At 43.6% G+C, this 72,089-nt stretch overlaps 2 protein-coding genes across 15 annotated transcripts in view; one reads left to right on the top strand and one right to left on the bottom strand.

Annotated features, from left to right (window-relative positions):
* Window positions 1–4,921, bottom strand: part of UIMC1 (ubiquitin interaction motif containing 1) — a 111,243-nt gene extending 106,322 nt beyond the window's left edge. For 2 of the 4 annotated variants that reach the window (XM_046667490.1, XM_046667493.1), the window contains exons 1-2: window positions 4,797–4,921; window positions 4,139–4,297 (exon numbers count right to left, since the gene is read on the bottom strand). The gene's annotated coding sequence lies outside the window, so the exon portion shown is untranslated. The remainder of the gene's footprint in view (window positions 1–4,138; window positions 4,298–4,796) is intronic. The other 2 variants (XM_046667491.1, XM_046667492.1) reach the window with 2 other exon arrangements.
* Window positions 4,922–35,815: 30,894 nt separating this feature from the next.
* On the top strand, window positions 35,816–67,545 carry ZNF346 (zinc finger protein 346). 11 transcript variants are annotated; one of them, XR_006889479.1, is made up of 9 exons: window positions 35,816–36,023; window positions 45,916–46,019; window positions 46,574–46,666; window positions 48,719–48,863; window positions 53,528–53,761; window positions 54,985–55,114; window positions 60,802–60,895; window positions 62,379–62,431; window positions 63,501–63,588. XR_006889479.1 is itself a non-coding variant. In XM_046667713.1 (8 exons), exons 1-8 carry the CDS (start codon window positions 35,849–35,851, stop codon window positions 63,527–63,529), a joined length of 927 nt encoding a protein of 308 aa, XP_046523669.1. In that variant the 5' UTR covers window positions 35,816–35,848; the 3' UTR covers window positions 63,530–66,429. The 11 variants fall into 11 exon arrangements, 9 of the variants coding, with proteins under 9 accessions (XP_046523669.1, XP_046523675.1, XP_046523674.1 ...); XR_006889478.1 differs by lacking the exon at window positions 62,379–62,431 and having other exon boundaries at window positions 63,501–66,429; XM_046667713.1 differs by lacking the exon at window positions 54,985–55,114 and having other exon boundaries at window positions 63,501–66,429.
* The last annotated feature ends 4,544 nt before the right edge of the window (window positions 67,546–72,089 follow it).

Genomic DNA, 72,089 nt, shown 5'->3' with positions numbered 1-72,089 from the left:
GCCCGGTGGCGCAGCAGCTAAGCTCTCACATTCCAATTTGGCAGCCCAGGGTTTGCTGGTTCAGATCCTGGGTGCAGACCTACGCAGTGTTTGTCAAGCCATGCTGCGACAGGCATTCCACAGATAAAGTAGAGGAAGATGGGCACGGATGTTAGCTCAGGGCCAGTCTTCCTCAGCAAAAAGAGGAGGATTGGTGGTAGACGTTAGCTCAGGGCTAATCTTCCTCAAAAAAAAATAATAATAAAATAAAAATAAAATTTCTATTAAAAAAGAAAGTAAAAGACAGCCCACAGAACTGGAGAAAATTTTGGCAAATTACATATCTCATAAGGGACTTATACTTACAATGTATTTTAAAAAAAGCCCTCTTACAACTCAACAAAAAGACAACTGAATAAAAATTAGCCAAAGAATCTAAGTACACACTTCTCCAAAAATTATTTACAAATGACATATAAGCCTGTGAAAAGATGCTCAATATCACTAGCCATAAGAGAAATGCAAAATCAAAATCAGGAGATATCATTTTATATCCAAGAACAGCTATAATCAAAAAGATAAGCATAGGCAAGAATGTGGAGAAACTGAACCTTTATACACTGCTGGTGGGTATATAAAATAGTGAAGCCACCTTGGAAAACAGTCTAGCAGTTGCCCAAAAAGTAAAATTAGGGGCCAGCCCGGTGGCGCAGCAGTTAAGTGCACACGTTCCACTTAGGCAGCCCAGGGTTCGTTGGTTCAGATCCCGGATGCAGACATGGCACTGCTTGGCAAGCCATGCTGTGGTAGGCGTCCCACATATAAAGTAGAGGAACACGGGCATGGATGTTAGCTCAGGGCCGGTCTCCCTCAGCAAAAAGAGGAGGACTGGCAGCAGTTAGCTCAGGGCTAATCTTCCTCACAAAAAAAAAAAAAGTAAAATTAGTGTTACCATACGATTCAGCAATTTCACTCCTAGGTAAATAATCATGAGAAATTAAATTTATGGCCACACAAAAACTTGTACACAGATGTTCATAACAGCATTACTCACAAGAGTCCCAAAATGGAAAGAACCCAAATGTCCAACAACTGATGCAGAAATAAACAAAACGTGGTATATCCATAACACGGAGTATTATCCAGCAATAAAAAGGAATGAAGTACTGATAGCTGCAACAACATGGATGAAGCCTGAAAACACCATCCTAAGTGAAAGAAGTCAGTCCCTAAGGACCACATATTGTATGACTCCATTTATATGAAATAACCAGTTTAGTAAATCTATAGAGAAAGAAAGTAGATTAGTGACTCCTTACGGCTGAGGGGGATTGGGTACTGATGGCTAAGAGGTATGGAGTTTCTCTTTGGGGTGATGAAAATGTTCTAAAATTCACTGTTATGATGGTTACACAACTAAGTGAAAATACTAAAAGCCACTGAATTGTACACTTTAAGTGGGTGAATCATATGGTATATGAATTCTATCTCAATAAAGCTGTTAATCCATGGTGATCCAACTCAGAACATTGGTTACTTTTGGAGAGTAATGACTGGATTGCTGGAAATGTTCTCCATCTTGATTTGGGCGGTAGTTACACAGATGTACACACTGAGCTACACAATTAAGATTTATTCACTTTACTGTATGTAAATGAAAGCTTCATAAAAAAGCTTAATTAATAAATTTTAGTGAGTGAATATTTTAAATAATCCTCATAAAAACGGGAGAACTATCGGGCTGGCCCCGTGGCCGAGTGGTTAAGTTCGCGCGCTCCGCTGCAGGCGGCCCAGTGTTTCGTTAGTTCGAATCCTGGGGGCGGACATGGCACTGCTCATCAGACCACGCTGAGGCAGCGTCCCACATGCCACAACTAGAAGGACCCACAACGAAGAATGCACAACTATGTACCGGGGGGCTTTGGGGAGAAAAAGGAAAAAATAAAATCTTTAAAAAAAAAAAAAAACGGGAGAACTATCTACAATCATTATGAGGAAACAGGTTCAGAAAAGTAACTTGCCCAAAGTTACAAAGCAGGAACCTGAATTTCCATCTCTTGACTCCAAAACCTGACTCCTATACAGATCTTTCTCACTTTACATTCCAATAAATCATATCGCATATCGTTAGCCCAGAAAAAGATGAAAATTCAAAATTTGAAATATGATTTCTACTGAATTTGTATTGCTTTCACATGATCATAAAGTCAAAAAATCATAAGACGAGTGATCCTAAGTCAGGACTCTATGTACTCCATAACTTAATCTTTATACCTCTTCTTTTTTTTCTTTCTTTTATCTTTTCTTTTTTTTTGTTTGGTGAGGAAGATTGGCCCTGAGCTAACATCTGTTGCCAATATTCTTCTTTTTTTTTTTTTTCTCCCCAAAGCCCCAGTACATAGTTGTACGACGTAGCTGTTAAGTCCTTCTAGTTCCTCTATTTAGGATACTGCCACAGCCTGGCTCGATGAGCAGTGTGTAGGTCCCCGCCCAGGATCCAAACCAGCGAACCCCAGGTTGTGGAAGTAGAGGGTGCAAACTTAACCACTATGCCACCTGGCCGGCCCCTATACCTCTTCTAAGTAGAACTACTGCCTGATACATAGTACACACACATAAATATACGCTGAAAGAATACCATAAGTTACATATCTAAATTATTAAACTCTATATAAAGGCACAGAAGGATAAAATTATTAGAGACTGAAGAATGCTATAGGGAGGATAATAAGACTAAGTGATCCTTGAAACTAAGAGAATAGCATGAGTAGGACTTGGAAGTGAAGAGTTATGGGGAAGAGTGCAAGAATAAAAGTGCCCTGGGAAAACACGTTGTATGGAATAGTTTCCATCTCATTACACGTTTTCTGTACCCTAGAGTTATTTCAACCAATCTGCTCAAATCCAATAACAAGGGTAGCTATACCATCAAATAGATGTAATTTCTTAAAGATACATAAATAAATAAAACCCCTTCTCCCTAGCAGAGAACCACCTGCAGGCTCAAAGTGGGTTTTCAAAAAATGACAGCAGATAAGGGACCAATAAGAAGCATTAAGGAGACGCACCCCCATCTGAATCTGAAATACTGATTCCAAAATTCTAGTGCTTCATGAGATTTAGCCAAACTGCTTCCACAGTAATTCTAAGAATAAAAAAGGTCACTGCTCACCCAGTTTAAGCAAGCAACATATGGTTCAACTACTATTTAAGTTGTTACCCTTCAAAATGAGGAACTGATTAAAATAATGGCTTATCTTCAATTACTTGAACTGAGGCTATGGAATTTATTACCACTAACTGCGAAGGAAGGATACAGTCTGGAAGCCAACAGCCACTTCTTAATCAAGACAGTTAGGAACAAAATGTCCCTAAAAGAATGCACAAGCAGGAAAGGTGACCCAATAACGAGATGTTATTTATTCCACAGGTAGCATTTTTGGTAGCATCCTTGAAAATCTCCAATTTGAGATATTATTTGTCATTTTCTTTCAGCATATCCATCATCCTGATCTATCTGAAGAACAATCACTGACGTGGTAATTTATAATCTTGACATTCTACCTACCAAACCTGTCAAAACTGCTTTGAAAGCTTGGGGGCATAGAGACCTTAATAATCCCTTATGAATGATCGATTCTTACCCCTAAACGAGTCAGTATTCAACAAATTTGGTACCAAGGTCTTTATCGCCCGATTACATGAGCTTCCTTGTTTCTCCATCTTAAAAAACGGTAAACGCACACCTACACACACACCCCCATGATGCTTTATTTCCCAGCCTCATTTAGGACAACTGTGTAACAGAATCCAAAGACACCCTTAGTAATTAAATTACAGTTGTATTGAGTCCTTGGACACTATTTCAGGCACCTCACACGCATTACAGAGGTCATTCCTCCCAATAACACTATGTGGTAGGTATCACTATTTTACAGTGTTTTTCACTATTTTTCTCACTATCCTGTGGTATGCACTGTTTTATCACTATTTTACATCTCAGAAAATGTATTCAAGTTTCCTGTTGGTAACTGGCTATGTTGGGAACCGAAGCTCCACATGTTCCAAAAAGACACGTCCTTCCACCCAATTCCAAGGCAGCGCCCCCCGACAGGAGCAGACCCAGCGCGGAGAGCTCTCCGCTCCGGGCGTCACTCACGTGCGAGCGCGCTCCGCGGGCTGAGTCGGGCGCTCCGGCGCCGCTACCGCACCTGGGGACCGAGGCGACAAAGGACCGGCTCAGAAGGTTGCCGTGACCGCCGAGTGTGTGTGCAACGTCCGCCATCCGCTCCCCGCACGGCGGGGAGACACACCAGCTCTGTCGGAGGGGAAGTGAGGGATGGTGACAAGGGTTCTAAGGCAAACATCTGTTTCTGGGCAAATAACTAGAACGACCACTCCCCAACAAAACGGCGGCTGGCGGACGGACGGGGCGTGAGGGGCGGCGGGGCCCACGGCCTCCCTCCGACACAGGGCCCGGCCGTAGGCGCCGCGGGACGAGGCGCGGGGCCGGGGCGGCCTCCCAAGGCGTCCAGAAGGAGGAGGGCGCCCTCGAGGGGCGGGCGGGGCCCGGAGCCCTTCCGCGGGGAGCGAGAAGCACCAAGGGGACGCCCGGAGGATGCAGGCCGCACCCCGGGGGGAGGGGGCGGTCCCGGGCTCCGAGGGGCTGGCCCCGCGTCGGGAGAGGCCCGCCTCAGCGTCGAGAGGGCCTCGTTCCGGCGGCAGAGGCGCCCCTCCGCACGAGGAGTGGGTCGCGGCCCCCGCAAGGAAGAGAAGGAGGCGGAAAGAGGAGGTGCGCGGAGGCGGCAGGTACTCACCGGCTGGCCCCCGCCGCTGCGCCGAGCCCCGCTTCGGGGCGTTGGGGCCGCGCGCGGCCGCAGTACGTCAGGAGCGGGGGCGGAAGGAGCCGCGCGAACCTAGGGCACCGCGAGGAGGGGCCGCGCTCTCGGGCGGGCGCAGGCGCGACCGTCCGGGGACGGAACCAACCCGCACGGCGGGGGGAGCCCCGCCGGGACGTACCAACGGCACGAGGTGGGGGCGCGCCACCACCCGGGGCGGATCCGACCTCTGAGAGTGGTCTGGGCCCCTCCCGGGGCTCTCGCAATTATCACTTTGCTAGCCCTTGGAGGGAAACCAAGGAGTAGCAACAGGGCCCCCAAAACACTACAGTAAACACTTCAAAGTCGTCTCTGCGACATCAAGCCTCCTCTGGCCCTTTCTTTGCAGGTATCTACTTATAATGAAATTATCTGTTCATACGACCACTTGAAAACTATCTCCGGATGGTAAATGTTAAAGTCTGATCATTTCGGGGAAGGGAGGGAATCTGAGAAATGGAAACTCTTAGAGCTAACAGGTGGAAGTGTAAAATTAGAACATCCACTTTTGGTGAGATTTTAAATGCATTTTATGACCCAGCAATTTCATGTCAAGAAAAATACTGAAGGAAACTCTTACAGGAGTGCACAAGAAGACATGTACATGTCCAAGCCTGCTTCCTTGCAAAAAATGTAAAGAATGCCTGAATAGACCAATCACAAGTAAAGACATTGAAACAGTAATCAAAAACCTCCCAAAAAATAAAAGTCCAGGACCAGACAGCTTCCCTAGAGAATTCTACCAACATTCAAAGAAGATTTATTACCTATCCTTTTCAGTTTGAGAAGGATATTCCAAAAAATTGAGGAAGATGGAAAAATTCCTGAGACATTCTACAAGGCCAGCATCATCCTGATACCAAAGCCAGACAAGGACAACACGAGGGAAAATTACATGCCAATATCGCTGAAGAACATAGATGCAAAAATCCTCAACAAAATACTGGCAAATCAAATACAGCAATATACTAAAAGGATCGGGGGCTGGCTTCGTGGCCGAATGGTTAAGTTCGCACACTCCACTTCAGTGGCCCAGGCTTTCACTGGTTCAGATCCTGGGCACGGACATGTTACTGTTCATCAAGCCATGCTGAGGCAGCATCCCACATAGCACAATCAGAAGGACCTACAACTAGAATATACAACTATGTACTGGGGGACTTTGGGGAGAAGAAGAAGAAGAAGAGGAAGAGGAAGAAGAAGAAAGAAGATTGGCAACAGATGTTAGCTCAGGTGCCAATCTTAAATAAATAAATAAAAAGGATCATACACCATGATCAAGTGGGATTGATACCAGGGACATAGGGATTGTTCAACATCTGCAAATCAACTAATGCGATATACTACATTAACAAAATGAGGGGAAAAAACAACATGATAATCTCAATAGATGCAGAGAAAATATTTGATAAGATCCAACATCCATTCATGATAAAAACTCTCAGTAAAATGGGTATAGAAGGAAAGTACTTCAACATAATAAAGGCCATATATGACAAACCCACAGCCAACATCATACTCAATGAGGAAAAACTGAAAGCCATCCCTCTGAGAACAGGAAGAAGACAAGGGTGCCCACTCTCACCACTCTTATTAAACATAGTACTGGAGGTTTTGACCAGAGCAATGAGGCAAGAAAAAGAAAAATAATTTGGATAGGCAGTGAAGAAGTGAAACTCTTGCTGTTTGCAGATGACATGACTTTATATATAGAAAACCCTAAAGAATCCATCAGAAAACTATTAGAAATAATCAACAACCACAGCAAAGTTGCAGGATACATAATCAACTTACAAAAATCAGTGGCATTTATATACTCCAATAATGTACTAACAGAACGAGAACTCAAGAATACAATACCATTTTCAATCGCAACAAAAAGAATAAAATATCTAGGAATAAATTTAACCAAAGATGTGAAAGAGCTATACAAGGAAAACTATAAGATATTACTGAAAGAAATCAATAATGACCTAAAGAAATGGAAAGATGCGGCTGGCCCTGTGGCGGAGTGGTTAAGTTCCGGCATTCTACTTTGGCCCAGGGTTTCCCAGGTTCGGATCTTGGGCACAGCCATGGCACCACTCATTAGGCCACACTGAGATGGCGTCCCACATGCCACAACTAGACAGACCCACAACTAAAATATACAACTATATACCAGGGGAATTTGGGGAGAAAAAGCAGAAAAAAAAAGAAATGGAAAGATATTCCATGCATGTGGATTGGAAGAATAAACATAGTTAAAATGTCCATATTGCCTAAAGCTATCTACAGATTCAATGCAATCCCAGTCAGAATCCCAATGATGTTCTTCACAGAAATAAAACAAAGAACCTTAAAATTTATATGAGGCAAGAAAAGACCCTGAATAGCCAAAGCAATCCTGAAAAACAAGAACAAAGCTCGTGGCATCTCAATCCTGGACTTCCAAATATATTACAAAGCTATAGTAATCAAAACAGCATGGTACTGGTACAAAAACAGGCATACAGGTCAATGGAACAGAATTGAAAGCCCAGAAATAAAACCACACATCTATGGACAGCTAATCTTCAAAAAAGGAGCCAAGAACATACAAAGGAGAAAGGAAAGCCCCTTCAATAAATGGTGCTGGGAAAACTGGACAGCCACATGCAAAAGAATGAAAGTAGACCACTATCTTTCTCCATACACAAAAATAGACTCAAGATGGACCAAAGAATTGAAGGTAAGACCTGAAACCATAAAACTTCTGGAAGAAAATATAGGCAGTACACTCTTTGACATCAGCCTTAAAAGGATCTTTTCAAATACACTGTCTACTCGGACAAGGGAAACAAAAGAAAAAATAAACAAGTGGAACTTGATCAGACTAAAGACCTTCTGGAAGGCAAAGGAAACCAAGATCAAAACCAAAAAAACAACCCACCGACTTGGAGAAAATATTTGCAAATCATATATCCAACAAGGGGTTAATCTCCATAATAAAGAACTCATACAACTGAACTACAAAAAAAAAAAAACCCAATCAAAAAGTGGGCAGAGGATATTAACAGACATTTTTCCAAAGAAGATATACAGATGGCCAACAGGCATATGAAAAGATGCTCAACATCAATAATCATGAGGGAAATGCAAATCAAAACTACACTTAAATATCACCCTACACCCATTAGAATGGCTATAATCACCAAGACAAAAATAACAAATGTTGGAGAGGATGTGGAGAAAAGACAACCCTCATACACTGCTGGTGGGAATGCAAACTGGTGCAGCCACTATGGAAAACAGTATGGAAATTCCTCAAAAAATTAAAAATACAAATTCCATATGATCCAGCCATCCTCCTACTGAGTATTTATCCAAAGAACTTGAAATCAACAATTCAAAGAGACTTACACACCCCTATGTTCCTTGCAACATTATTCACAATAGCCAAGATGTGGATGCAACCCAGGTGCCCATCAACTGATAACTGGATAAAGATGTGGCATATATATATATATAAGGGAATACTACTCAGCCATAAAAAGACAAAATTGTCCCATTCGCAACCACATGGATGGACCTTAAGGGTATTATGTTAAGTGAAATAAGCCAGACAGAGAAAGACAAACACCATGTGATTTCACTTATTTGTGGAACATAAACTTATGGACAAAGAGAACAGTTTAGTGGTTACCAGGGGGAAGTGGGGTGGGAGGTGGGAACAAGGGGTTAAGGGGCAGACTTATATGGTGTCTGACAAATAATAATGTACAACTGAAATTTCACAATGTTACAAACTATGATTATGACCACAATAAAAAAATAGATTAAAAAAAGAAGTTTTTAAATGTTTAGAATCTAAAATAAATGTAAAGATTGGAAATGTCCAATAAGACATGGATGAATACAACATGATACATTCCTACAATAAAATATTATAACAAATAAAACCCATAAATGAGTCCTATACGTATGAACATTTGATAGCTCATAAGTTACTGAAATAGCAACATGTCAACAAATATGTACACTGTGAAATTTAAATTTAAAAATACATAGAATGTCAGTATATATTGATTATGGAAAATATGTATGTGTAGGGAGCCAGCCCAGTGGCATAGCAGTTAAGTTCACACACTCTGCTTTGGCAGCCCAGGGTTCAGTGGTTTGGATCCCAGGTGCAGATCTACGCACCACTTATCAAGCCATGCTGTGGCAGGCGTCCCACATATAAAATAGAGGAAGATGGGCACAGGTGTTAGCTCAGGGCCAACCTTCCTCAGCAAAAAGAGGAGGATGGTGGCAGATGTTAGATCAGGGTTAATCTTCCTCAAAAAAAAAAGAAAGAAAAAAGAAACTATATATATGTAAAGTATAGAAAATGAACTAGATGGATACACATCATGATAATGTTTTGAGTGCAGGAGACGGGGAGGGGTAGAAGCCAGGATGGGTGGGCAGGGGGAGATAAACAGGACTTTAGGGGCCAGCCCAGTGGTACAGTGGTTAAGTTTGCACATTCCGCTTCAGCAGCCCAGGGTTCGCCTGTTCGGATCCTGGGTGCAGACATGGCACCGCTTGGCAAAAGCCATGCTGTGGTAGGTGTCCCACATATAAAGTAGAGGCAGGGGGGCTGGCCCCGTGGCTGAGTGGTTAAGTTCACGCGCTCTGCTGCAGGCGGCCCAGTGTTTCGTTGGTTCAAGTCCTGGGCACGGACATGGCACTGCTCATCAAACCACGCTGAGGCAGCGTCCCACATGCCACAACTAAAAGGACCCACAACGAAGAATATACAACTATGTACCGGGGGGCTTTGGGGAGAAAAAGGAAAAAAATAAAATCTTTAAAAATATATATATAAACAAATAAATAAAATAAAAAATAAAGTAGAGGCAGATGGGCATGGATGTTAGCTCAGGGCCAGTCTTCCTCAGCAAAAAGAGGAGGATTCGCAGCAGATGTTAGCTCAGGGCTAATCTTCCTCAAAAACAAAATAAAACAAAAAAATCCCAGGACTTTAGATAGATCTGTCACGATTTCTTTTAAGAAAGAAGACATCTAAAAATAAATTGTTAACAGTTGGGTAGTGGAACTATAGATACATTATTCTTAGTACTTTTCTGTAACATTTAATTCTGGAATGTCCTTTTCCTATCCCCCCAAGTCTCCTACCTCCACCTGATCTTCCAAAATCCAGCTCAACCATTTCTTCCTCTGCCTCCTCTAACCCCAGTTCATTTCTCCTGCTTGCTTCCTCAGCTGCTGGAACATCCCATCACCCATGGTATACTGCAGTTATTTGCTGAATGTGTCTATCTCTTCTATAAGACTAGTGAACTTTCTGAAGACATGACCCATGTAAGCCCAGCAAGTAGCAAAAGAGCCTGGCCAAAAGCAAACCTGCAATACATGTTGACTGAATTGAACTCGGAAGGGGGGAGATCAGAAAAGGTTTCGGGGCTGGCCCCGTGGCCGAGTGGTTAAGTTCACGCGCTCCGCTGCAGGCGGCCCAGTGTTTCGTTGGTTCGAATCCTGGGCGCGGACACGGCACTGCTCATCAAGCCATGCTGAGGCAGCATCCCACATACCACAACTAGAAGGACCCACACCGAAGAATATACAACTATGTACTGGGGAGCTTTGAGGAGAAAAAGGCAATAAATAAAATCTTTAAAAAAAAAAATAAAAGGCTTCAATGCAGGGCCAGATAGGTCCTTTTGGAGTATCTTACTTCAGAGAAGAATCTTGAGGCAATTGTTGTTAGCAGCCATCTTGCAACCCTAAGCAGAGCCAGCCTATGGTAGCTGAGCCTCTTAGATGGCCCCCAATCATCCTGCCTCCTGGCAATCACATTCTTACATAATCTCCTCCCTGCCCTTGGGTGTGGGCTACACTGAATGACTTACTTTTAAAAAATATAATAAGGCAGAAGTGATGGGATGTCATTTCCAAGATTAGGTTATAAAAAGATTGTGGCTTCCTTCCTGGACACTCGCACCCTCTGGATTTGCTCACTTTGGGGGAATCCAAATGCCGTGTCATAAGGCAATCATGTGGAGAGACCCATGTGTGGGAGAGGATTCCTGGTACCCCCATATGCTTGACCACAACCTCATAAGAGACCTTAAGTCAAAGACACTGCTTGGCTAAGCCATGCCCAAATTTCTAAACCACAAAAGCTATGTTAATGTTTTAAGCCACTAAGTTTTGGGGTAATTTGTTATATAATAACAAATAACTAATACACAGCTTAGAAGAGGAAAACACTGCTGGAGAAACTTGCAGGGTGAGGGCCCTAATCATAAATACCTGGAGATGGTTCTATTTCTGGGCTTTCTGTGATATGAGATAATAAATTTCCTTAATATTTACATTAGCTTGAGTCAAGTTTTCTGTTACTTGCCGTAAACAACATCTAAATTGATATAAATCTGAATGTCCATCAGTAAGGGAATGATATATTACATTGTATAGTATATTCATATACTAGAATAACATAGAACAATTAAAAGAAATGAACTAAATCCACATGTATCATCATGGATAGATCTCAAAACATGATATTGACTTTAAAAAGCAAGCTGCAGGTGATACAAGCTCCATGAAAATAGGGACTTGACTTTGTGCAGTGCTGTATCCCCAGTACTTTGAACAGCGTCTAGCACGTAGTAAAGAATGAATGATATGCTCAGCATAATTCCATTTATATGAACATGCACTCTTACACAAATAATATCATATGTTTTTGAAGGTAAGAGACACATGTAAAAGTATTTTCATAGGCCTGGGAGGATACATGGATACATAACTAGCAGAAAATAGAGGATACTTCTGAAAAGGGAGCTAGAGGTCCAAAACTGACATCAGACAAAGGGAACCTTAAAATATCCGTAATCTTCTGCTTTTATTTTTAGAACTACTACTGTGTAATCAATACTAAATAAACTACTATATAAAGAAAACAAAAGTGATCACTAGAGACCTTTTAATGATTGCTGCATCCAAGTTACCTATGTTTTTGTGCTGATCTCTTTCTTTCCAGTTTCTCCTACTATTTCTGCATAGAATTTCTTGTCACTTTTTAAGTGGGTCATTTATTAATATTGGGAAGATCAGGTATTTATAACTTCTCATGTTCCATGTGGGAGCTCTTCAGTTTGTGTAATAATCCTAGCCCCTCTCCACCTCTTCACTCACGCCTCCCAGAGTAGGGCTGACGTATATGACTGGTAGGTTTCAGAGAAGGAACTGCACATGCTTTCCCCAGCCCTTTCCTCATTCTCTCTTAGATCTGCCCACCTGCATGAAGCACACATTCTCTACTCTTCTCTGCTCTAAGTTTTTCAGCACATCACACTACCCCTCTTCTTTCCCATCTCCACCAAGAAAAGCCAAGGCTACTTAGACAGCCTATAATGGAGCAAGTCCTCCCAGTTCAGATTTGAACTATAAGCAAGGTCACTCGATAACACACTGATCTTTCAATTGGTTCCAATCTTGGGCAAGAACAGGAATGTTATTTATTAACCTCCTCAAATCACAATAATTAGGAAGTTGGTAATTCTGCACTTTTTATAAATGTAGGGCTATATATGCCTACTCATGTAAAACTGTAACAAAAGAGAACAGTATCACAGCACATGTACACAGCTTCCAAGAAAATGCTAAGCAAATTTCAGGTGTGTGTGTACAGCACTTGTGTTAGTCATGGTATAATCTTTTTTTTTTTTTTGGCTTAGCATTTATTATAGGTTTTCAGTGCTTTTTAATCTATATATATAGGGGCCGGCCCCATGGCAGAGTTGGTTAAGTTCATGCACTCTGCTTCGGCAGCCCAGGGTTTCACCAGTTCAGATCCTGGGCACGGACATGGCACCACCCATCAGGCCATGCTGAGGTGGCATCCCACATGCCACAACCAGAGGCACCTACAACTAGAACATACAACTATGTACCGGGGAGCTTTGGAGAGAAGAAGAAGAAAAAGGAAAAGTGAAAAGATTGGCAACAGATGTTAGCTCAGGTGCCAATCTTAAAAAAAAATTTTTTTAAATACTGGAAATAACCTAAATGTCCACTCATAGGAAAATGTAACATCCAATTAATGGAAAATTATGCAGAAGTAATATGCAAGAGCAAAACAAACAAACAAAAGCTGCACACAAAGGACAACTTAGAAACTATAAACTGGTTCTCTACTGGGAGTGGGTAGACTCAAAGTGTAAAGAATGATGGGGAGGGGCCGGCCCTGTGGCGCAGCGGTTAAGTTCACATGTTCCGCTTCATTGGCCAAGGGTTTGCCAGCCTGGATCCCGGGTTCAGACCTACGTGCCACTTGTCAAGCCATGCTGTGGCAGGCATTCCACATATAAAGCAGAGGAAGATGGGCACGGATGTTAGCTCAGGGCCAGTCTTCCTCAGCAAAAAGAGGAGGATTGGTGGCAGATGTTAACTGGGGGCTAATCTTCCTCAAAAAAAAAAAAAAAAGAATGATGGGGAGAGTAATCACTGGAATGAGATATGAAGGTGGGGAGAGGAGACATTTCATGTTAACACTTTTTTGCATAGTTCTAGTTTCGGAACTAAATTAATGTTTCACATATTAAAAAAATAAGATCAACAAGGATTGGGGGCAGGGCGACTGTAAATGGAACACAAACAGAAATTAGTCAAACTGTATTGCAAATGAAAAACATAACCATACTGAAGAGTGGAAAAAAACCCAAAATGCACACTGAAGGAAAAAATCCAGATGCGTACAAATGCACACACGTTTCAACACATGCATATATGTGTATGGACGTATGTATCCTAGGTCTATGTACTGCGAGAGCCTAGAAGCAATGACACCATAGAAATGGGAACACCTAGCCCCCATATCTTGGCGTTTAAAAAACATTCTCTACTATACAAAACTAGAGCTCTTCAGAAAAATGGCTGACTCCAGGGAAAGTACAAGATGATCCTGGATCATGTGATTGTTCAAGAAAGTAAAGAAGTGCTCAAAGAAGGATGAGGACATGCCAAATACATATAGGAGCCACCTTGAAGGGGTTTCTAGTGTCAAATATGGAACAATATGAGCATCAAAATTAACAATGATAGTCATGGGGCCAGCCCGGTGGCCCAGCGATTAAGTGCGCACGTTCTGCTTTGGCAGCCCAGGGTTCGCCAGTTCAGATCCCGGGTGCAGACGTGGCACCGCTTGGCAAGCCATGCTGTGGCAGGTGTCCCACATAAAAAGTAGAGGAAGATGGGCATGGATGTTAGCTCAGGGTCAGTCTTCCTCAGCAAAAAGAGGAGGATTCGCAGCAGATGTTAGCTCAGGGCTAATCTTCCTCAAAAAAAAAAAATAATAATAATGATAGTCATGGATTAAAATTTATTAAATAAAATAATTCTTGAGGGCTGACCCGGTGGTGCAGTGGTTAAGTTTGCATGTTCTGCTTCCACGGCCCGGGGCTCGCCAGTTTGGATCCCAGGTGTGGACATGGTACCACTTGGCAAGTCATGCTCTGGTAGGCGTCCCACATATAAAGTAGAGGAAGATGGGCACAGATGTTAGCTCAGGGCCAGTCTTCCTCAGCAAAAAGAGGAGTATTGGCAACAGGTGTTAGCTCAGGGCTAATCTTCCTCAAAAAACAAAACAAAACAAAACAAAAAACAAATAATAATAATAATTCTTGAGTCTATATTGATATAAATATACAATCTAATTTATAAATACATAAATACAAGAAAGAAGGGACAGCTCTTCCATTAGGAGAATGTCAATAAATAAATGTGGAAGGAATAATGCAATTAGAAAACCACCTTTTGGCAACCATCAGAGTAATAATTAAGACAAGTATCATCAATGAATGCTAAAACTATTGGCTGCAAGGCTGATCACTAACAGGATATTTTAAAATTTAAAGAATTTCCTCACAAGATACTTATTAATTACAAAGGGAAAAATAGTACCTTTACAGTAGAGATAACTGGTGGGTACCACCTTAAGCGAGTGATCAGAGATGTTATCACTAGTAATGAGACACATCAACATCATGTACAACCTGATATGATGCTTGTGGTATTGCTGCAAAAAAAATGCATAAACTTGATTAAGTCAATGGAGAAACAGAGACAAAACCACACTGAGAGACATTCTACAAAATAACTGATCTGTACTCTTTAAATATATCAATGGCAAGAAAGACAAAAGCTGAAGAATTCTTCTAGACTAAAGGAAATTAGAGAGACATGACAACTGAATGGAACATATGATCTAGAATTTTCTTTTGCTATAAATGAGAATATTGAGGCAATTAGTGACATTTGAATAGTCTATAGATTAGATAATACTATTGAGTCAACGTAATATTTTACTTTGATTACTGTACTGTGATTATGCATGAAAATGTCCTTGTTTATAGAAAATATACACTGAAGTTACTTGGAGTGGCAAAGTGACATCATGTCTGCAACTTGACCTCAAATGGTTCAAAAGAATAATATCTGTAAAGCAACTGTAGAGAAGATGATAGAACTAAAGTAGTGAACTGTTAAAATTTGGGAAATCTGGATGAAGGATATTTGGGAATGCTGTACCATTCTGTCAACTTTTCTATAAGTCTAAAATTATGCCATAATAAAAGTTAAAAGAACAGGAGTAGGGGGCCAGCCTCCTGGCCAAGTGGTTAAGTTCCTGGGCTCCACTTCTGCAGCCCAGGATTTCACCAGTTCAAATCCTGGGCACGGACACGGCACTGCTCATCAGGCCATGCTGAGGCAGCATCCCACATGCCACAACTACAAGGACCCACAACTAATACACAAATATGGGGCTGGCCTGGTGGCCCAGTAGTTAAGTGTGCACGTTCCGCTTCGGCGGCCCGAGGTTCACCAGTTCGGATTCCGGGTGTGGACATGGCACCACTTGGCAAGCCATGCTGTGGTAGGCGTCCCACATATAAAGTAGAGGAAGATGGGCATCGATGTTAGCTCAGAGCCAGTCTTCCTCAGCAAAAAGAGGAGGATTGGCCGCAGTTAGCTCAGGGCTAATCTTCCTCAAAAAAATAAATAAATAAAATAAAATAAAAATACACAACTATGTACCGGGGCGGGGGGAGGAGGGAGGGTTGGGAAGAAAAAGGAAAAATAAAATCTTTAAAAAAAAAGGAGCGGGGCTGGCCCTGTGGTCGAGTGGTTAAGTTCGTGCTCTCCGCTGCAGGTGGCCCAGTGTTTCATTGGTTCGAATCCTGGGCGCGGACATGGCACTGCTCATCAAACCACGCTGAGGCAGCGTCCCACATGCCACAACTAGAAGGACCCACAACGAAGAATATACAACTATGTACCGGGGGGCTTTGGGGAGAAAAAGAAAAAAAATAAAATCTTAAAATAAATAAATAAATAAAATAGAGTTCCCACTGACAAAGTATGATACTGTGATTAAAAAAAGAGAATAATTTTTAAAAAAGGAGTAAATTTCATGGTGATTCTGATGAAAAAAGACTTCAGTTGCCACCTGTAATACCTAGCTTCAAAATTTTTTCCTTATCTAGACTGCCTTATTGTTCTAATTGATTAATTTTATAAATAACTGTTATAATTTTGAACTTATAAAGTAACTATATATTAATAAATTAGCACTTTTATATGGGATGATGTTTGAAAAAGAGTTCTACTGCTAAGCAAGGTAAACGCTGATCTAGCTCAGCTTCTCCAGTTCACAGTTTGAGAAACTGAATCACAAAGAGGAGAGGTGACTAGTGACTCAACCAAAGTTATACATTTATAAACAAAGTGGGGACTGTCAAACACACAGAGTTAACCCACAAGAAAATGTTAAGAATAAACAAGCGCTAGAAAAAATGTGCAGCATCACTAATAATTAAAGAAATACAAAATATAAGTCCCACAGCACATTTGTTAAATTAGCAAAAACTAATAAAACAGACAAAACTCAATGCTAACAGGATTGTGAGAAAATAAGTATATTTCTGCATTGGGAATGCACAATAAACAAGTATAATCTTTCCAGGGAGAAATTTGGCAATAGCTGTCAAGAATCATAAAAATGATCATACTCTAAACCTGAGTATTACCACATTGGGGAATACATCTCACAGAGATGATTCAAAAGAGAGAACAGATTTGAACAAAGATGATTATAGCCAAACAGTATGTTATAGCTAAAAACCAGAAACAATCCAAATGCCATGGGAGAAAGGCTAACTGGAAACAGGCCATGGTAGAGCAAAACAATAACAAGTTATTACATTGCCACAGGGAATAGCAAGAGGACCTTGTAGAAATGTGGCAAGAACTCTATCAAGTAAGGATAAGCTACATACAAGAGAATCCCAAGAGACCCATACACAGTGCTGACAGCCGATAGACAACTTGTAGGTAGGTGCCAAAGAGACAAGTTTGTTTTTAGAAGATGATTAGGAGCTGGAATGTTTTTTCTTCTAAGATTTTTATTCTTCCTTTTTCTCCCCAAAGCCCCCCAGTACATAGTTGTATATTTTTAGTTGTGGGTCCTTCTAGTTGTGGCATGTGGGATGCTGCCTCAGCATAGCTTGAGGAGCAGCACCATGACCACAGCCAGGATCCAAACCGGTGAAACCCTGGGTCCCTGAAGCGAAGTGCACGAACTCAACCACTCGGCCAAGGGGCAGGCCCCGGAATCTTTATTTTTTAAATATGACTTTTATTATTTAATGAAATCCATATACAAGAGAAATGAGAGGGGTGACTACAGCCAGAAGCCAGTGACTACAACTCCTCAATCCTGATACAACAATGTGACAGGTTCTCTTACTTTTTCAAAACAACTGCATTGCAATATAATTAACATACCTCAAAATTCACCTATGTAGAGAATCAACTTACCGCTCTACTGACCTGCACCCCAGTGAAAGTGGTGAAAATTATTTAAAAAGAACCATTTCAAGCCTTCGGAAACAGTCCTTAGGGCAAACAGTAAATGAAGAAATATCTACTCAAAAAAATCTGGGGCCAGCCCGTGGCATAGCCATTAAATTCCTGCACTCCGCTTCAGCAGCCTGGGGTTTGCAGGTTCAGATCCCAGGTGCGGAACTATGCACCGATTGTCAAGCCATGTGTGGAGGGCATCCCACATAAAGTAGAGGAAGATGGGCACAGATGTTAGCTTGGGGGCAATCTTCCTCAGCAAAAAGAGGAGGATTGGTGGCGGACGTTAGCTCAGGGCTAATCTTCCTCTGGGGGCGGGGGGGGGGGGGGGGGGGGGTTGGGAATCTACAGAAATTCAGTAAGAAAAGTGAGAGTCTGCGGTGTTTGAACCAAGAATATTTTCTCTTCCCCCTCTCAGCTCAGTGAGGTAATGCCTCTCCAGTCTCCTAAAGCCAAGAACACAGGGCTCTCGTCTCTGCAGCTCTCATTCGAAAGACTCTCTTCTGAGGAGGAGAACACCAGTGTTTCTCATTCTGCCCCGAGCTACCCATTGCTGAGGCTAAGTCCCAGGCAAACATAGTTGAGAAGCTGGGGCTCCCTCCTTCCACTAGCCCCTGCTTATGGAGTGGAGGCTCTAATTTGGGTGAGGCACACTAAGAATTACGGCCCTGATCACCCTTGCCCCAGCTCAAGGGGCAGTAGTTCCATGTCAAGATACACAAGCCAAGAGGTCCTCGGGCTGCTGTTGTCCCCAACGCCAACTCCTCAGACCCTAGAGTGGGGGTGCCACTCAGAGAGAAGTTTGTCATTGTTCCCATCTTCAGCTCCCGAGCCCTGGCTTAGAGATTTTGCCTGGAGGAAGAAGAAGACTGGAGGGCAAGGGAGTGGGCTAGGAGAACAGGTAGCTCCTAATCTCTTCCTAAAGTAACTGATTTAAAACAAAGCCTGGAGAAGTTCAAGCCTAAGGGTGTGTGACAAGAGATTTTCACATATTGAGATATATGGGTTAACTATTCGAGTTTAAAACTGATTCAGTTTGAACTAAAAAGCCTGATTTATCGACTATGAAATATACATTTTACATCCGCTTAACCATTAAAGCAAAGAATGCACTCTCTTAAGATAAGAACATGTACTTCCCCTCCTATACCCTATCGGTAACACCCTGTTGGTAACACCCAGAATTAGTCCCTTTCCTGACATCACAGTCATGTTGACCTGCTAATTTGCAACTGAGTAGCTCTTTGAAATTTTGATGAAAATGTATCCTGGGTGTGTGATTTTTTTTTAAGGAAGATTAGCCCTGAGCTAACATCTGCTGCAATCCTCCTCTTTTTGCTGAGGAAGACTGGCCCTGAGCTAACATCCATGCCCATCTTTCTCTACTTTTTATATGTGGGACGGCTGCCACAGCATGGCTTGCCCAGCAGTGACATGTCTGCACCCAGGATCCAAACCGGCGAACCCCTGGCCACCGAAGCGGAATGTGTGCACTTAAGCGCTGCGCCACCGGGCAGCCCCTCAGAACAATCTTATATCTTTTTAGAACAAGAAACATACATTAAACACACCCAGGCTGGCCTGGTGGCGCAGCGGTTAAGTGCACACATTCCGCTTCGGTGGCCCAGGGTTCACCAGTTTGGATCCTGGGTGCGGACACGGCACCGCTGGGCAAGCCATGCTGTGGCAGCCGTCCCACATACAAAAAGCAGAGAAAGATGGGCATGGATGTTAGCTCAGGGCCAGTCTTCCTCAGCAAAAAGAGGAGGATTGGCAGCAGATGTTAGCTCAGGACTAATCTTCCTCAAAAAAAAATAATAAAACAAATAAATAAATAAAAAGATTGTTCTGAAACCCATGCTTCTCCAGAATACCTTCTAAGGCCTTCCCAAGTTATAATCCTCACTCCAGCTCATAATAAACTCACCCCAATTCTGATTTATAGGTTGGTTATGGATTCTTTGCATCAACAAGTGCTCACGGGGCTGGCCTGGTGGCACAGCGGTTAAGTGCGAACGTTCTGTTTCTTGGCAGCTTGGGGTTTGCCAGTTCAGATCCCAGGCGCAGACATGGCACCACTTGGCACACCATGCTGTGACAGGTGTCCCACGTATAAAGTAGAGGAAGATGGGCTCGGATGTTAGCTTAGGGCCAGTCTTCCTCAGCAAAAAGAGGAGGATTGGTAGTAGATGTTAGCTCAGGGTTAATCTTCCTCAAAAACAAAAAGAATCTGAATCTGATTCTGATAAGTTAAGATGTATACTGTAGGGGCCAGCCTGGTGGTGCAGCAGTTAAGTTCACACATTCTGCTTTGGAAGCCTGGGGTTCACTGGTTCAGATCCTGGGTGTGGACCTACATAGCACTTGACAAGCCATGCTGTGGCAGGTGTCCCACATATAAAGTAGAGAAAGAAGGGCGGATGTTAGCTCAGGGCCAGTCTTCCTCAGCAAAAAGAGGAGGATTGGCAGTGGATGTTAGCTCAGGGCTAATCTTCCTCAAAAAAAAAATTTTTTAAATGATGTCTATGGTAAACCCTAGAGCAACCACTAGAAAAAAAATTTTAAATATAGTGGTAAAATCAGTAAAGAAATTAAAATGTTATATTAGAAAATATTCACTTAATAAGCAAAAGAAAGTCGTAAAGGAGTAACAAAGGAACAAAAAAGAACACATTTAAAATAAAAAGTAAAATGGCAGATGTAAATGCAAATATATCAATAATAACATTAAATGTGAATGGATTAAATAATCCAATAAACAGTCAGAGATTGTAAGACTAGATAAAAAACATGATCTAGCTATATACTAACTCTAGGAGATATACTTTACATTCAAATATACAAAGAAATTGAGAGGAAGTATGTAAAAGATATATTATACAAACAGCAACCACAAGAAAGCTGGAAAGGCTATAATGATATCACATAAAAACAAAACAAAGGTTATTAGAGACAAAAGGATATTTTATAATGATAAAAAGATCAATACAGAGGAAGATACAATAGTTATAAACATATATGCATCTAATAACAGACCACCAAAATACATGAAGCAAAAACTGACAGAAATGAAAGCAGAAATACTCAACAATACATTTTGGAGAATCCAATACTCCACTTTCAATAATGGATAAAACAACTACACAGATGATCAACAAGGAAAAAGATTTGAATAACACTATAAGGCAACTACAGTCATGTGCTGCATAATGACATTTCGGTCAACAATGGATCGCATATTCGACAGTGGTCTCACGATTAGCACCATATAGCCTCGGTGTGTAGTAAGCTATACCATCCAGGTTTGTGTAAATACCGTGGGGGAGGAAGAAATTTTCCTCTAACCTTCTAGGTTATTCTGGCTGGTCTAAGAATTAAATTGACATGAGACAGATTCACAGGAGGAAAACAAAAGTTTAATAGCACATATACATGGGAGAAACCCAGGAAAACCAACTCACCAAAATGGCCAAAACTCCCACCTTAAATACCATCCTCAGCTAAAGACAAAATATGTTGGGGGTGGGGAAGAGTCTGGGACTTCAAAGGGAAGAAAGGCAATTCACAGGTAGGTGAAAAGGAGGAAATGTTTGGAAAACAAGTGATTGTTTGGTCACATAGAAACAGAAGAACACAGAGGGGAGCCCCACAAACAGGCTTTTCCAGGTTCCTTCCTGTCTACCACCTAGTTCATGTTGTGCTAAGGTGATAGCTCGCTTCCTGAGACAGGCTTTTTAATCTGAAGTCTTTTAGGTAGTTAAGGGGGAGGTAACAAGAAAAACTGAGTATTTCCTTTCTTAAAAATAATCAACCTAAAATAATCTTCATATTAAAAAGACAAATTTAGGGGTAGCAAATTTTGTTCCCCTTCAGTACACTCTATGATGTTTGTAGGATGATGAAATTGCCTAATGACATCTTTCTCAGAACATATCCCCATCATTAAGCAACACATAACTATAGACCTAACAGACAACTATCAAACACTACCTAATAACAAAAGAATATACAGGCTTCTTAAGGGAAAATGGGACATTCTCCAAGATAGACCATATGCTAGGCCATAACACAAACCTCAATACATTTAAAAGGATAGAAATAATTTTAAAAAAGAAGGAATTCAAAGTATATTTTCCACCACAATAGAAAGAAATTAGAAATCAACAACAGGAAAAAATTGGGGTAACTTGCAAATGTATGGAAGTTAAACAACACACTCCTAAATAATCAATGGATCAAAGAAGAAATCAAAAGAAAAATCAGAAAATACTTTAAGATGAATGAAAGTCAAGATACAACATACCAAAACTTATAAAATGCAGCTAAAGAAGTGCTTAGAGGGAAATTTATAGTTGTAATGCCCATATTAAGAAAGGAGAGAGACCACAGACCAATAACCTAACCTTCTACCTTAACACCCTGGAAAACGAAGAGCCCACTAAACCTAAAGCAAGCAGAAGGAAGGAAATAATAAAGAATAGGGCAAAAAATAATAAAAGAGAGAGTACAAAAACAACAGAGAAAATCAATAAAACCAAATGCTGGTTCTTGAAAAGAGCTACACAATTGACAAGCATTTGGCTTGATTGATTAAGATAAAAACAGAGATGACAAATTACTAGAATCAGTAATGAAAGAGGGGACATTACTGTTGACTTTACAGAAATAAGATGGATCATAAAGTAATACTACGAATAATTGTAGGCCAAAAATTTGATAAATTAAATGAAATGGACAAATTCCTTGAAAGACAGAAACTATCAAAACTGGCCAAAGAAGAAATAGACAATCTGAGTAGATCTATAGAAAGTAAAGAGATTGCATCAGTAATCAAAAAACTTCAAAGAAAAACCCAACCCAGATGGCTTCATCATTGGATTTTACCAAATGCAAAAAAAAGAAAAAAAGGGAATTAATTATTATTCTTCAAAAATTCTTCCAAAACGTAGAAGAGGAGGGAACATATGCCAACTCATCTTATGGGACCAGTATTAACCTTTATACCAAAAACAAACAAAGATCTCTTAAGAAAAGAAAACTACAGACCAGTATCTCTTATAAATACAGCTGTAAAAATCCTCAACAAATGTAAACAGCTAAAACAATAAAACTCTTAGAAGAAAATATAAGACAAAAGCTTTATGACATTGGACATAATTGGATATGACACCAAAGGCACAGGCAACAAAAGAAAAAGTAGACAAATTGGAGTTCATTAAAATTTTTAAATTTTGTACATCAAAAGACCCTACGTTGGGGCCGGCCCGGTGGCGCAGCAGTTAAGTTTGCATGTTCCGCTTCTCGGCAGCCCTGGGTTTGCCAGTTCAGATACCAGGTGCGGACATGGCACCGCTTGGCAAAAGCCATGCTGTGGTAGCCATCCCATGTATAAAGTAGAGGAAGATGGGCATGGATATTAGCTCAGGGCCAGCCTTCCTCAGCAAAAAGAGGAGGATTGGCAGCAGTTAGCTCAGGGCTAATCTTCCTAAAAAAAAAAAAAAAAAAAGACTCTATGTACAGAGTAAAAAGGCAGCCCACACAATAGGCAATAGGAGGAAATATTTGCAAATCATATATCTGACAAGGGATTAATATCCAGAATATATACAGAACTCTCAAAACTCAACAACAAGAAAACAATCAACTCTATTCAAATATAGACTTGAATAGACATTTCCCCAAGGAAGATATATGAATGGCCAATAAGCATATGAAAAGATGCTCAACATCACTAATCCCTAGGGAAATGCAAATCAAAACTGCAATGAGATACGACCTCACACCCATTAGGATGGCTACTATCGAAAAAACAGAAAATAACAAGCGTTGATGAGGATGTGGAGAAATTGGAACCTTTGTGCGCTGTTGGTGGGAATGTAAAATGGTACAGCCACTATGGAAAACAGTATGGTGGGTCCTCAAAAAATTAAAAATAGAATTACTGGAGCCAGCCTGGTGGTATAGTGGTTAAGTTTGTGTGCTCCACTTCAGCGGCCCGGGATTTGCAGGTTTGGATCCTGGGCATGGACCTACACACCACTCATCAAGCCACACTGTGGCAGTAGCCCACATACAAAAAAAATAGAGGAAAATTGGCATGGATGTTAGCTCAGGGACAATCTTCCTCAACAGAAAAAAAAAAAAAAAAGAATTACCATATGACCCAGCAATTCCATCTCTTGATATACGCTCAAAAGAACTGAAAGCAAAGTCTCAAAGAGGTAGGCACATGTCCATAGCAGCATTATTCACATTAGCTAAAACATGGAAGCAATCCCAGTGTCCACTGAAAGATGAATGGATAAGCAAAATATGGTATATACACACAATGGAATATTATTGAGGCTTAAAAAGGAAGGAATTTTTGATACATGCTTCAAACTGGATGAACCTTGAGGACATTATGCTAAGTGAAATAAGCCACTCACAAAAAGACAAATGCTGTATGATTCCACCTTTATGAGGTACTTAAAGTAGTGGAAATCACAGAAACAGAAAGTATAATGGTGGTTGCCAGGGGCGGGGGAAGGAGGGAATGAGGACTCATTCTCTAATAGGCACAGAGTTTCAGCTTTGCTAAAAGCCTGCTGGACCACCATCTCCGCACCCTGGCACATTCAGTGGCTCACGGAGCCTTACTGACTTCAGAAAGACACTGGGATTTACGCCCTCCTTTGTCTCTGCCTTGGCTCAGGCCCCTATCATGTCACACCTGGATTACTGCAATAGTTTATGCATTACCACTAGAGTCATTTTTTAAAAGACTAATCGATCCTATTATTTTTCTGCATAAAAATCTTTAATAGCTCGCCACTGCCCACAGAATAAGCACATCTCTCTTAAAGCATGCTCAGTCTAACTTTGCAGGGTTAGCTCCTACCACTCCTCATACTAGGCTCCAGCTGCCATTCCCTATTGTCACACATCCTGACACCTTACCATCTGTTACACACAGTTTTCCCATTGTCTACAATTAACTTTCTCTCCTTCTCCATATAGAGAATTCTTAATCATCCTCCAAAGCTCAGAATCAACATCTCCTCCTCTTACAGAACTTCTCTGATTCTCCATCCTAAGATATTTGGTTGCTTCTTCCATGAGTCAATCATTAATAATTGAGGGAAAATTACGTGCCCTAATACAAGGTACTAAGTATATAGTAAACAAGACAGATCCAGGCCCTATCAGGCTAGTGGGGAATAAAAAATAAATAATTACAAGCCTGTTGAATGCTATGAAGGTGAAGTATGGGAAACTATGGAATATAACCAGAGTACTTTGCCAGAAGCTATTAGGGAAGGCTTCCTTGAGGAATTATATTTAAACTTAAAGCTGAAAGATAAGTAGGAGCCTGGAGGCAAAAACCAGTGTCTATTCATCTTGACTTATCCAACTAGTATTTATTGAGCGCCTATTTGGGCCAGGTATTGTTTTAGACACTTGGGACACATCAAGGAAATAGAGTCAAAATTCCCCTAGCTTCCTAGAGCTTATATTTCAATGATTACATTTTAGTTCCTTTATTCACTTACTCAATAAATATTTATTGAGCTGACTCTGTCAGGCACTATGCCAAATGGTAAGAATAAAATACAAATAATACACAAGTCCTTGACTAAGGTTATTGTCGAGTTGATTCTAAATTTATACAGAATATAATTGCCAAGACAATGTTGAAGAAGAAGAAAATCAAAGCTTTAGGAGGCCAGCCCGGTGGTGCAGCGGTTAAGTTCACATGTTCCGCTTCTCGGCGGCCTGGGGTTCACCGGTTCAGATCCCGGGTGCAGACATGGCACCGCTTGGCAAAAAAACAGCCATGCTGTGGTAGGTGTCCCACATATAAAGTGGAGGAAGATGGGCATGGATGTTAGCTCAGGGCCAGTCTTCCTCAGCAAAAAGAGGAGGATTGGCAGTAGTTAGATCAGGGCTAATGTTCCTCAAATAATAATAATAATAAAATAATAGTTTAAAAATAAAAGATAAAAATAGAATCATAAAAAATAATTGTTCAAGGGCTGGCCCGGTAGCACAGTGTTTAAGTTCACATGTTCCGCTTCGGCAGCCTGGGGTTCACTGGCTCAGATCCCAGGTGTAGGCCTACACACCACTTGTCAAGCCGTGCTGTGGCAGGTGTCCCACATATGAAGTAGAGGAAGATGAACATGGATGTTAGCTCAAGGCTAATCTTCCTCAGCAAAAAGAGGAGGATTTGTGGCAAATGTTAGCTCAGGGCTAATATTTCTCAAAAAAATAAAACCAATTGTTCACAAGAAGATAAAAAGAAAGAATAAAGGAACAAAGAACAGATGGAACAACTAGAAAACGAAGAGCAGATTGTAGAAATAAACATACTATATAAGTAATTAAATTAAACGGAAATGGACTAAACACTCTAAATAAAAGAAAAAGACTGTCAGACTGGATTTTAAAATTCCAACTCTATGCTATTTAATTACTAAATATACATGCTATTAAAGACACACTTTAAAGATTTTATTTTTTTTCCTTTTTCTCCCCAAAGCCCCCCGGTACATAGTTGTATATTCTTAGTTGTGGGTCCTTCTAGTTGTGGCATATGGGATGCCACCTCAGCATAACCTGATGAGCGGTGCCATGTCTGTACCCAGGATTCAAGCCAGCAAAACCCTGGGCTACCACAGTGGAGCGCGAGAACTTAACCACTCAGCCACAGGGCTGGCCCCTAAAGACACACTTTAAATATAAGGTTATTGAGGTAAAAATAACACAAAAGAAAAGGAAGGAAAAATATATACCATGCAAATACAAACGGAAGAGAGCTGGTTTAGCTAAATTAATATCAGACAAAGACTTTAAGATAAGTATTATTAGGGATAAGGAGGGGTATTTCACACTGATAAAAGTATCTATCTAACTAAAAAATATGATTTTCCTATTATGTATATATTTAGAAATGAAATACATGAAACAAGAAAATAACAGAACCAAAAAGAAAAGTAGGGGGGCCAGCCCAATGGTGGAGTGGTTAAGTTTGCGTGCTCCACATCAGCAGCCCAGGGTTCACAGGTTTGGATCCCGGGCATGGACCTACACACTGCTCATCAAACCATGCTGTGGGGGCATCCCATATACAAAATACAGGAAGATTGGCACAGATGTTAGTTCAGTGCCAATCTTCTTCACTAAAAAAAATGAGAGAGAGAAGTAGACAAATCCACAATCATAGTTGGAGATTTGAACATACTCCTCCCTCAGTAATTGACAGAACTACGTAAAAATCAGTAAGGATATAGAAGATCTGAATACACTATCAACCACATTGACATAATTGAATATTTATACAACACTATATCCAACAAGTGCAAAATACACATTCTTTTCAAACACAAATGGAGCTTTCACCAAATAGACCACATATTGGGCCATAAAACAAATCTCAAGAGATTTCAAAAGAGTAAAGTTTTACAGAGTATGTTCTCTGATCACAATGGATTAAATTAGAAATTAACAACAAAAAGAAATCTAGAAAAGCCCCAAAGATTTGGAAATTAGCCAACTGATTTACACAAAGTTCAAGATCAGGCAAAATTAATCTATAGCTATAGAGTTCAGGATAATGATTTCTTTCGGGTGAGAAGAGGCACAGTAAGCATTCTGGGACTCTGGAAATGCTCTATACAGGTATATTTATATATAAAAATTCATTCAAGGGGCTGGCCCCGTTGCTGAGTGGTTAAGTTCACACACTCTGCTTCGGTGGCCCAGGGTTTCGCCAGCTCGAATCCTGGGCACGGACATGACACCGCTCATCAGGCCATGCTGAGGTGACATCCCACATGCCACAACTAGAAGGACCCACAACTAAAAATACACAACTATGTACCAGGGAGCTTTGGAAGAAAAAGGAAAAATTAAAAAATTAAAAATTAAAATTAAAAATTCATTCAAGGCAGGCCAGTCCAGTGGCATAGCAGTTAAGTTCATGCACTCCACTACAGCAGCCCAGGGTTCACAGGTTTGGGTCCTGGGTGCAAACCCACACACTGCTCATCAAGCCATGCTGTGGTGGTGGCCCACATACAAAATAGAGGAAGATTGGCACAGATGTTAGCTCAGTGACAATCTTCCTCAAGCAAAAAGAGGAAGATTGGCAACAGATATTAGCTCAGGGCCAATCTTCCTCACGCACACACACAAAAAATTCATTCAAGATTTGTATTTGTACACTTTACTCTATGTAAGTTATACTTCAATAAAACAGGGGAAAAAAAGGAGACATTAAATTCCCTAGTACCTAACAAAATATCTAGTTCATGGAGGATGCTTAATAAATGTTTGATGAATTTAAAAAGGAGAGAGAGATAAAGGATAGAATGAAAGGGTCTAACATACATCTAATACCATTTATGCCACTGGATTGGCAAAAGATAAAGAAATCTGACAGTACCAAGTGCTGGAGAAAATGAAACTCAACGGGGACTTTTGCTTTGTTTTGTTTTGTGGAGGAGGATTCGCCCTGAGCTAATATCCGTGCCAATCTTTCTCTATTTTGTATGTGGGTCGCTGCCATAGCATGGCTGCCGACAAGTGGTATAGGTCTGCACCTCGGAACTGAACCGGGCCACAAAGCAGAGCACACTGAACTTAACCACTAGGCCACGGGGCTGGCCCCTCAATGGGAATTTTTATACTTTGCTGGTGAGCATATAAATTGATACAACCACTTTGGAAAGCAATTTGGCATTAGCTTGTAAAGTATAACACACATACTCTATCACCCGGCAATTCAATTCCTATGTGTATACTACGGAAACTTCTTCCCAAGTGTACCAGGAGATAAGCATAGGAATGTTAATGGTAGCCCTATTCAAAATAGAAAAAACTGGAAACATCTCAAATGTCCATCAACAGTAGAAAAGATAAATAAATTATGGTATATTCACACAATAGAATATTATCTCACAGTGAACATCAATGAACTGTAGTGACTTAAAATAACATGGATATTAGAAACTTAATGTCAAGTGAAAAGGGAAGCCACAGAAAAAATACAACCAGTACGATGCCATGTTTATGAAGCTCAAATGCAAGCAAAATTAAACACTATATTGTTAAAGCATATATATAATTTTTTAAAGCAAGGAAATTATAAACACAAAATTCAGAATAATGGTTAGGAAGAGGTGGGGTGATTGGTAACGTTCTAGCTTAGTTTGGATGATGAGTTCACAGGTATTCATTATATTATTCTTCTTTATAATTTATATGTAATAGTCCATATGTATTGAATATGGTAATTAAAAAAAATTTTTGGGGGGGGGAAGATTAGCCCTGAGCTAACTGCTGCCAATCCTCCTCTTTTCACTGAGGAAGACTGGCCCTGAGCTAACATCCATGCCCATCTTCCTCTACCCTATATGTGGGACACCCACCACAGCTTGGCTTGCCAAGCAGTACCATGTCCGCACCCGGGATCCGAACCAGCGAACCCCGGGCCACCGAAGTGGAATGTGCGAACTTAACTGCTGCGCCACCAGGCCGGCCCCTAAAATATTTTTTAAATAAGGAAAAAGGCAATAGACAGGCATAGGAGCATGGAGAAATGAGTTGTTCCCTCTGCCTAGAAGAAGGAATTAAGTAGAATTTTATCTAGTAGGTGTGTCAGGGGTCCCCAAGATCACCCCAAGGTTTGGTGATTCTCTAGACGGACTCACAGGACTCAGCATATAGTGCACTCAACAGCCATGATATATTACAGCCAAAGGATACAGAGCAAAATCAGCAAAGGGAAAGGGCGCATGGGGCAAAGTCCAAAGGAAACCAGGCACAAGCTTCCAAGAGTCCCTTCCCAGTGGAGTTACAAAGGACACACTTAAGTTCTCCAACATGGAATTGTGACAACACTTGTGAAGTGTGGTCTACCAGAGAAGCTTGCCTGAACCTAGAAATCCAGGGTTTTTCGCAGGGGTCAGTCATGTAGGCACTCATGTACCAAAGTTTCAGACTCCCAAAAGGAAAGCAGGTATTTAGCATAAACCATATTGTTTGCACGATTTTGGCTCAGTGAGCCCCCCTTACATGTTAGAGAATTTAGGAAATCTCCTGAAATCCAAATTCGCAGATGCCAGGCAAAGGCCAAGCTTGAAAGCAGCCCTTTCAAAGGATAGCAGTGTCAGGCCTGCCATATTAACTCTTTTCTGCATAGTAGACAATACTGTGGCTGAAACTTGGAGAAGTGTGTCAAATGAGCAAGACAAGACGGTAGAAGGGCACTCAAAACAGTGGGAAAGGTATAGGCAAGGGTAAAGAGGTGCGAAATGATGCCCCAGTCAGGAAACAAACCATAGTGCTGAAGCCCATTCATACAACTGGAGCACAAGGTGCTTGGGAGAGTGTCAAAAGAAGCGGGTGGACAGGGAAGGAGTCAAACTACAAAGGGTCTCTTACACCACAGGAGGACATTCTAACTTTGTCCTGCAAGCATTGGGGAGCCACTGAAGCACTGTAGTTAAGGGAGCAGTGTAGTACAGTGCCTGGCTGCAACAGACTGAATGTTTGTGTCCCCCCCAAATTCATACGTTAAACCCTAACCCCCAATGTTTTGGTATTAGGAGGTAGGGCCTTTGGGAGGTAAGTAGGCCACAAGGGTAGAGCCCTCAAGAAGGAGATTACTGCCCTTATAAAAGAGACCCCAGAGACCTCCTTCATCATATGAGGAAAGGGGGAGAAGATGACTGTCTATGAACCAGGAAGCAGGCTTTCACCAGACATCACATTTGCCAGCACCTTGATCTTGGACTTCCCAGCCTCCAGAACTGTGAGAAATAAATTGTTGTTCAAGCAGTTCAGCCAATGGTATTTTGTTATAGCAGCCTGAATACTACTGGTACATAATGTAGTAGCCCCTAAATAAAGCCTATTGATTTGATGTGACTCGGACTACTATGCCAGTTCAAGATCCATACTGTTCCTTAGCAATCCTTCAGTAGAGATGACAAAGCTTCGTTGGATCATCTTAGGCCACTCCAGATTTCCTTGGATACATTAAACTAGACTAAATTGCTCTGATCCATAATCAAATGCACAGACTATTAACTGAAATTGGTTCTAGGGGCCGGCCCCATGGCCAAGTAGTTAAGTTCACACGCTCCACTGCGGCAGCCCAGGGTTTCGCTGGTTCGGATCCTGGGCGCAGACATGGCACCACTCATCAGGCCACATTGAGGTGGCATCCCACATGCCACAACCAGCAGGACCTGCAACTAAGATATACAACTATGTACCAGGGGGCATCTGGGGAGATAAAGCAGAAAAAAAAAAAAAAGAGATTGGTTCTAGAAATTGTGGAGAAAAAATGAGATTTAGCTGAGACAGTCTCTACCAAGATAGAGACTGGAATCTAACAACAATTTATTAAATTATCAGAAAAATATAGCTTTCAGAACAAACTGGTTAATAACTACAGTTTACTATGTGCCAGGCAATGTGCTACGTATTTTATGGCGATTAAGTTCATCTTCACAACTACCATTTGAAGTGGGTACCATTTTCTCATTTTACAGATGAAGAAACAGACTCACAAATTGTTAAATAATTTACCTAAGGTCACATAGGTCATGAGTGCAGAATGGAGCAGCTGATGTCAAGGTGAGTACCTCACAGCTTTAACTGAGGGCCTGCTTATTTCTCAAAGATTATTGGAGTTAATCCCCATCATGCCTGCCTCAGACATCATCAGGATCTAAGACAGCTTGGCCAGCCGTTGCACCTCGTATGGCTCTGAACATCCACCCATCCAGCCCCAGGGGTGGCCCAGCAAGACCACCACTGGGGAGATGAGAAGCACCAGCCTTACCTGTTTGCTCTAATTTGTCATACGGATACGCTCATTTTCTAAGCGGCAGTAATATGGAAAAAGTTGGGAAGTTCTACTTGAATCTAGTCTAATCTTCCCCCTTCCCCTCCTTCTCAAAATCCTCTGGAAATCCCACTCTGTGATCAGTAAACTCCCCTATACCCTCAATCTGTCCTGGGAAAGTCACTGAATTGAAACCTGGCGTCCCCAAAGACACTGCTTCCCTATAGCCCTGAAGACACTATAAAATGACCGAGTCTGAGAAGGATTGCAGCAAAGATGTGACCCCCAGAGTGTGGCTTTTCCACAGTTTTCCTCAGGAGCACCCCTGCTGTTTTGGATCAATCTCAGGTTCTGAGTTAAACAGCACTTGTTCACACCCTGTTAGTAAAACTTAATATACGGCCGCTTCTAACAATTAGAGATGTAATTGCAGAGCCAAGAAGTAGAAAGCCTCATTTGGGGTAACGCAAATACCATTATGATTCCCTCAACTGTGACTTTGTTGTCCCACCCCATCCACACTTGCCTTGGTTGTTGTACTAATCACATTTTTTATTTTCTGTATTTTATGATGCTTTGACATCTTGGGACCTCATAGACTAGGATGCAACTGCCCCTCTCAGGGTTAGCTAATTCCTACAGACAGCAAACAATTTACCTTCAAACATACCTTCCATATGCAAACCAACCAATCCAAAACTAGAAACCCCAACCACCTCCTTTATCTAACTCATCCACCAAGCCAATATTCCCTCTCCCCTACATGAACCCAGGGCCACGTACCAGACAGCTGGGGACCACTTCTATAGCCCAAAGCTCCACTGAAATTATTCAAACCAGCCAATCCTAAACTGCTTACTTTACCTCACCCATTACTTCCTGCAGAAAACACAATAAAGTCTCTGGGTCATGCTCTCTTCTCACTCCTTCTGCCTCCTGACCAACCCTGGTACTTTTCCACACGGCCCTGCATGGTGTGGCGTGCCCCTCTCTCTTGGGAACTGTGCATAATGAAACTTTCAAGGCATTGAACTCCTGTGTCATCACTCAGTCACCTCTATAAATTAAATCCTGGGTACAACCAAAACAGTTGTCACTTCTATAATAGTGGGTAACATACTGTCTGATATCATGTATACAGTAGATACTTTCATCTCTAGAGTTTAATCTCCCTGAGGGCAGGAACCATATTTTACTAAGCTCTGTAGCATGGGTTTGAGGGCACACACAGTCAATGTTTATTCAACTGAAATGTTTGCTGAACTGTGGCAAATTCCTGTTCCTTGGCAAATCCATTTCCCTGGGATTGTGCTTCTCCCATAGCAACAATACACAGTAGAATATGTTGGGAACTGGTTCACATTTTCCACAGGGAAGAAATAAAAAGCCAGCCCCACAAATACAAGGCATCACCTATACTGTCAGGTCTCAGCAAGGAGTCCAAGCCTGGGCCATTATTGGAAGCACTTACATGAAGACAAAGCAGAAAACTAGTGACAATGAGGGCTGTTCAGACATTCAGTGCTGTAGCTCAGGACTCTGCCTCAGTGGCACAGGGGACAAACAGTACTGCATTCTTTGGAGAATAAATGAAAATTATTTTGAGCATCTAATTGGATTGAGAGTAGGGGGAGGGAGACTGCTTTCCAACAATATGCACAACATCTTCAGTATATACTCCACTCCCAAGATTTGCTCCATTGTGTTAAAAAACATCCTTGTGAGTTCCGGGATTTTAACAAAAATGCCCTCTATCCCTTCAGATTTTTAGCTGAATAACTCGTGCTACACAAAAATGGGTAACTAGAAATCTTCTTTGAGATAAATATGTATAGTCATTGGCTTTTAGGATGATCATCTGGTATCTGCAAAAAGACATGGGTTTGCAGTCTGGGGACCAGTGTTCAAGCATGGGCTCTGCCACTAATCAGCTGTGTGACCCTGATAATACCTTTACCTCTCCCCGTCTGTTTTTTTTTTTTAAAGGTTGGAAACTGCGCTAACATCTGTTACCAATCTTTTTGTTTTCTTCTCCCCAAAGCCCCCCAGTACATAGTTGTATATTCTAGTTGTGAGTGCCTCAGGTTGTGCTATGTGGGACGCCACCTCAACATGACCCACTGAGTGGTGCCATGTCCGCGCCCGGGATCCGAACCCGTGAAACCCCGGGCCACTGAAGCAGAGCATGTGAATTTAACCACTCGGCCACAGGGCCGGCCCCTCCTCGTCTGTTTCTTTATTGTTAAATATGAAAGAATCCCTCATAGGAGAACTACCCTGAGGATTAAATGTTATAATGTATGTTATAGGTGCTTCATAAACTGTAAAGCACTGCATAAACATTAGTCATCTATTGCATTGGAAGCTCCAGAGCCTGGCATGAGGCCTGACACAGAGCTGGTGGTCAATATTTGTAGTACAAATGAGTAAATCCCACTGATGAGCCGTATGATCTCAGGCAAGAAAAATCTCTCTCTCTCTCTTTGGCCTTCTCTGATACCACCTTCCCCCATGTTTACCGGGCTCCAGCCATACTGTTCTTTTTTCTGTTCCTCCAACACAGCAAGCTCACTCCTGCCTCAGGGTCTTTACACCTGCTGTTTCCTGTGCCTGGAACATTCTTCCCCAGCTCTTTGCAGAGTCATCCCCTTCTCATCAATCAGGTCTCAGGTCAAATGTCATTCCTTCAGAGGCTTTCTCTGACCATCCTAACAGTCCTTGCACATCCTTCATATAATGTGTATTCCTGTTTTATCTTCTCCTTAGTACTGATTACTATCTGTTGGCTTCTTTCTTATACTCTCCTCCACCAGAATAAAAACACTCTGCTAGAACTTCCCTGTCTTGTTCATCACTGTATTCCAATGCCCAAATGACATCTAGCTCATAGTAAACTCTCAATAAACATTTGAATTAATGAGATTGAAATAAAATAATTATGTTAAAAGTCTCATTCAGGGGCCAGGGTTTCCCCAGTTCGGATCCTGGGTGCAGACATGGCGCTGCTCATCGGGCCATGTTGAGGCAGTGTCCACATGCCACAGCTGAGGGAGGGACCCACAACTGAAATATGCAACTGTGTGCAGGGGGGATTAGGGGAGAAAAAGTAATTTAAAAAAAAGTCTCATTCATTCAACGTATTTTACACATTACATATTTTGTATGTACCTGTGAGGGTCCAGGCTCTGCTTCAAGGTCCTGGGGATTCAGCTGAGAACAAAATAGACAAAAATCCCTGCTTCCCTGGGACATGCCTTCTAGTAGGGAGACAAACAATAAACAAGATAGAAAGTAAAATATATACTATGATAATTATAAGTGTTAAGGAAGAAGACAATAAAGCAGGAAAGGAGGACATGAGTGTGTGTGGAGGGGTAAAATTTTAGATAGGGTAGCCAGAGAAGGAAACGAGAGACTGAGCCATGAGGATACTATAGGAGGAAATGCATTCCAGGAGGCCGGGGTAACTAGGACAGGAATGAAGGGGTTGGAGGCTAACAATAGGAGATGAGGTCAGGGAGGTTAAGGGAAGTCAGATTGTGTAGGACCCTGTTGGCTAAACTAAGGACTTTGGCTTGCAGAAGAGTGAGATGGGAAGGTGTTGGAGAATTTGAGCACCGGGTGTCAATGGCTTGTTACAATAGGATGGCTGGGGCTGCTGTGCTGGGATTACCTGAAGGGCAAGGGAAACGACCATCACCATCGAGGACTCTGCTACAATAACCTTGGCAGGAGATGGTGGCTCCGGCTTGACAGTCGCGTTGGAGAGGAGTCTAGGGGGAGGACTGGGCTGGGGATTAGCACCTGGAACTCAAATGTTATTTATTATTAGCAGTAACCGAATCATGGAGGTGGAGCCCCGGGCTCTATCACTTACTAGTAGCAAACTCTTGAGTAAACCATTTCTAGGTTCTGGGCCTCAGTTTCCCTACCAGTGAAGTGAAGAATATAGTCCCACATAACAGGGCCTTCACGAGAACGAAACGAGCAGTGTCAAAGGTTGACCGTGAGCAAACTGAAAACCCTGAGCCAAGGACCGCACGAGCCGGTCCTGGAGGGAAGAGTCGGCTGTGGAAGCACGTCACACGCAGCGAGGTCCCCCACAGCAGCGTGGTAAGAGAAGCAGCAGAGCCGGCGCCGCAACGCGGACTGCGGCCCCAAAATCTCGCGAGATTTGTTGGCCGGGCTAAGGCCCTCGCCCACTCACATCTCGCGAGACTAAGGCTCAAGCGTGGTTATCGGCCGGTTAGGACTTGCGGGGAAGATGGAGTATCCCGCGTTGGGCGCCGCGGAGGCCGCGGACAGCGGAGGGGCCCGGCCATACAACAGCTCGGAGGAGCGGGAGGGCCGGGAACCGGACGGGCTGCGCTTCGACCGTGAGAAGGCGCGCCGCCTGTGGGAAGCAGTGTCCGGGGCCCAACCAGTGGGGAGGGAGGAAGGTGAGTCCGGGGGACTCAGAGATAGGAAGCCTGGCGCCCGCCTGCCTGTGTCGCCGGGAGTGGCGGAAACGCGGACCAGCCCCCGGGCTTCGGGTCACACCCCCTGGCGCCCGGCCCGCCCCCACGCGTGACGCGCCCCGGGACTCCCTGCCTCGTGCGCCGGGTCAGGGCCGGGGCGCCCAGGGCCGGGTCCACTGACATCGAGGCCGCGTGCCCCGGGATTCAGGCCCCCTCGCGCAGAGGCCCAGGGCCTTCTCACGCTCAGCCCGGCTTGCTCACCCGCCGGAGGGCAGCTCTTCGGAAACTCGAGGACGGTTACCCCTATCCATGCCTTCTCGGAGACCCACAGATCCCTCCCCGCCAGACTCAGAGCCCCCTCACCATTTCTCCATCGCCCCAGTCTCCAGGTCCCCCCCACCCCTAGTGTCTTGCCTCCCTTCTCACGCCCCACACATCCGAATGCTCTAGAAGGCCATCTCTTTATCCCCATGTTCCTCCTGGCCTTGGTGACTGAGCCCTGGTTTACCTGTTTCTAGGTGTCTGGTCTCTAGTAGCTGGGTCCCTTTTCTGAGATGGGGGCAGGAGCCTGAGAAACTGGCCGGGGTGTACCTTGGCTCCAGCTGCTTTGAATCTCATGCTTCACCCGAAGTTGTGGGGAACAAGATACACAAGGTTACCCCCAGGGGGGCGGGACCCTTGCGGGCTGACGCTTCCCAGCTTGCTCTGCATTTGACCTGGCACTGGGTAAGATGGAGATGGAAAGACGAGGATGGAAAGAGCCGGCCTGACCTGCTTATGTGACCCCCTTCACAGTCCTTAGCAGAGCCGGGTGCTTAACTCTAACCCAGAAGAGCGCGAACTGTCTGGGCTTCAGCACTCATCCTGTCAGGTAACCTGCAGGGAAGGCAGATTTCTCTAATGGTTGGTTTGTTTGCTGAACAGACTTATCTTGAAAAGTTTAATATGTTGCTTGTGAAGTCATTGCCCTGGGATAAAATTGAATTTTTAACCACATCCAAGGAAGATATGTTTAAATTTTGGGTGGTTCACAGACCTAGACCTTGGTGTAAACTTCTCCAGTTTAAAAACTAGTCTAGTCTGATTCCTAAATTAACATGGGCCCTCTGTCACCCTCATACTTTCAGACTTGTTTGGTACAAAGTCACCTCCCCCCTCACAATTTTCCTTTCGTTAATTTAACAAACATCCACTGATGCCTGCTGTCTTCCCGGGACTGGCTGGGCCCTGGAGATGAGGGGGATGCTGTCCTTGCCCTGGAGGGGCTTGTAGTCTAATCCAGGAAGCAGGCACTGAGACGTGTCAGTATGATGTAGTGGGGGTGGTGAAGAGGAGTGTCTAAGAGTTGGGAGTGCACAAAGAGGAAGTGACCTTTGTCCTCAGGGGACAGGGAAGGCATGCCCTGGACCTTGAAGCAGAGAACACAGCAGCTGTGCTCATAAAAGTGAACTGTTTGTGTGTGTGTGAATGTACAGTGTGACTTGCCACCCATTTCATTTCCCTAGTCTCCCCACTTCTCCAATATTTAGATAAGGTCTAGGCAGATACCTCAACACCCAAGTTCTACTCACCTTGTTTTGTTTTTATCTAAGCACTTTCATTGAGTTGTAATTTACATACCATAAAATTCACCCACTGTAACTGTACAATTCAACGATTTTTAGTAAAAGTACAGAATTGTGTGGGGCTGGCGCAGTGGTGTAGTGGTTAGGTTGGCGTGCTCTGCTCAGATCCTGGGCACAGACCTAGCACCACTGGTCAAGCCATGCTGTGGCAGCATCCCACATAAAATAGAGGAAGATTGGCACAGATGTTAGCTCAGTGACAATCTTCCTCAAAAAAAAAAAAAAGCATAGAGTTGTGTAGCTACAATCCAATTTTAGAGCATTTCCATCACTCTAGTTTGTGCTCTTTTACATTAAATCCCCACTCCCACCTTCTCCCCTACGCAACCACTGATCTGTTTTCTATCTCTATAAATTTACCTTTTCTGGGGCTGGCCCAGTGGTGCAGTGGTTAGGTTTGCACATTCTGCTTTAATGGCCCAGGGTTCACCAGTTCGGATCCCAGGTGTGGATTGGCAGTAGATGTTAGGTCAGGGCTTATTTTCCTCAATAAATAAATCAATAAATTTACCTTTTCTGGACATTTTCATATGAACAGAATCATTCAATGTGTAGTCTTTTGCATTTGACTTCTCTGACTCAGCATGTTTTTGAAGTTCAGCCAATTTGTAGTATGTATTAGTACGTTATTCCTTTTTATTGCTAAATAGAATTCCATTGTATGGACCTTGCTTTTTTTTTTTTTTAAGATTTTATTTTTGATTTTTCTTCCTTTTTCTCCCCAAAGTCCCCCAGTACATAGTTGTATATTTTCAGCTGTGGGTTCTTCTAGTTGTGGCATGTGGGACGCTGCCTCAGCGTGGCCTGATGAGCGGTGCCATGTCTGTGCCCAGGATCCGAACCTGCAAAACCCTGGGCGGCCAAAGTGGAGCATGCGAACTTAACTGCTCAGCCACAGGGCTGGCCCCTTGCTTTTTTATCTTTTTACAGTTTCTGACTTTTGAGTGGCTCTTTAAACTATTTGCACTTAATCTAATTATTGATCTGGCTAGATTTGCATTTCCCATTTTGCTATTTATCTCCTTTCTGTTCTGTTCTTCTCTTCCTCCTCTTTACTGGCGTTTTTTGTTTTCAGTATTTTTTAGCATACTATTTTAGTTCTTCCGTTGACTTTTTTTTTAAGTTATTTTCTTGGTGGTACTCTAGGAACTACAAGATACATCTTCCTCATCACAGTCTACTTCAAATTAATACTAACTTAAATCTTGTAAAATATAAAAACGTTCCTCTGATATAGCTCCTTTCCTCCCCCTGCTTTGTGCTATTATTGTCTTATAGATTACATCTATATGTGTTATAAGCCTAATTATAGTGTCATAATTATTGCTTTATACAATATTATGTCTTTTAAAGAAGTTGAGAAAAAATTAGAAAAAAATACTTATAGCTTCTTGTATATTAACCTACATATTTACCATTTCTGGTGTTCTTTCTTTCTTTTTTTTTGAAGATTGACAGCTGAGCTAACATCTGTTGCCAGTTTTCTTTTTTTTCTTCTTTTCGCCAAAGCCCCCCAGTATGTAGTTGTATATTCTAGTTGTGAGTGCCTCTGGTTGTGCTATGTGGCATGCCAGCTCAGCATGACCTGATGAGTGGTGCCATGTCCACACTCAAGATCCGAACTGGTGAAACCCTGGGCCGCTGAAGCAGAGCGCTTGAACTTAACCACTCGGCCACAAGGCCAGGCCCCTGGTATTCTTTATTTCTTCCTCTGGTTTCAGGTTAGCGTTTAGTATCACCTCCTTTCACCCTAAAGGGTTTCCTTTAGTATTTCTTGCAAAGCAGACCTGCTAGCAATGAATTCTCTCAGTCTTTATCTGGAAATGTCTTTATTCATTCTTAAAGGATATCTATTTTTTTAATAACAGCTTTATTGATCCATAATTCATATACCATAAAGTTCATCCTTTTCAAATGTACAATTTGTTGGGGTTTAGTGTTTTCACAAAGTTGTGCAACCATCACCGTTGTCTAATTTCAGAACATTTTCATCACCCCACAAAGAAACCCTATACCCATTAGCAGTCACCCCTGGCAACTACTTATCTCCTTTCTGTTTCTATGGATTTACCTATTCTTGACATCTCATATAAATGGACTTGTATAATATGTGGCCTTTTGTGACTGGCTTTGGTCACTTAGCATAGTGTTTGAAGGATAGTTTTGCTGGACATAGAGTTCTTGGTTGACAGTTTTATTCTTTCTCACTACTTTGAATATGTCATTGCACTGCCTTCTAGCCTTCGTTGTTTCAGATGAGAAGTTAACTCATTAATTGAATTGTACCACTATACATGATGAGTCATTTTTCTCTAGCTGCTTTCAAGATTTTCTGTCTATATCTTTTAATAGTTAATCTTTCAATAGATGTGTCTAGGTGTAAATCTCATCGTATTTATCATACTTTGGGGGCCTTCAGATTTTTGGATGTGTAGATTAATATTTTTGTTTGTTTGTTTGTTTTCTGAGGAAGATTAGCCCTGAACTAATATCTACCACCAATACTCCTCTTTTTGCTGAGGAAGACTGGCCCTGAGCTAACATCCATGCCCATCTTCCTCTGTTTTACACGTGGGATGCCTGCCACAAGCATGGCTTTACAAGCGGTGCGTAGGTCCACACCCAGGATCCGAACCTGCAAACCCCAGGCTGCTGAAGCTAAATGTGTAAACTTAACCACTGCACCACAGGGCTGGCCCTAAGATTAATGTTTTTCTTTGATCAAATATGGGGAGTTTTCAGACATTATTTTTTCTGCTCCTTTCTCTCTCTTCTCTCCTGAGATTCCCCTTACACATAGGTTGGTATGCTTGATGTGTTCTACAGGTCCCTGAGGCTCTGTTCATTATTCTTCAATTTTCTTTCTCTCTGTTCTTTTTGTTTGTTTGTTTGTTTTGTTTTTTTAAAAGATTGGCACCTGAGCTAACATGTGCTGCCAATCTTCTTTTTTCTTCTTATTCTCCCCAAAGCCCCCCAGTACTTACTTGTATTTTCTAGTTGTGAGTGCCTCTGGTTGTGCTATGTGGGACACTGCCTTGGCATGGCTTGATGAGCAGTGCCACATCTGCGCCCAGGATCTGAACCGGCAAAACCCTGGACCACTGAAGTGGAGCGCACGAACTTAAATTACTTGGCCATGGGGCCTGCCCCTCTCTCTGTTCTCCAGATTGAATATTTCTATTCATCTATCGTCTGGTTCACTGATTCTTTCTTCTGCCATTTTGAATCAGCTGTTGAGTTCCTCTAGTGAATTTTTCATTGCTTTTATTGTGCTTTCAGCTTGACTCTGTTTTATACATATTTTAAGTAGGAAACTTTTTAGCACCACATCATCAATGCCCTTACATTTGCTTTCTTCATGCCTTTTTAGTATGATAAAAATGTGAGCTTCTTGAGACCATCAGCAATATGGATTCACAGGATAGACAGAAGTACTAAGACTAAGTGACCTTAATGGGGCTAACTGCCCAGTTTATTCTTGTAGACCACCCTGCCTGTTATACCATACTGCCTAGCCAATCTGACCCACAGGTAGGTTATATCCAGCCTCCTTTTCCTCAGATCTTTTCTTATTTGTTGCTTTCTAACTATAGCTTTATCTAGAAACCCACTAGCTCCTAATACACTATAATAAGCGGGGTAGTAAGTAAGTTGCATCTCTCTCTAAGGACTGACTCCAGTCAATTGGTGAATTTCTGTAGAGCTGAGTTGAAGCGGCTAAGGCCACATCTAGGCCCAAGGAATAGCAAATCACTGTAGAACAGCAATGTTCACCATTAGTTGGAATATGGGAGGTAGCTTAGTGATGCAATGACCAGCCATTCTGGCCCTAAGGCAACTTAAAGCACCTTAAGTCACCCAAAGACAGTTGTAACTTGGATTGAAGTTTGATGATCATTTTGTCTCCTAAATACTGCTTCCCCTAAATTTCTTAAGCTTATGAATTATCTTATTTTGCCACACTAGTGCTCTCTGTTCTACTTCATTGACTCTGTGAAAATCAGCCCTGTACTTCATAATCTAGATCTCTCATCTTCAGCCTGATACATCTTCTGGTTGGCCACAATATGGATACAAATTAAATCCTGCCAATCAGATGCCTTCTCATAAGATTTGGAGGGCAGAAATGCAGTGAAGACCATATTCCCATGCCTATTGGCTGTTGTTGCTGTCAAAAAAGGTCATGGAACTGTGAGGTCTTCCTACATCAGCATTCTAGCATCCGTGCTGCAGCTTCATAGGTTGAGAGGTAGGTTTAATGACAGTGGGAGCTTCTTACTTCTAGCAAGGCTGTGATGGAGGCTTCTATTGCCTGTTGGAACAGTTGTACATTGTTCCTAGAGATGTTTTTGGAGGCCCAACTGACTACCTTCAGCCTTTCCAATGATTTTCTAAGCACCTAATTTCCTATGTCAAACCTGTCCCACTCTGGAGAGGTAGTTGGATTAGAGTTGTATGTGGATATCAGGGCAACAGGGATGCACATTCAGGCCACCTTCTCAGAATTCTGAATTCATTTAAGTTCTTTTTCCCTTCGTGAACCTTAGTTCCTCCAACCTTGTGAACCTCTCCTGGCTTTTGTGGGTCAGGAATTCAGGAAAGGCTTGGCTGACCAGTTCTGTCTGTGGGTTTCTTAGGCAGTTGCGGTCAGATGGTGGCTAGAGCTGAAACAGCAGTGGGATGGAACTTGTAGGGGCTGGGCAGGCATTCCTCTCTTTTCAGATAGTCTCAGGGCCTCTCCATGTGGTTTCATGCATGGAATAGTTTGGGCTCCCTCAAAGTTTGGAAGAAAACTGCTTGCTTGGTAGCTGAAGACTTTAAGAACAAATATTCTCAATTTTGGTTCTTTTTTTCTAATTTCTGTCTCTGTTGCTTAGTGGTCAGCCAGTGATTCAGTAGAGCTTGTTCTCAAACACCTGGCACCAGTAAGGTCTCAGTCTTCTGCTGTTGGATCTGTGTGTTGGTAGGGAAGCACATTCAAGGCCATTTTAAATTCTGCCCTGGCTTTTACTTTCTGTCAGGCCCTTTTGTGTTTCTTCTCTGCGTGTGTGCAGAGAGCCTCAGAGTTGACCAGGAATATCTAGCTAACTAGGGCCCTCTCAGGTCTCCACTGCCATGCATTCTCATCCAGGCTCTGTTGGTATGGTATCCATTGCACCAGCCTCCTCCTTGTTCTCTCTGCTTCCATTCCTGTCCCCATACAGTCTGCTGACACAGTAATCAGAGTAATCTTTTCAAAACATAAGGCATACCTTGTTGCCTCTCATTGCACTTAGAATAAAATCTGTAATTCATATCATGACTTATGAAGCCTTATATTCATTCAACGTGATCTAGTAGACCTCATGCTATTCTTCAACTTTATTTCCTACCATTTTTCTCCCATTTACCATGCTCTAGCCACACTGACCTTCTCTCCAAAAAAAAAAAGGAACCTCCCTCCAAGGCATCTTGACCACTTTTTGGTCCAGAGTAGAAGATAAAATACATGGGCTTTCTGTCCTTCACAGTTTTCTGGACTCTGCCTTAGGTTATCAGTGTCATGATAGAACTCATGCCTTGGGTAAGATTTACTCCCTCCCCAAAGGTAAGGCTTTGTTCTCCAGGCCCAACAATTAAGAACAGGTTGATACTATGGTTTCCTACTGTGTGGAACTCGTGTTAGGTGATTTTAGATGTTTCAAAGTCAGATCAAGAGCAGTGAGAAAAAAATTTTTTTTTGAGGAGGAGGATTAGCCCTGAGTTAACATCTGCTGCCAGTCCTGTTTTTGCTGAGGAAGACTGGCCCTGAGCTAACATCCATGCCCATCTTCCTCTACTGTATATGTGGGACGCCTACCACAGCATGGCTTGCCAAGCAGTGCCATGTCCACACCCAGGATCCGAACCGGTGAACCCCGGGCCGCCGAAGGAGAACATGCAAACTTAACTGCTGTGCCACCAGGCCGGCCCTGGAAAAATTTTAACAGTTATCAAATTCTGGATTAAGAAATATCATAATAGGTACAATATAGAAAATAATTAATTTGCTCAGAACCACAGGGCCCAGAAAAGAATTTGATGTATAGCTTTCTGATTGAGCATTTCCTAGGCCAGGCACTATGCTAAGTGCTTTATATGGAAAACCACAAGGAGAATTCATTCTATGGGATACATGTTACCAGTACTCCCATTTTATGCAGAGGAAAACTGTGGGATGGAGGTTAAGTAATTTCCATAAAATCACACAGCTAGTAAGTAACAGCAGGAGGATTTGAATCTGAGTTGGCATACCATGAGAGCCCAAGTTCCTAACCATGATTTGTACCACAAATATTTAACTGGTATTAGATAATAATAATTTATGTTTACTGTATAAGAATAGGATTAATTTACCTTTCCTTCTGAGGATAAAAAATCATCCAACAGCGTCTTCTAACTAATACTTATCCTCCAAAATTTCTTTTCAAATATTCTAATTAATTCAAAAGAAAACCAATTTTTGTTGTTTCTTTAATAAACAGAAACTCACATTCTTTCCATAGAAAAGGAATGTTCTAGTCTTTTAATAACTAAACCTCAATATGATTTTCTAACCAATTCTGTATGTATGGTTATAGCAATATAAATTTGTGTGTGTGTGTGAGGAAGATTGGCCCGGAGCTAACATCTGTTGCTAATCTTCCTTTTTTTCCCTCCCTAAAGCCCCAGCATGTAGTTGTATATCCTAGTTGTAGGTCATTTTAGTTCTTCTATGTGAGATGCCACCACAGCATGGCTTGATGGGCAGTGCTAGGTCCGCACCCAGGATCCAAACTGGTGAATCCTGGGCTGGCAAAGCGGAGCACACAAACTTAAGCACTCAGCTGTGGGGCTGGCCCCAACAATGTAAATTTAAATAATGAGAAAATGCTATTGATCTTTTAGTGGAGTAAATTTGAACGTTTCTTTATTTTTAATTCCACAGAAAATGTTCCATCAATAATAAAAAGATACAGAATGTATTATTGCAATTAAAAAAAAAAGAACAGTGAGAAAATTATTCCCTTTTCAAATTTTTCAAGTCTTCTGATTCTATCTGGGAAGAAGTCTCATTTGGGTGCTACCATGTCTTAATGCCTGTCTTCACAGTTGCTGTTCTCTTATTGTTCTTTTTGGGGAAAGTTCAAAGCCTCTGGCACCAGTATCTGGCTAGAATTGTTTCACTTTTATTGTATTTATTTTTTATTTATTTAATTTTTTTAAAGATTTTTTAATTTTTATTTTATTTTATTTTTTGAGAAAGATTTGCCCTGAGCTAACATCTATGGCCAGTCCTCCTTTTTTGCTGAGCAAGACTGGGCCTGAGCTAACATCTATGCCCATCTTCCTCTACTTTATATGTGGGACACCTACCACAGCATGGCTTGACAAGCAGTGTGTAGGTCCGCACCTGGGATCCGAACCAGTGAACCCCCGGCCACCAAAGCAGAACATGTGAACTTAACTGCTGTACCACCAGGCTGGCCCCTGTTTTATTTATTTTTATTGGTATCTGCTTAAGTTTATGATCTAAAGATTCCTTTTTAAAAGAGTTTACTTGTACAGCATAGTGGCTATATCTAATAATGCTGTATTGTATATTTGAAAGTTGCTAAGAGAGTAGATCTGAAAAGTTCCTATCAGAAACTTGTAACTATGTTTGATGACGGATATTAACTAAACTTATTGTAGTCATCATTTTGCAATATATACAAATATCGAATCATTATATTTTACATCTGAAACAAATATAATGTTATGTCAATTATATGTTAAGAAACTTCTTTAAGTTTACTTGGGAAAGAAAGTGGGCTTACAGAAAATTATGAAGGAAGAGAGCCGGCCCTGTGGCCTAGTGGTTAAGTTCGCACACTCTGCTTCAGCAGCCCAAGGTTTCACCGGTTTGGATCCTGGACACAGACATGGCATTGTTCATCAAGCCATGCTGAGGCGGCGTCCCACAGGCCACAACTAGAAGGATCCACAACTAAAATATACGATTCTGTACTGGGGGGCTTTGGGGAGAAAAAGGAAAAATAAAATCTTAAAAAAAAATATGAAGGAATAGTGTAGGTTGTGTGAGAACATGATACGAGTCACAAAAGCAATAGGGAAGGAGTGACTGAAGTTTGCTGAGATATAATAGTATGGCATTCCATTACTCAGTGCCTGCGTTTGAGGCAGGGTTCAAAGACGGTGCTCTTGAGGCAGGTTCTAACTCAGAGATTTTTTTATTTTTCTTTCTGTAGTGGAGCACATGATCCAGAAGAACCAGTGTCTCTTCACCAATACCCAGTGTAAGGTTTGCTGCGCCTTGCTCATTTCTGAGTCCCAGAAGCTGGCACACTACCAGGTATGCCATTGGAGCTGTAGAACTGCTTTACTTTCCAGACCCGCCCCAAGCCCCCACCTCTCCCTGGCTTGCACAGTGATCCCTTCTTAGCCACCACATGTTGCCTCCATGCATGTTGACTATGACTTGAAGATTGACTTAATTTTTCTGAGTCTCATCTCTCCCATCCAAATCAGGGTCATTATACTTATGTCTTCCCTTGCAGCTTGGTACAGTAGAAAGTATGCACTTTGGCTTTAAATAAACCTGAGTTCAAATCACAACTCTGCTTCTCATCTTGGGCAAGAAACCTCACCATCTCAGCCTCAGTTTCCTCATGTATAAGATAGAAATGATGATAATTTTTGCATAGATTGTTGTAAAGATTAGATCTGACGGCATGTTAAATGCCTTGAACAGAGTAGGAACTCAGTAAACTAGATTTCTTCCCCTCGACCCTCTCCTCAAAACTTTTTAGGAGGGTGAATCAGATGAAAATCTAGTAAGTGTTTTTGAGTGCCTTAGATATGAAATGGCATTTGGCTATCTTTGATCTTTTTCCTGGGTTCTTGCAGAGCAAAAAACATGCCAACAAAGTGAAGAGATACCTAGCAATCCATGGAATGGAGACATTAAAGGGGGAAACGAAGAAGCTAGACTCAGATCAGGTAATCCAGCTGCCATAATGAGACCGCTCGCTTCCCAGGGAAGCCAGCAGGCAGGTTGGTGTGGTGGAAAGAATGTGGGCTTTGAGTCAGACTGACTTGGCTTCAAGTCCCAGCCCTGTCGTGTGACTTGGGCAAATCTTATTACTTCTCTGAGCCTTGATTTCTTCCTCTATAAAAATGAGGATGCCACTATCAACTACCTTTTAGGATTTTTCCAAACTAAAATGAGGGAACGTTTATAAAAAGCACCCAAGACAGAGCCTGGCACATAGGAGGGGCTCAGTAAATGGAGCCATGGATAGGCATTACCACTCATGGTTTGTTGGAGTAGGCAAGAAGCTGCCAGGTCACTGCTCCAGGAGAGAAAGTGGAAGGAAGCCAGGCTCTTTGCTTTCTTAAGATCCAGGGAAAAGAGCCGAGTTCAGCACTTGAATGTTCCTAATAAACATGTGGAAGGAACACCTTTCCAAATGCCTCCTCTGATTGAGATGGAAACACATTTCCTTTTTGGCTTAGAAACACTGTGAGAATTATGCTGAAACAACCTCAGTCTCTCAGGAATACTATTATTTTTGTTCCAGAAGGGGCTGTGCAAATGTCATTGGATGAGAAGTCAGCAGACTAAGGTCTGATACTAGCTCTGCAGCTTACTGGTTGGCTGACTTTGGGCACATCACTGAGCCTTTCTGTGCTTCACCCACACAACGGGGATCATAATTCCACCTCTTGAGGGCATGATGAGGGAAAATTCCATTCTTAGTGGGCACTCAATGAATAGGTTTACAAACTATGCCTCCTGTTATACTGACCACAGGTTTGAAAGGACATTACTCATCCTTTCTCCAAATTCACTGGATGCATCCCCTGGTTGCCCTTCTCCTTATGATTTGGAATTCAGAAAGACAAGATCAACTCTGTGACCCTGGGCAAGTCACCTTACCTCTTTGTATCTTGGTTCCTTTAACTCTCAGGTGGCCCAGTAGTTCACATGGATCACAGGCTCCTCCCCTGCAACAAAGAATTATCCAGCCCCAAATGTCAATAGTGTCAAGGTTGCAAAATGCTGTCTTACAGTGAATACTTTATTCAGAGATCAAACCTTCTCAGAGAAAGGCTAGAAGCCCCTGATGTAGGTTTGAAATAGATTGTTTCCTAGCCTAATCATAATCAACAAATAAAACCCAGTGGTCTGCTTGTTCAACAAACCCTGAGCATCTGCTGTGTGCCAGACTTCAGCAGGGTGCTACGGATAGGAAACAAAGATGAGTCAAACGGTCCATGCCCAAATATTGCACTTAAGTTCACAGAAAAGACTCCTAAGCTATGACACTGTCAGTTTAGGGTGACAAGTGGTATAAGAGGTCTTAGTTCATGCACTCTGGGAGTACAAAAGAGGAACAAGATGAGTTCTTCCTGGAATACTCACACAGAGAGGCTTGATAATTGTTTACTGAATGATTTTCTTGAGTAGAAGTCTCCCAGAAGAGGAGATATTTAATCTAGTCCTCGGGGCCGGCCCGGTGGAGCAGTGGTTAAGTGCGCACGTTCCACTTTGGCGGCCTGGGGTTCGCCGGTTGGGATCCTGGGTGAGGACAAGGCACTGCTTGTCAAGCCATGCTGTGACAGGTGTCCCACATATAAAGTAGAGGAAGATGGGCACGGATGTTAGCTCAGGGCCAGTCTTCCTCAGCATAAAGAGGAGGGTTGGCAGCAGTTAGCTCAGGGCTAATCTTCCTCAAAAAAATAAATAAATAAAAATAAAAATCTAGTCCTCGAAGGCTAGGCAGACATATGCCAGGCAGGAAAGAAGGGAAGACCATTTCTAGGCAAGAGGAATGGCCTAAGCAAAGCAAGGAAGCAACAGAGAATAAAGTGGGGAGTGGTGAGTAGACCCTGGGATGAAGTAGCTGGAGAAGAATCCAGAAAGGTAGGTTGGGGTTAGTGTATGAAGGGGGCCTTGAATGCCCATTCTCCTGTGGGCAGTGGGGAACCATTGAAGATTTTCTGGCTGGGCAATGGCGTGATCAGACCTGTGTTCTTTCTCCTAACCAGAAGAGCAGCAGAAGCAAAGACAAGAACCAGTGCTGCCCCATCTGTAACATGACCTTTTCCTCCCCTGTCGTGGCCCAGTCGCACTACCTGGGGAAGACCCACGCAAAGAACTTAAAGCTGAAGCAGCAATCCACTAAGGTGGAAGGTACTGGTTTTCCTGAGTAGTGCTGTCTCGGGACCCCTCCCGTCCTCAAGGCACCAATGACAGGTGCTCCCAGAAATGCTCACTGGGCCCACAGACTTGGAGAGGTTGAACTGCTTTTAAGAGCCCTTAAAAATAATAAAGTAGACACAGTTTCATTGAAATGCAGCCTCAGAGTTGTGCTCACCTAACCTCTCTTTCTTGGGTTACATCAGTTTTTCTCTATAGAAGCTTCTTAGCTCTGAGCTTTTGTCCTGACTAATAATTATTTATAACTCAGGAATGCCAAAGTCCTCCAGGCCATGCACACCATGAGAGCATTCTATCTCCTACCTCTCCCACATATTTTTCCCTCCCAGCATCCACCTGCCCTTTTACCATGTGTTACTAGTTGAAAGCTAAATCCTTGTCTTTTTTTGTGTGCTCAGGTTATGCCCTGCTCACTTTAATCCTCAAAGCTGCCTCTTCTCCTCAAGACAGGGACTTGCCTTTCAAAGCTGAATACTTCAGTGCTGCCACTACTGCCCAGCAAGCTGTGTTTGCCACTGCCATGAATTCATTCCCGGTGCAGTGACTTCTAAAATAGCCCCCTTTATCTTGTCACCACTGGGGCTCAGCCCTTGCTTTCATCTCATTAACTCCTGACTTTCTGGGATTTTTAACCTCTCCTAACTGCAGTTAATCAAGAGTGAAAGTTTTTTGATCTTTATTTCATTTTTTCTTGGTAATTTTTGCTTCTCTATTTTGGACCAAGAAGTAGACAACACTATCTATAAGATTTATCTTTTTTGTATTACTTTATTATAAAAATAAGACAACATTGTTTTGGAAGCTTTGAAGACAGGGTAAAAAATCACTCTTAATTATGCTCTCCCATCACACCCAATTCTAGTTATTTGTGCTATGTCACAACAGACTATGGTCTTTGAAGTCATAGATGCCCAGGTTTAAATCCTGGCAGTGTTATTTATCATCTGTATGACTTAACTTCTTCATGCCTGAGTTTCCTCACCTATAAAATGTTGATTATACTATCTACTTCATAGGTTGTAAGAATGAAATAAGATATGTTAGGAACCTAGGATATAATAGATGCTCAGTAAATAACAGCTGCTATTGTTACTATTATCAGCATCATCAAGATACCCAGTGAGTGGACTCCCCCATAAAATGCAGTAGTTGGTTAGGCATCCACCACAGGGAGTGTGTCATTGGCCTTGCTTATGATTTGTTCATCATTAAGTTGTACTAATTGCTTTTGTTTAAAGTCAGTGTTGGGACCATTCATTGTACCAAAAAGATTAAACATTAGGCCAAGAGAAACTAGCTTAAAAACAGAACTTTATAAGTTCAATTATCTTTAGCTTTGTATAGACTTATCTTTCCATGAATGGGAAAGTTCCCTGGAATATGCCTGGTCCCACAAATTTCTTATTCAAGAGGTTATTATCCGGGCCAGCACAGTGGCACAGCGGTTAAGTTCACACATTCTGCTTCAGTGGCCGGGGGTTCACCGGTTCGGATCCCAGATGTGGACCTATGCCCCACCTGTCAAGCCATGCTGTGGTAGGCGTCCCACATGTAAAATAGAGGAAGATGGGCACAGATGTTAGCTCAGGGCCAGTCTTTTTTTTTTTCTTTAAAGATTTTATTTTTTCCTTTTTCTCCCCAAAGCCCCCCAGTACATAGTTGTGTATTCTTCATTGTGGGTCCTTCTAGTTGTGGCATGTGGGACGCTGCCTCAGCGTGGTTTGATGAGCAGTGCCATGTCCACGCCCAGGATTCGAACCAACAAAACATTGGGCCACCTGCAGCGGAGTGCGTGAACTTAACCACTCGGCCACGGGGCCAGCCCCACCAGGGCCAGTCTTCCTCAGCAAAAAAAGGAGGCTTGGCGGCAGATGTTAGCTCAAGGCTAATCTTCCTCAAAAAAAAAAGAAAAAAGGGTTATTATCCATATTCACTTTCGGCCTTTGCTACACGCAGATATGTTTCTATATACTTGTAATCATAGTTTATGTACCATTTGTATCCTGCTTTTTGCTTTTCATTTAATTTTATAGTTTAGGTATATTTCCATGTTATTAGATGAGTTTGTAACTATATTTCTGAAATCAAACGTTTTTCTAATATAAAAGTAATACAAGCATGTTGTAGAAAATATGGAAAATATAGATAAATGGAAAGAAAAAGTACCCATAATTTTACCATTCAGAGATAACCACTGTTAACATTTTGGAGTACTGTTTCTCCTAAAATCTTCTGTTATGTGTATGTGTGTATATCTGTGTGTATATTTGTTTTATGTATATCTAGTTTAAATCCATGTATATGTGCATATAAACTTAGAATACTTTAACCTTATTATTTTTATAAAAACTATGTATACTCATTATGAATAATTCTAGTTTAAATAATTTAAAGGTACAAAGAGGAAAGTAAAATATCACCCAAATCCTACCACCAAGAAACATGTACTATGTTGGTGACGTCTCAAAATACCAGTATACACATATAGATTGCACATATCTTTTTTAACAATGACGTGATCATATTGCGTGTGTAATTTTCTTTCATACTCTTTTCATTTAATATAACATTTATATTTCCCATGTTATTAAAAACTTTTTCATAAGCATTTTTAATGACAATGTAATATCCCATCATACCACACTTAACCCCATTCCTCTAATGTTGAATATTTAAGTTTTTCCCCCTCTGCTTTTTTGGTATTTATAAATAACAATACAGTGGACATCCCTGTAGAATACTTGTAGTATTTCAAGCTGTTTCCTGAGAGAAGACTCCCATAGCTCTCATTTTCATGTTATGTCCATTAAGCAGTTTCTCTAACTTTACTTAACCATTCACCTCTGATGCTTCTCTTCAGTATCTTTTAAACAGTGACCTTTATGTCTTAACGACCATTATTGCCTCTTTTCTCATGTCAAAAATCTACAGTCATTGTAGAAAAGTTGGAAAATACCAAAAAGCACCCTTTTACTCTATGCTTTTGGTCTTTTTTCCATGTATCACCAGTGTGCTTTTTGTTGTTGTTTTGCAAAATTGAAGACATAAGAAATAGATTGCCGTACAACCTGCTTTTTTATACACTCAACACCACATACTGAATATTTTCTCATATTATTAAATATTCTACAACATGTACATTACTTTTCAAGTGCCTTGCTGAAACAATGACCAGGAAAAATCAATGGCCAAGGAAATTGAGATTCCCTATACTGGAAAATTACTGTGGGAAAAGCCAGCAAGTTTCCTCTGACTTGCCAAAAATCCTCAAAACTTCCCCCATTGAAGTGGTGCAGAGATGAAAGAGCATCTGAGCCGTGTGTCTGTGAGTGCTGCTGAGCCCCACCGCTCCTCTACCTGTGGGGGGGTTCTAAGCCACATTCTTAAAGTAGTGGTTACTAGCTTGGCACCATTTCAGCCAGACTCGTTGATTAGTGAGTCGTGGCACCCACCTTATAAGGCAGCAGCACATCCTGCAGTCAGCATCAGGACATTTGCTGACCCACAGGAGGCTTGCACATATGCCCAAACCCGGCTCTGATGCCCTGAATTCATTGACCAGAGCCAGGAATGTTTTCTGAAGATGAAAGCATAAGCTGTAGCCTTCAACTTTCCCTGCCGCCCTCTGGCAGCCTGGCATAGCAAAGAGGGCATGGTCTTTAGGGTCACACAGACCTGGATTCACCCACTAGCTGGGCCATCTGAGCCTCAATTTTTCTCTCTAATGTGGCAAAACGATACCTAGTTCATGGGGTAGTTCTGAGGACCAAAGGAGAAAATATATATACAAAGTACATAATGAATGTCAGTGTCATCCTCTTGTCTCCCCAGCTCAGCCTAGAAGGCATTGTAGCCTAAAAGGCCTCCCTAGGGGTCAGCCTGGTGACACAGCGGTTAAGTGCGCATGTTCCACTTCGACGACCTGGGGTTCACCGGTTCGGATCCCAAGTGTGGACATGGCACCACTTGGCAAGCCATGCTGTGGTAGGCGTCCCACATATAAAGTAGAGGAAAATGGGCACGGATGTTAGCTCAGGGCCAGTCTTCCTCAGCAAAAAAAAAAAGAGGAGGATTGGCAGCAGTTAGCTCAGGGCTAATCTTCCCCCAAAAAATAATAATAATAAAATAATAATAAAAAAATAAATAAAATGCCTCCCTAGTACAGTTGCCTTTTCTAAATGACCCTCAGGCCCTTAATTTCTGCATCTGTGCATTGGCTCCCAGCTCTGTAACTTGGGTACTTCGAGGATGGGACAAAACACCCAAACTTCTTGTTCCACTGCTGTGAAGTTCTGGGGAATTCTGAGGGATAAAAAGGTTGCAAGCATGTATATCTATAGACTGTTGTAACTTGGCAACTTGATAATAGAAGTAGAGAGCCTCCTCGGAATGTGAGAAAATCGGGATTCCTATGCCTAAAGTAGTTAAAGCTGCTGACAAAGTAGCTGATCTTTGGGCTCCCCCAGATCTTCCCAGTTTTCCTAATTAAGGAAGGCTTTCATTCTGATTCACACAGGTAGTGCTACATGTGCAAGTGTGATTAACTAGTGACCCAGCCTTTCTTTGCATTCAGCATGCACGCAAGCCTGGCACCATCCGGGTTTTTCATTGTTTCTGTTTGAACTCTCTCACCGCAGCTCTGTCGAAACGCCTTACAAACCCTTTCCTTGTGGCCTCCACCTTAGCCCTGCACCAGAATAGAGAGATGATAGACCCAGACAAGTTCTGCAGCCTCTGCCACGCGACTTTCAACGACCCTGTCATGGCTCAGCAACATTATGTGGGCAAGAAACACAGGAAACAGGAGACCAAGCTCAAACTCATGGCACACTATGGGCGGCTGGCAGACCCTGCTGTCACTGACTCATCAGGTAAGGAGGCCCAGCTCATACCAGATCTGGATTGGGGCTTGACCACTGGGGCTCCCTAGACCACCAAGGCTATGCTTTTCCTTCTTAGGTCTTCTCAAGCAGGCATTGCAAACTCAATTGCCTGCAGAAGCCAGACAGGAGATTTAAATAAGTGAAAGAGCCAAGAGGGAATATGGTCAGCTGAAGAGTGCATGCCCCTCCTAGCCAGCTCTAGCCAGTTGTTACCATCTTTCAGTTTTTCAAAAGAATCTAGAAGCCAGATTTGAGTGAGAATTCTTATGATTTTTAAATGTGCCACTAAATTTAAAAAATTTTAAACCCTGCGTGAGTCAAACCAGTCTCTAATCCAGATTTGGGCCAAGGGCCACCAGTTCGTAACCCCTAATTTAAACTGCCTGTCGTCCACATTTCTTGTGTGAAGGCCTCAGCAGCTTGTCAGATTTTAGAGTGTTCTCAGCGCCCCTCCTCTCCCAGCATCTGAGGCCTGCCTGGATTCTTGGGGCATGGGGAAGGAGACCACTCTGACTCAAGAGTGTTAGCTCCCTCCCTGACCTCAAGATGCCAGTCAGCATCACATGAGTGAGCATTCATAAAAAGTGAGGAGCCCTTCCCATCACAGTAACTACTCAGTGCCTAAAGATGGCGAAGGGGGAAGATTAGTATTTTCTCTTTCATTCAGACTGTAAATATTTATTGAGCACCTACTGTGTTCCCTCATTGGGGTAGGTAGTGACCAAAACTGACAGTTCCTCTGTGGAGCCTACAGGAGCATTGGTGTTGGTCCTCAGGGTTTCCTCACCAGGCCTTGGAGATGCAGCACCAGACAGTCAACACTTGAGGCCCTCAGGGCATCCAGGTGTGAATAGCATGGCCTCAGGGAAGCTGCTGTGCAGAGTCATCTGTAGTCTTCCCACAATCCCAGAAAGATGAACAGCCAGGTGCCATAGATGTTCCAGACCACCTAGGGGCAAGGAGGGGAGCATGCCTCTCACCAGTCCCCCACATCCCAAAGCAGCCATACAACACAGGCCATGTTTGGGCAATACCGACGCAGATGGGAAGGATGCCGAGCAGTGGCTGTGAAGCACAAGGGCATCCCTTTAGCAGGTTTGCTCCTCCAACGCCATTGAAGGACCCTGCTTTACAAACCTTCAAAGTCAGAAAGAGGTGGCTGATAATTACGTACTGTTCCACATACCCGGCAGTGCCTTCTCCTTTAACAGGATCAGTCCCATATGCTGAGGAATCTGGAAACTTCGGAACCAAGCTCCTCAGAACCCCGCTTCACAAGATGCTTCTATTTTGGCCTGCGACTGATAGGAACAGCATAGCATCCAGCTGGCACAACCCAAGGTTCTCTTGCAGTTGATGCTTCTTTGCTCCAGCTCCTGCCTCTCCTTTACCGGGCCCTGCCCTGGTCTTGCCCTCATTATCTCTTGTCCACTGGCAGAACTCAGGCACTGCAGTGTTTTAGGCTGCTTATCTTAACTTGTGTCCATTCTCTTCTTTTATCTCAAGCCAAAGCCGCCTTCCTGTATCCACCCTCCTCCATTTGTCTAAGACTAAATTACCATAATCCTTTTTTCTTGCTTAAGGCGTCTGACTGCTTTGCAGATCAGCCAAAATCTTTCATGAAAACCTAGCCAGGGGGCAGGGGTAGCACATCCCCCTTTGATATTAATATATACATTATAATTTAATCCCCACAGTATTCCCATAAATAGGGATGATTTTCCCATTTCACAAATAAAGAAGTTGAGAGAGTGACTTGCTCCAGGTCATACAGCTGATAGGATTTCTAAGTTAAGTAACATCAGTATGGGTCTCTAGCTCTGTCTGGCTCCAAAACTTAAACTCTGTCCTCTTGCCTCCAGCTCTGAGAGTACTTGGCCAGAGGCGTTCCAAGTACAGGATGTCAGCAGAGGCACTGAGCCTACCCTGACCCCCTGCTGACTCACAGAAGTGGGATGTTAATATGCAGGCAGTGACTTCAACTGACAGGGGTTCTGCCTTAGCAAAGGGTTTACATTTGTTAGCAGCTTGACTTTTTCCTGCTCACTTGAGTCAAAGCTTGTTCTTTTGTTAGTTTGTTCAGTCAGTCAGTCATCCTACACTTACTGATGGCTGCTGTAGTCCAGGCCTTAGGCCAGATGCTCTCACATGCAATTACCTGATTTAATCCTCAGAACAACTCTGTTGTGCAAGGTTGATTATCCCCATTTTACAAATGAGGACATTAAGATCAGAAAGATGAAGTGATTTGTACTGGGTCCCATACTAGGCAGCCAGCACTGAAACCCGGGTCAATTTCTGTGTTGGGTCAGAGAATAGTTTCCATGGGACTCCTGGCAAGTATCTCGTGACAAGTATGAGTCAAATGTGAGGTGACCCAGAATGTCCGGATCTCTCCCTCCAGGGGTAAACGCAGCATCTACTAAGCAGATCAAACAAGACATGGAGTTTGCTTTATACTCCAGGTTCACGTTTCTCTCATCTCCCCAAGAATGCCAAAACTAAAACCTGCATGTCATTCAGGCAGCCAAGGCCTTCCAGCTGCCGAGCACTCAGCCTCTCCTCTGGGTTACTGGGATTTTCCTCTGCTTTACCCCATCACTTTCTCTCCCTACTTAGGGCCTTGCCACCTACACAGAACAGGTCTGCTTTCTCTGCCCCATGCTGATCTATCAGTTTCTTCAACCCCTGTACATAAGACAGGTTTTCACGTCTTATTAAATTCATATACAGTCAAGAAGTACTTGTTGACCTCTTTCCTAATACCATTGGATATATGGTAGTAAACAAGACAGGTATTGTCCATGTTCTCATGGAGCTTCAAGTCTAGCAGAGGAGACAGGCATTGAGCAAAGAACTATAAGTTACAAGCTTTAGAAAAGCAAACAAAGGGGATACTATGGCGATAACCTAAAATAGGGGAGCAAGGATCAAGGAAGGCCTCCCAGACAGCAAGGGGATAGTGTGGGGCAAAAGGATGCTGGGAAGAGGAGCAAGCGCCTCGTCATGGCACTGTGGGTCATGTTAAGGGTTTAGGTGTTTATCCTAAAAGCATTGGGAAGCCATTGACAGTTTAAACATTCCTATATCATTCTGGTCACAAAGTAGAGAATGAGTTGGAATAGGGAGTAGGGGGCAGCCTAGGAGCATAGTGATTAAGTTCATGCACTCTGCTTCGGTAGCCCAGGGTTCACAGGTTCACATCCCAGGCACAGACCTACACACCGCTTATTGAGCCATGCTGTGGTGACATCCCACATATAAAATAGAGGAAGATGGGCATGGATGTTAGGTCAGGGCCAATCTTCCTCAGCAAAAAGAGGGGGATTGGCGGTAGATGTTAGCTCAGGGCTAATCTTCCTCACAAAAAAAAAAAAGGAAAAGAATAGGGAGGAAAAGTAGTGAAGAGAGACCAGCAATGAGGCTATTATAGTAATTCACACTGAAGAAGATAGAAGCTTGGACTAAGGTAACAGCAGAGGAAGTAGACAGAAGTAGATGGATTCAAGAGGTATGTATGAAGTAGAATCAAGACTTCGCCATCAAGCGTGGGAGATGAAAGAAAAGGAACAGTCAAGGATGGTGCCCAGATTTAGGGGGATAACCAGGTTCCATCAGCTTGAGTTTAAGATGTCCATGAGATATCTAAGTAGAGATATTACAGAGGCAGTTGGATATAAAGGTCTAGACCTCAAAGGAGAGGTCTGGGTTAGAGATATTGCCATTTTGATACGTCAGAAACTGTTAAATATTGGTAGTTTCATATGTTTTAACCTAATAGGTAGTAATCAAAGTCAGGGGAATAAATGAGATCCCTTAGAGCGTTTAGAGAGAGAAGAGCCTGAGGGTCTAAGACTGAGCCCTCTGGAAATTCTTTCACGTGCTACAACATGGATAAACCTTCAAGACATTATACTAAGTGAACCAAGCCAGGGACAAAAGACAAATCCTGGATGATTTCACCTGTATGAGATATCTAGAGCAGTCAAACCTACAGAAACGGAATGTGGAATGGTGGTTGCCAGGAGTTAGGGGGAGGAGGAAATGGGGAGTTGTTCAGTGGGTGTAGATTTTCAGTTTTGCAACATGAAAAAGTTCTGGAGATTGGTTACACAACAATGTGAATATACTTAACATGATGAAAACACAAATTTCTCTAGCCCAAACTTCTCCTTTGACATTACTGAGTTGTACACTTAAAATGGTTTAGATGGTAAATTTTCTGTTATAAGTATTTTACCACAATTAAAAATAAAATAATAAAGTGAAAAAAGAAAAACATTGAGCTCTCTGGAATGCCAGTGTTAAATAGTGGAGGTCAAACAGGAGACAGCAAAAGAGACTGAGAAGGAGCCAGCAGAGGAGAAAAAGCAAGGGTGCAGCATGCTGAACGCCACGGGCGTTGAAGAAGGAGGAGTCACCAGTTCCATCAGGTGCTGTGAGAGGTCAGGTATGATAAGCCTCATAAACATCCACTTGGTCCATTAGATTTAGATACAGCGAAGTCAACACTGGCCTCAGAAAGAGCGTGTGGCGCATGTCTGTGTGTGTGCAGGGAGATCGCAAAGTGCGTAGTAAGGTTGCAAAGTAATTGAGAGGCAAGAAAATGGAGAAGCAAGTTTAGACAGGTCTTTTAAGGCAGTAAAAGGGGGGAGATACAGGTGCTTTTCCAAATAAGTCCAATGTTTAAAAATCAGCTCTAGTGGCTTATACTTCATAAAATCACACAGGTAAACCAGAATATCAAACGTAAAGTGGAAAGCAGATGAAAATTCATGAGTGTGGGTACAGGACAAATCTGTTTTTTTGAAGCACCAGTGAATTCTGCAGTCACCCCAGATGAGGATTTAAATCTAGCTTACAGATCAGTAAACAGTGTGCTGAGATCTTGTATCTCATAGGGGACATAGGAGAGTCCAGAGACCTGTGGTACAGAGGGAAGAATGGGGGCTTCACAAACCAGAGGGCAAATTCCAGCTCTGACCTCAAGTCAACCACTTAACCTCTCTGGGCCTGTTTCCTGCTCTGAAAAATGGAGATCACCACCTATCTTGCCTGTGGTTGTAAGAATGCAAGGACATAAATATCCAAAATCCTGGCATGCTGCCTGGTGCTTAATAAAAGTGGGCTGTTGTAATCTGGGCATCAGTAACTCTTAACCATTGGTGGTTGTCACCCCCTCACCAGCCCTAGGTCCCACTCCTGACCTTGGTGGAAAGATAGTTCTGCTAGTCTAATCCATTATGCATCTTTTCCCTGTTAGTGTTGAACCATGAATTCTGATCTTAAATGTCTAAAAAGTACCTAAATTCTGATTGCAGTAATTTTCCCCTTAGATGCTTTAAAGGGATATGTCTTCCAGAAAATATCTGAAGGTACAAGGGAAACAAAGGTAGCTGGGAACATTGGCTAGCTTGTTGGAGTAGAGGAGATTGTTGGCATTCTCCGTAGCTGCAGCTGCCGTGGATGACTGGTTAACAGATACTGTCCACCTCTTTGCCAGCATGACTCATGGAGCCCATAAGAGTGAAATAATAGTAGTGATAGAGGCTCACATTTGTTGAATACTTAACTGTGTGCCAAATGCTTTTATTTGAATCATTACAATAACTTTATGAGGTTGATACTAATACTGACCTCATGTTATAGGTAAATAACCTGAGTCTCAGAGAATCCCCCCTTTTACAAATGAGGAAACCAAATCTCAAGAGAGGTTAAGTAACTGGCCTGTGGTCCTACAGGTAAGAAAGCATAGAGCTTGGATTTGAGCCTAGGTGATCCCACTCCAGAGCTCTGAGACTTTAGGATGGCAGATGATTCAAAAGGTGTCAGAGCCAGAAGGGCTCTTGAAGTCCTGTATACAGCTGCCTTTCCTGTACAGCCGGCACCCTGCATGCTAGGATAAGTATGGCCTTTGTAGTCAGCCACGTCTGAGTTTGCACTTACTAACTCTGGGTTCTTGGACATGTGACTGTGCCTTAGTTTCCTCATCTATAGAATAGTGGTAATGATTCTCACAGGATCATGAGGGCCAAACAAAATTATATGAAGTGCATGGGCTATATCAGGCACTTGGTAACTAATAGCTGCTTTTTATTATAAGTATTATGGTTATAAGTTGTGGTATAAGTGGTTTATAGTTTAGAAAAGGTGAGAATCAGAAAGGGGAAGGGATTTAGCCAAGGCCACATGAAGGCAGAGCCAGGAATCCATCCCCGTATCTTCACTCCTGCTTTCTGCTAGACCTTGTGGATAAAGGCCACTTTGCCATTAGAGCAGTCCTGGTGAGTAGCGAGACAGGGTGTCTGTGAGCCCCAAGGTAGAAAGACAGATTGATTTTCGTAACACATGTTCTTATTAATTACTGTTATTGCAAGACCGAGGAGAGTGGCACCTTCCCAGAGATCTCTCATTAGGGGCATCCTTAATGAGGGCACTTAGCACAGTCAAGATGGAAAAGACAGGGGCCAACCCCGTGGCCGAGTGGTTAAGTTCGCGCGCTCCATTTCCGCGGCCCAGGGTTTTGCTGGTTTGGATCCTGGGCGCGGACATGGCACTGCTTGTCAGGCCACACTGAGGCAGCATCCCACATGCCACAACTAGAAGGACCCACAACTAAAATATACAACTGCGCACTGGGGGATTGGGGGAGAAAAGGCAGAAAAAAAAAAACATTGGCAACAGTTGTTAGCTCAGGTGCCAATCTTTAAAAAAAAGATGGAAAAGACAGTTACACCAAATGTCACCTCTTTGTTCTGTCAATCTTTTATTTACTCAGATAACTACTCTGCACCAGGCTCAATGCTGGAACTGGGGGCATGGAGGGGAATGAGAAGGTTCCCAACCCCAAGGAGCGCATAGGCACAACAGGATGTGTCCCCTGAACGTTGAGGCCTTTGGGATTCTCATCAGGGCCAACCACCTCACCTCACCCCCATCAAGGCATCCTCAGAAGGGCATTTGCACACACTGCCAAAGGTCCCTTCTTAGTGGATAACAAAGCATCTCGACTTTTATGTGTGTTTCAGCCGGGAAGGGCTACCCCTGCAAGACATGTAAGATAGTGCTGAACTCCATAGAACAGTACCAAGCTCATGTCAGCGGCTTCAAACACAAGAACCAGTGAGTAATTGTCCTTTGAAATTCAAGGGTCTGCTGCAGGAGCTCAGGGCTTCTGAATCAGAGCAAAGCCAGGTGCTCCTTGGCTAAAATGGAACCCTGGCAGCCTTTTCTCAGTCAACAAAAAGATCAGTCAGTTAACAGAAGGAAGCGGCTCCTCTGTAAGTTTTTCACCCATCAGCTTCTCCCCAGCCTTCGGACCTGCTGAGCTGAAGGTTTTAGTAGAGAAGCATGGACGATTTCCTTGGTGATCTCCTAAGAGTACTTGGATTTCCTGGCCTTAGGAGTCTGACTGGGGAAGCATTTTTTTTCCGCTGACTTGAAGACCCTATTTCTTCATTCCCGTCAATTTTATGGCAAGAGCTCCCTCTACAGGCCAATACCAAATATGACCAGGTTCTTTCATTCATTCATCAAATACTGGATACCCTCTGAGTGGTGGCCAAGGCAGACCCAGTCCCTGCTCTCATGACTTTACATTCTGATGGGAGGAGGCAAACAATAAGCAAGTAAAAAAACTAATTACAAATTATGATAAGTGCTTTGAAGGGAATTGGTAAACAGAGAGTCTTCAGTTCATGATAATCTTGAAAATGACTAGCATTTTTTGAGCCCTTGTTCTTTTGCCGGCCATATGCCAAGCACATTCTCTCAGGTAACCCTCACAACAACCCTGGGAAGAAGGGATGATTATTCTGATTTTACAGATATAAGCAACCACCATTCAGAGTGATCCTATGGGGCAGATCCATAATTCAGACTTAGGCTCACAGCATGCTCCTCTGGGGTACCGTGCTGACAAGGAGGTTGTGGCACCATGTGACATGAAGAGGCTAGGGCCCCAGCGGGGGAGGGCTCACGTGGTTCCCTCCTTTCCTCTCAGAAGGGAACTGTGTAGTATGGACAGTGTGCCACAGCATAACCTGAGATGGGAATTATCCTGTTTTACAGATGAGGAAACTGAGTTTCAGGCAGGAAAGTCAGCTGAAATGATTGCTTTGACTTTAGTAGTTGGTTCTGCATTGCTCACAGAACCGAGGGAATTAAAGGTGGTGGAAACACAGAGTGTTGGAGTCAAAAATGTCCTTGGTCCTCTCTGCTCTGCCTAAAGTCGCCTCTCCCACACTGCAGCAGACCTTCCTCTTTATTTGTAGCTGTGTCTTTAGTTGGGAGGACTCTTGCGGCTTCCCTTAGATGTGGACTTGAGGCAAGCCCCAGCAGCGCAGCCTGGGCCTCACGCCTATTTCAATATGCCTCCCTTGCAGCTTGCCTGGTGGCAGTTTCAGCAGACAACTGGAGCTGGCCAGAGACCTGCCCTGGGGCTACCCACACTTGAAAATGCTGGAGTTGTCTACTGTTTTCTTCCTACACTTTCCAGCTATGGGACCTTAGATGAGTCAGTAAACCTCTGAGGCTCCAATTCCTTTTCTGTAAGGTTATAGCTACAATTTGTTGAACACCTAATTCAATCTCATTTAATTCGCAGCAGCAGCTCTGAATTCAGACCCCCGTTTACAACCCAAGGGAAGCTAATGTCAGGTAGGTTAATGACTTCCCTAAGACCATATAGTTACTTGAAGTTACACCCAGGATTCAAACCTCTTTGGCTCCAAATGTTGCTCTGCCACTTCCAAAGGGAGCTCATCATCCTCACCTTATGGAACATTGTGAGGGTTAGAGATAATATATGTGAAGTGCTAGGACCAATAAGGGGAGCTGTTAGAGACAAGCTTTCATTCATTCAACAAATATTTATTAAGCACCTATTATGTGCCAAGCCCTGTTTTGGGCACTGGGGCTACAGTAGGAACCAGTACCAATGCTCTTCCCTGATCCTTTAGATCCCCCTCTGGTGCTAGAATCAGATCCTAAACAAATCCATAAACAAAGCAACATCAGGTGGTGCTGGGTGCCCAGAGAGTGGGATAGAGAGGAACAGGAGAGCCACTTTAGACTTGATGAGAGGGGAGAATGGTTATTCTGTATGATCCAGGGCACATAGGGTCCTAGGGGCAGAATAAATGGTTTGGTATAGTGGAAAGACATGAGCTGCCGTCCTGAATCTACCACACTTAAAAAATGGTTACTGTTCGGGGCTGGCCCGGTGGCCGAGTGGTTAAGTTTGTGTGTTCTACTTCAGTGGCCCAGGGTTTCGCCAGTTCAAATCCTGGGCACGGACTGGCACAGCTCATCAGGCCACGTTGAGCCAGCGTCCCACATGCCACAACTAGAAGGACACACAACTAAAAATACACAACTATGTACCAGGGAGCTATGGGGAGAAAAAGGAAAAATAAAATCTTTAAAAAAAAAAAAAAACGGTTACTGTGGGCAGGTTACTTAGACTTTCTGAACTTAAGTTTCCTCATATGTAAAATGGGGGTGCTATTCCCTGTCTTGTGCAGTTGCCGTGAGGATGAAATAGGATGCTAGAAGCAAAGCACTCGATGTTGTGCCTAGCAGACAGTGGCCCTAGGCAAAGGAGAGCTGCCCTGCTTATGACTCTAAGGCCCTGGGAGAGCTGTACTAGCATTGGGATAAGCTACCTGGAGCACCATCACACCCACCGCAAACTGACCCTGTGCCTTTGTTCCTTCTCAAATTACAGGTCACCAAAAACAGTGGCATCACCCCTGAGCCAGATTCCAGTGCAAAGGCAACCTATTCAGAAAGACTCAGCCACCTTGGAAGACTAGAGGTGTTTGTGTCTAGCACCCCAGGTTGAACCAGCCATGAGCCACCTTCCTGTGACTGTGGTCAGCCCTTGGCTCCCTCTCCCTCCTTTCTTACATCCGGAGAATATATAGGCCTGAGGCAGGAGTGGGCCACAGACAGCCTCTGATTGGTCCAGACAAATCCACCCCTGCTCCTTCGCTTAGAACAGGCCCTGTAGTCAGGACAAGGGAAGCACAGATCTTGAGGTCTCAAGTGGTAGTATGAAGGATGGCCTTTCCCCTTCCCCAGCCCCTGTGGGCCATATGTCATGAGGCCCCAGGCCTGTCTTTCCTCTGCAGGTCAGTTTTGAACCAGTCCCTGCAGCTAAAGAGCTGAGCTCTCCCTAGGCTCTAGGCATGTCCATTGAAACCTGGAGCTTTCATACCAGACCTTGGCGTAGGCAAGAAAGGGCAGATGGAAGTGGCTGCCGCATGGAAACTAATGTGGCACCCTGCTTCTCCCAGAAAGTACAGGCTTTTCTGAGCCTGGAACCAGATGCTGGCCAGTTGTACAGATTTGTGTCCACTGTGAAATCTCCTCCTGCAGCAATGACACAGTCCTGGCAGAGCATTGCTGCTCCTCCTGCCCCTTCTCCACAGTTCCTGAATGGTGCTAAGGATCTGCAGCAGCTGGGAATAAGATAGAACTGTCGGAGGCCTCAGTACCCAGTGGGATCCTGCTCCAATGGGGTTCTCTCCCCTTCTCCATCAGAGGTGCTCTGACCCAGGGTCATGTGGGAAAATCCCCACATACAGGTTTCCTTGATGGTTCTGGGCCGCTAAAGGCAAACTGCCTCATGCCAGCCACCTCAGAGGCTGGTTGCTGCCCTCGGCCCGCTAGCCCTCCCCCTCGTGCAGCAGACCGCCTGCCTAGGTTGCTGTGGTGCTAGTCCTCCCCCGTCATCCACCGGGAAGCTCCTGAGTACCGGGGAGCGGGATGGGCCCCGGGAAAGAAAGGAGAGCTGATGCAGTGAGGAAGCATATTCCCCAGGCCCCGAACCTAGATTTCTCCAGCTCTGCTGTGTTCTATGGCCTAGGACTTCACTGGGAGTGGATTTTTCCTTGTAACTTTCAAACAGGAATTCTAGGGAGTGGCACCATCAGAGGTCCCTCCTCACTGGGTCAGAGAGTCCCTAGCTGCTCTCGTGGCCTCGCTCCCCCTCCCTCCACCTGTGAAATACCTTTACCTTTACGTACCGTGTGTGGGTGGGTGTGCGTTGCTTATGCTCTGTCTCTTGGTTACTGAAGCATCTAAATAAAGAATTTCTCCCATGAGCCAGACTGCAACTTAACAGACCTGGGATTTGGGGCCATATTACCATTGGATCTAGTATGTGTGTATTGACCCCTCACCCCGTTCAGACTCCCAGGGCCCTAAATACTGATCTTAGGACTTAGGATGGAGACAGACATCCAAATTGCTTGGCAACCCTGTGTTGACGTTTTTCCAGGTGTGCTAAACTCAATACCACGTTATCCGCTCATCTACCTCCCCCTGTCACAGAGGGCCTCATGGAGATCTTTAGAAGGTTTAAGCTGGGAATCTACCTTGTTTGAGCGGCTCATTCTGGCTGCTATGTGGAGAAGGAATGCAGGAAAGGAGGCAGGGAGGCCAAAATGGAGGCTGTGTCCAATATAGCTCTCTAGGCCAACCCCTTCAAGGCAGAGACCTAGCCTCATTCCTTTCCACCTTCCTGATGTCCAAAGTGGTGTGTCATGAAGTGTGTGTTGAATGAATGAACATGGGTGCATGAGAAGAGATGGCCTTTTCCTGCTCGGCTCTTACACAGCAGTAGGTTTGTTCTGTGAGACTTATAAACCTAGTGATTCTTGGAAGAACCTTTTCCATGACGCAGAAGTGAGCTAGGAAAGGAAGGGAGTGTGATGGCCTCAGGAGCCCTTTGTTTCAGACAGCCAGATCTGAGGAAGGTGCCCAGGCAGCCTCAGCTCCCATTCTTCCCTCAGCAAAATGTTCTTGGGCACCTTCTCTTGGCCAGCTGGAAAGGCCCCACAACAACCCCCGGGGTGGGTTCTCAGCTGTCAGCTTCCAAAGCCCAGACTGCCTCCCAAAGTTCCCCAGAGTCCTACTCCACCTAGGATGTTAGAATCAGCCCTATCTACCAGGCAAGGAAGGAAAGGGCAGAGGGGTGGGTAGGCTGCCAAACTGTGAGCCCTTGGCTTGCGGGACCTCATAGTCTGGATTCAGGAGTCCTTGCTAACTGTGTGCTCAGCCCTGTTGGCATGGGCACACAGGGATGAACAGTTTCTTGCCCTTGGGGAGTTCACACACTGTTAAAGATCATTGTGGTGATGGTCAAAGGGTTATAGAGGGCGCTGTGGGAATGCCCAGGATGCAGGCACTAACTCAGCCAAGGATATGAAAAAGCTGGAAAAGTTGGGAAACCAGCATTTGATCTGCATAACAACCTTTAGAGCTGGGTGATGATATTCCATTTTATAGAGAAGGAACAAGGCTCAGAGAGGTGTAGTGATTTGCCCAAGCTCTTGACACTAAGAAGGGGCAAAATGGAGAGTGGAATCCGGTTCACTAGATTCCTAGTCCAGAACCCTTTCCAAACAAGGACAAGAGTCCTTCCCACGTGACCCCTGGGTCTGCCTCGCCCATCTCCTGGCAGGGCCATGGACTCACAGAGCGAGCAGCCACTCAGGGCAGAGGCAGCAGCAGCACCCACAAAACAGATTGGACAAAGGACCAGCCCTATCGCCAAGGCGTTAGGTCTGCACGCTCCACCTTGGCGGCCCAGGGTTTCACTGGTTCAGATCCTGGGTGTGGACATGGCACCACTCACCAGGCCATGCTGAGGTGGCGTCCCACGCAGCACAACCAACGGCACTCACAACTAGAATATACAACTATGTACTGGGGAGCTTTGGGGAGAAGAAGAAGAAGAAGAAAAACAAAAGGTTGGTTGGCAACAGATGTTAGCTCAGGTGTCAATCTTAAAAAAACCAGATCAGATGAGGCTCAATGGTTATTTTATATCTCAAGCCCCACACACCTCTCATAATTTTACCCAAGATTCCCAGTGTGTTATACTCTAGTTATAACTGTAAGAAACTTACATCAAAGTGATTGGCTAAAAAAGGAAATGTATTGGTTCACTCAATGAAAACTGCCTGTACAGGGATGGCTAGATCCAGGTCTGACACAGTGTCATCAGGAAGAATTCCATGTTGCTGTACTTTCCTCTGTGTGGCCTCTCTCCAGGCTGCAGACTCTCTCCAGAAAGAAGCAACATGGCCACTGGCAGCACCAGCCTTATATCCTGATAGATTGGCAACTGCGGTGGAAAGACCCTCGTTTTCTACTCGTTTCAACAAAAAATTCTGGGATTGACTCATTAGCCAGCTCAGTCCTGTTCCCTTCCCTAAGCAAGTCACTTGCACCTGGGAAATGGGGCTCTGATCTGGGGCCTAGGAAGGATGAGCTCCACCCACAACACATTGAGAGAGAGGCGCGTCTAAAAGAAGGAAGTATGGGCTCCTTCCAGACTAGGAGAAGAATGGACGTGCGTGGCGAAAATAACTCTTGTCAGGCATACCCAGAAATTGTCTTCATTTAACCATTTCTTTTTTCCCCTAACTTGTTGAAATACAGTATACATTTAGCCATGTGTGCCAACTTTTAGAGTGCAGTTTGATGAATCCTCACATGCGTACACATCCGGACAGTCACCCTCCAGGCACCCTCCCGCTCCCCAGAAGTTTCCCTTGTTCCACTTCCTAGTCAGCATCCCCCAGAAATAAACACTATTTTGACCTCTATCACCATAGATTAGTTTTGCTTGCTCTTAAATTTTATAAAAATGGAGTCAAACATACATCCTCTTTTGCTCAATATTATGTCTGTGAGATTCATCCATGTTATTGTGTGTATCAGAAGTTCATTTTTTAATGCTGTGTAGTAGTAGAATTATATTCTACTGTTGATGGACAATTGGGTTGTTTCTAGTTTTGAACTATTATAAATAAATCTGTTGTGAAAAATGTGTGTGTCGTTTGGCATGCATGTCCACACGTATACCCGGGAGTGGAATTCCTGTGTCGTAAGGTAGGTGTATGTTTAGCTTGTCTAGATACTACCAAATGGTTTTCCAAAGTGGTTCTGCCAGCTTACACTCCCACCTGCAATGTAGGAGAGTTCCAGTTGCTCCACATCCTTGTCTGCACTTGGTGTTGTCAGTCTTTCTAATTTTGGCCATTCTGGTGGCACTCAGGAATTTGAATCAGGGTCCTGACTTCCTGTCAGGGCCCCTCTTACCCTGAGCACCCGAGATTGAATTTCTCTAGCCTGGAATGGTCTCCGAGGTCAGTGCCCAGAACCCACAATACACAATCCAGCAGGTAAACATCAGAGGGAGCTCCTGCCCGTGGCTCTGGTGGCCAAGGAAGGTCTCATGGAGGGAGAGGCATCAGCCGTGGAGAGGCAGTCTAATGTAGCAGCAAGGGCCCCAGGCTCTGGACTCTGGCAGCCAGGTTCAGATCCCAGCTCTGCCACTGCAGGCTGTGTGATCTCTCAGGGTGAAGCATTAGTACCTAGCTTACGGGGTTAAGTTGAGAATTAAAAGAATAGATACATATGAAATAATTACATTGCCTGACACATGATGGATGCTATGTAAATAGTAACTGCTGTTGTTTCTATTCTTGGCCTGAAGTAAGCTCTGGGTCTCCCTGGGGCAGTGAGTCCACAGGCAGATGACATCTGGCACAGGCCCCTCTATTAAGACTCACTATTGGGCTGGCCCTGTGCCACAGTGGTTAAGTTCGCACATTCTGCTTCGGCGGCCCGTGGTTCGCCAGTTCGGATCCCGGGTGTGGACATGGCACCGCTTGGCAAGCCATGCTGTGGCAGGCATCCCACATACAAAATAGAGGAAGATGAGCACAGATGTTAGCTCAGGGCCAGTCTTCTTCAGCAAAAAGAGGAGGATTGGCAGCAAATGTTAGCTCAGGGCTAATCGTCCTCAAAAAAAAAAAAAAAAAGACTCACTGATTTATGAAGTGCCAGAAACCTAATTCAATCTGATGGTGGGGGAAGCGGGGAGGGAACATGTTGGCCAAGGTGGTTCCCTGGGCTCCAGCAACAAGTCACCTTCCACTGCTAGGGAACCTCAGCTTATCCCCGGCACCCCTGGTTCTGCCGCCAATGACACCTGAGGGGAAGACGACGTGCCGTTGTGCAGTAAAGCTCTTAGCCCAGAGCTGGAGGCAAAGCAAATATTGGGATGTAACAACCCCTCAGTGCGGACGCAGAGCTGGGTATGTACCCATATGGCAGCCATGAGGCGTGTCGTGGGGGACACCGGTCTGGGATTCAGGGTCCCTGGGCATTGATCTGAGCCCTGTCACCAGCTTCATGTGACCTGAGGCCTTGATATTTTCCGTGAAGTAGAAGTTGAAAGAGATCACAGTTCCCAGCCAGAGTGCTGAAGAGGTAATGATGGGCAGTTAGGAGTTCTTCCCAGAGAAGGTGAAGAGGAAAGCCCCTGCCAGGTGAGCTATGCACCCCTAACCAGACCTGCTGACTGGCAGTCACTAGTGCCAATACAGTAGGAAAAACAACTTCTCCCTCCAACCATCTGTCCATCAACAACCTCACCTACGCCACCCTGTGCCAAGCCCGCATTACAGAGAGAGCAGCCTCGTCCTTTCTGGCCCTCCCAGGCCCGCTGTCCTCCACAAATGCTGCTGCAGCTGCCCAGGAGCTTGAAAACGCAAGAGAAACCTTACAGTACTGTAAATGGGTCAACTCTATGGCGCAATGACCCCTCTGGCCACTAGGTGGGGGACGCTTCTATTTTGCTGGGCAAAATAAACCAGCGCTAGGACCTTACTGTTTGATTTAGAGAATAGGATGACTCCCTGAGCCCCCATATTTGATATTTCATTTAGCCCTCACAACAACTTGAAAAGGCTCAGTTTCACAGGAGAAACTCAGAGGCAAAGTCTCACAGAGCTTACAAAACCAAGAAGGAGCCATGGAGAGATTTGACCCCCATGCTCCCAGGTCTTTTTTAGCACACCTGTTATCTCTACTTCCAAAGGCCACCTCTCCCTTCCCTCTGTTTGAGGGTTGTAATTAATCACCTGCCTGGGAGCACACCTGATGTCTGGCCTGCTCATCAGCCTTTCTTTTACTCTTCTCCCTTGGGTAACATCTCTGCTCCATTTTTAGACCCTGTAGTTCTGAGAGACTGACTGCTCTCCCTGGTTCCATGAGTGAACCTGTGACCCAGGCCTGGGCAATCAAAATCATAAGTCTGACGCTGTTGGTAGCTCTCTTTCCTAAGACATAAGGACAGTCTGCCTGAGAAGCCAACACAGAGGAAAACAGAGCTAAGAGAAAAGAGTGATTTCTGATGAGCACCTGTATCCAACCATGCCTGAAGCTAATAGTCTCAGGAGTTTTTAGTTATGTATTAATAAATTCCCTTTTTCCTTAAGTCAGTTTAAGTTAGGTTCCTATCACCTACAACCAAGAGTTCTGACTAATACATGCTCCACCTCCCCTTATCAACCTGGAGCCCTCCACTCATCCTGAGAAGATCACTGAGCCCAAGGCTGAGCTGGCTGTCCTACTATGCTCCCAGATGCCCTGTGCCCCTCTAGCATTGCCCTTAATATTCCGTGTCATGATCTGTTTAATTCTCCATCTCCACCTGAGGCTGGACACTCTTTGAGGAGAGGAACCGGGTCTTATTCATCATACTGAGTCCCTGGTGCCAGCATGGGACTGTGATGGTTTTAGTAACTGCTTGGTGATTGAGTAAATTAATGGATAAATGAATAAAAGTGGGGATAGGCTAGTAGAGACCATTGCTGAGACTCCACAGAAAGATTCTTGAAGGAGCTGAGCCTCTAGTGGTTATCAAGGGCAAAGGAACAAGGTTGCTGGGGTGGGAGGAGAGTTAGTGAGGGGACCTGGAAGACGGGTTGTGGGGCATGGTGGAGCATTTCAATAATTGCCTGTCATGAATCTTCACCTCCCTGGGTCCATGCCCTTTTGCAATGTGACTTTGTCACACCAGCTGTCAAGATGGGGAGTTCATTTCCCAACCCCTTGAATCTGGACTGGCCTTGAGACTCACTTTAATGAGAGAATGGAGTGATGTGACATCGTGCAACTTCTGAGGCTAGCACTCAGGCCTCGCAGCGTCCACTCCTGCCACTGTGAAATGAAGTCTGGGCTGGACCATATGGAGGTGAGAGACCAGGCGGAGAGAAAGGCCAGCAGCCAGCTCCATACATGGGAAGGAAGCCATCTTAGACCCGCCGGCACAGTGGAGCCACGAGCAGATGTAACCTCTGGAGAGACCAGCAGAACTGCTGAGCTGAGCCCAGCTAGTCCACACAATCATGAGGAATGATAAAGTATTTTAAATCACTAAATTTGGGGATGGCTTATTAAGAAGTTAAGGCTCCCAGAATCACCAGTATAGTCACGTATCTTGTTTTAGCCTCCTGGTATCTATTTACCTTTCTTCCTATAACAGAATTTTCTTTGACGGGCCCCACCCTCAGCTCATGTGGTCTGGGTGGGGGTGACCTCCACCCTCCTGGCTTCTGCTAGAACCATTAGGAAGGAGTTGCTAAAAGGGAAGATCTTGAGCCCAGGGCTGCTCATACCTTCTTTGTCACCTCTTGGGGAGCATCTGCCACAGAATAGAGGCCATAGGGAAGAAAGCAGAAGAGAGAATGAGTCTTGATCCAGCTGTTTCTGAAGCCTGATCCACCCTTGGACTTTAAAATTGCATAAGCTGATAAATTCACTATTTTGCTTAAGCCCATTGGGGTTGGGATATCTGATTGCAAGTGAATAAAAATATTCCTTGACAGTCAGAAAGTTTGATAGGGGCTGAACAGTTCCTGGCAGAGAGTTGTTAGGATGGGACAGAGGTCCCTAGAGAGTGTGGGAAAGGAAATTTATTTTTCCTCAGCCCCAACTATATGTCAGGACCCTGGAATGAGAGACAGTCTCTGTCCTGGAGGACCTCATGGGTACAAATGACTCATTACAATTGTGATAAAGTGCTGCAAAGGAAAATGCCAATGCTGCCAGAATATACAAAAGGAGGACCGAGCGCAGGCTGGGAGTGGGGCGGGAAAGGGCTCCCTGAGGAAGTGACTCAACCTGAGATTTGAAGGATGAATAGGAATTAGCCTGTGTGTGTGGGGGGGGGGGGGGGGGGGGGTTCAAGGCAGAGGGAACAGCATGTGCCAAGGCCCTGAGGCAAGAAGATGCTTGTCATGTTGAAGGAGGGAGAGTGTGTCACCAAGGAAGGAGAGAGACTGGTAGGAGCCAAGTTCTTCAGGGCATATCAAGATTTTCAGCAGATCGGGGCCGGCCTGGTGGTACAGCAGTTAAGTGCGCACGTTCCGCTTCTGGGCGGCCTGGGGTTTGCCAGTTCGGATCCCGGGTGCGGACATGGCACCGCTTGGCAATAAGCCATGCTGTGGTA

Source organism: Equus quagga, chromosome 7 (genome assembly GCF_021613505.1).
Source record: "Equus quagga isolate Etosha38 chromosome 7, UCLA_HA_Equagga_1.0, whole genome shotgun sequence".
Classification (NCBI taxonomy): domain Eukaryota; kingdom Metazoa; phylum Chordata; class Mammalia; order Perissodactyla; family Equidae; genus Equus; species Equus quagga.
This window is presented reverse-complemented; position numbering and strand designations above follow the sequence as displayed.

Excerpts from the sequence above, each read along its gene's own strand:
- ZNF346 (XM_046667712.1), top strand. The coding sequence starts at position 35,849 with ATGGAGTATCCCGCGTTGGGCGCCGCGGAGGCCGCGGACAGCGGAGGG. Across the intron at positions 46,020-46,573 it reads AGAAGCTGGCACACTACCAG|AGCAAAAAACATGCCAACAA; the intron begins GTATGCCATTGG and ends GGGTTCTTGCAG. Across the intron at positions 48,864-53,527 it reads GCAATCCACTAAGGTGGAAG|CTCTGTCGAAACGCCTTACA; the intron begins GTACTGGTTTTC and ends CTCTCACCGCAG.